The 72,089-nt window shown below is 43.2% G+C and overlaps 1 long non-coding RNA gene across 1 annotated transcript; it reads right to left on the reverse strand.

Annotated features, from left to right (window-relative positions):
* Nucleotides 1-10,335: 10,335 nt before the first annotated feature.
* Nucleotides 10,336-28,005, reverse strand: LOC145342320 (uncharacterized). The gene is made up of 2 exons (XR_013886534.1): nucleotides 27,689-28,005; nucleotides 10,336-13,602 (listed from the first exon to the last, which is right to left on the reverse strand). It is a non-coding gene; the product is annotated as an uncharacterized LOC145342320 (long non-coding RNA).
* Nucleotides 28,006-72,089: the final 44,084 nt, after the last annotated feature.

The raw sequence follows: 72,089 nt of genomic DNA on the forward strand, positions 1-72,089 counted from the left end.
CTTCTTCACTCAAAGGGTGGTGAGTCTCTGGAATTCTCTGCCCATTGAAGTGGTGGAGGCTACCTTGCTGAATATATTTAAGTCACGGGTAGATAGGTTTCTGATAGACAAGGGAATTAAGGGTTATGAGGAGAAAGTGGGAAAGTGGAACTGATCCACTTCAGATCAGCCATGATCTTGTTGAATGGCAGGGCAGGCTCGTGGGGCTAGATGACCTACTCCTGCTCCTATTTCTTATCTTCTTATGTATTACTATAAAGCCAAACTTTCTGGCTTTTGAATTTCATCTTTCTACAAAAAAAGGATTGGAGAAGGCGATGGGCTATGCACCTGCTGCAACAACTTAACTCATGCATCACTGTACATGTAAATATTATGCATTGTTAACTTTTTTAACTGGTATGTTACTCAGTGGTCTGTACATAGTTTCCGATGCACAGTTACGTTTCAAGCCAAACTGGGGAATTCCTGCAACAGGTCAATTGTCTGTTGCCAGGGGCTTATAGCTTGAAGGGTTCCTCTCCATACCAAGTGAGACTGAACAGGATTGGCATGTTTGGAAGGCTGACACACTCAACCTGTTTGACCACATTATAAACGCACCATCCTTGACCAGACTTGAACCTTGAGCTTCTGGCTTCAGAGATAGGGACATTATGCACTGCACCACAAGACCACTACAGATAGTTTTGTTCTCTTTATTTAAGGAGGAATACTTGCATTGACACAGTTCAGAGAAAATGCATTAGGTTGATTCCTGGGATACTCCTGTGAAGAAAGATTGAACAGTTTAGGCCCACACTCACTGGATTTTAGAAAAATGAAAGATGATCTTATTGAAACATATTAGGTTATGACAAGCTTGACAAGGTAATGTGAAGATGTTTTTGCTCTTGGAAATTTAGAACAAAGGGGCACAGTTTCAATATCCCCAATTTAAGACAGAAATGAGGAAGAATTACTTCTCCCAGAATGTCTTTAATTTTTGGTATTTGTTATCAGAGGGCAGTGGGGCTGGCTCATTGAACACATTCAAGGCTGAGTTAGATTTTTGATGTACGAGGGAGTTAAAGGCTATGGGGAGTAGCAGAAAAATGGAGTCAAGGCACAAGGATGGCACAGTGACACAATGGTTAGCATTGCTGCATCACAAGCCAGAGACTTGGGTTTAATTCTTGGCTTGGGTCACCATCTGTGTGGAGTTTGCACGTTCTCCCTATGTCTGCATGCATTTCCTCTGGTGCTTGGGTGTCCTCCCACACTGCCATAAGACGTGCTGGGTAGGTGCATTGGCCATGTTAAATTCTCCCTTAGTGCGCCCAAACAGGCACTGGAGTGTGGTGACTAGAGGATTTTCATGTAACTTCATTGCAATATTAATAAGCATACTTGTGATGCTAATAAATAAAGATCAGCCATGATTTTATTGAATGGTGAAGCGGAACAGCCTACTTCTGCACCTATTTCTTATGTTCCTATGTCTTTGGGTAAATTAGAGGCTTTGCATATTAAAATAGCATTCAGCGAACTATGCAAACACAGAGGCCAGGATTCTCCCAAAAAAATTCTAAGTTCCCAACACGTGGGAAAATGGGAATAAATCCCGCCTTTTTTTTCAGTGTGACTTCCAGAATGAATCTCCAACATTGTTTATCATAGTGTGCCCCAGCGTGCTTCAGTCTAACTATTCCCTCCCGAGAGGTTGGTGGCATAGTGCTGAGTGGGCCACCCCCTCCCCCTATTACACCCACATTGGCTTTGCCACCCCAAAAGGCTCTGGCCCCAGCCCTTGGAATTCCCAGTGCCCAGGTGCCCCTTGGGCAATGCCAGGATGGCACTGCTAGGTTGGCACTGTCCAAGGGGGCACTCCTCTTACCCCTGACCTCCCAGGGAACTCCAATGCCTATGGTCCCACTTGCGGGGTCAGGCCACCTGTTCCCCATTAGTGGGGAGCAGTAGTAAACACCGCTGGAGGGAATCGTTCCCAGTGGGAATGAGGGAGAGAGATACAAGCAGGCCCAGAGAATCCCATCTCAATCCCACTATTCATATGGAAATGTCAATTACCGTGATACTTCTATATGATAATCAGCTCCATTCTGATTCTGGCTTGAAGCTGATTTCCTTGGAAATCTTTGCCCGGGAGACACACAAAGACCATGACACCCAGCGGGAAGCCCATCAAATAGCCACCACTAATGTTTCCCGACTTGCTGCATTACTTGAGGAGTGCAGCAGGTTGGGGGAATTGCCATCAAGGTTCCAGACTCAAAATGATTCCTGATACCAGATTGAAAATCTACTCCCGAGTTTGTAAATCTCTCCTAGCAAAGTGCTTTGGGATGTATTATTTCCTTATTGGTGTTGTATAAATGCAAGGTATTGCTGCTGGAAGTATTTTTTGTTCATTCTGTTATAGGAACTTGAGAAACGGTTTAAAAAGAGAATTAAAAATCTTTAATTGTATTCCTCAATATAGGAACTGCCTGTTGAATTAATTCTGTTTTATTTGGGCAATGTTCTCTAAGGTACAGAACCAACTTACGGGTAAAGTTTTCCCAATCAGCCGTTGTAACTTCAGCACACCAATGGAAAACATAAGTGCATGCATAAATGGTGATTTGATCAATTTGCCAAACTTATGGTGGCCATTAAATAACCACTAAAGAAATTTTGTGTACCTTAGCCTCCATCAATGCAACTGTGAGCCACTGCAAAGAAACATACTTGCAAGAAATGATTTTTGTTTTCATTGCTCATTCTCAATAGATATCCCTTGCCTTGGAACCAAAATATATTCATTCCCTTTTCTTGTTCCCACACAGTCAAACCCAATACCTATATCTGTGGTTCATTTCTTTATCTGCTCGCTTATTGCTTAGTTTTATGCAAATAACACAAATTACGCCAAAAGTCTGCATCAATTTTTGCATGAGCTACCTACCAAGAAAGAAAACATTGCTTACTATCTATAAATCGTAAGCACCTTTGAACCCCGGGATTTCTTTATTTTTCCGATGTGCAAAACAGAGTCTCCACTCCCCGCACAAAAAAAAAATTGACTACAAAAATTCAACATTTGCATTATTTCCTCTGTGTCCTTTATTGGCCCATTTAAATGTTTTTGATTAAACTCATGTTATACCTTTTCTTACATTTTTTATAACTGGCATACTTTCTCATTTTTCTTTTTAAAATTTGTTTTCCATCTCGTTTCATTTAATGCCTCTCCCTCTCTCCTCTGTCCAGACGTCCTATTTTTCTATTTCTGTACTTCTATTTCTGGTGATAGGCTAACAACTAATACTACAAGTCCTAGGACCCACACAGTCACCTTAACTACCTGTACTGACATCCCACTTCTTGCAATGACTCTTTTCCATTCTCCCAATTTCTCTGCCTCTGTCGCATCTATTCAGACGATGCAACCTTTTCCATTCTAGTGATTTTGATTTGTCTTATTTTCTCCTCAACTGAGAAATGAATCATCCTCCTCCACTTCCACCATCTCCAGTGTAATACTACACCAAACACCTCTTTCTCTGCTCTCTTCAGCATTTTGAAGGGATTGTTCCACCAATGACACCCTAATTCTATCCTGCCATCCCCCCTCTCCTTCTATGACATCTTTCCATGTTAGAACAGGAGATGCAATACCTATTCTTTTATCTCCTCCCATCTCACCATCCAAAGCCTATTTCCTGATAAGGCCGTGATTCACTTGTCCTTTTTTCAATTTAGTATACTATATTCGCTGCTCATATTGTGGTCTCCTCTACAATAGGGAGATAAAGGTCAGACAAGGTGACCACTTTGTGAAACATCTCCACAAAGTCCTCAAGCATGACCCTGAGATTCCTATTGCTTGTCATTTCAGTTCTCCACCTTCCTTCCACTCTGGACTTTCTGTTCTTAGCCTCGTGCAGTGCTCAAATTAAGCACAATACAAGCATGAGATACGGAACTTCATTTTTTAACTCTACATGAGATTGTTCAAGGTCCTCTACTCAGACATTGCAGAAGCAGTTTTTAAAATTCCTGTCAACCATCTGAGTTTCAATGCAAGATTCTGCTTGGAGTTGCTCCTCTAATCAGAGGCTGTTTCTGATAGAATCATAGAATCCTACAGTGCAGAAGGAGGCCCATCCAGGTCCTAACCCCATACATTTACCCTAGCTAGCCCCCTTGAGGGGCAATTTGGTATGGCCAGTCTACTTAACCTGCACATTTTGGAATGTGGAAGGAAACTGGAACCCATGTGTTTCTCTCCTGTGTTTGGCAGACGAATGAGTGTATCAGTTGCAAATGAGGGAGAAAAACATTCTATGATTGGTGGAGCAGCAAACAGTGTGCTGAAAGCTGGTGTGCAAGAGTGAAGTTACATTGGTGGCAGAAGCTGAGGAAGCCAAGCTACAGTAGGGCTGGAGCCTGCGGGTGGGCCAAAGAGGGCGAAGTCTTGGAGATCAGAAGGTTGACATTTTGCTGTTTTGGAAGGAAATTCCAGGGAGGAGATGGTGACTGACAAGGTGAGTGAGTGAGTGAGAGACAGAGTGAGTGAGAGACAGAGTGAGTGAGAGAGAGTGAGAGTGAGTGAGAGAGTGAGTGAGAGTGAGAGTGAGAGACAGAGTATGTGAGAGAGAGAGACAGAGTATGTGAGTGAGAGAGAGAGAGAGTATGTGAGAGAGAGAGAGAGTATGTGAGTGAGTGAGAGAGACAGAGTATGTGAGTGAGTGAGAGAGACAGAGTATGTGAGTGAGTGAGAGAGAGAGAGACAGAGTATGTGAGTGAGTGAGTGAGAGAGAGAGACAGAGTATGTGAGTGAGTGAGAGAGAGAGACAGAGTATGTGAGTGACTGAGAGAGAGAGACAGAGTATGTGAGTGAGTGAGAGAGAGAGAGAGAGAAAGAGAGACAGAGTATGTGAGTGAGAGAGAGAGAGAGAGAGACACAGAGTATGTGAGTGAGAGAGAGAGAGAGAGAGACACAGAGTATGTGAGTGAGAGAGAGAGAGTGAGAGAGACAGAGTGAGAAAGTGAGGCGAAGCACGGTGGCACAGTGCTTAGCATTGCTGCCTCACAGCACCAGGGACCCAGGTTCAGTTCCTGGCTTGGGTCACTGTCTGTGCAGAGTCTGCATGGGTTTCCTCTGGGTGCTGCAGTTTTGTTCCACAGTCTAAAAGACGTGCTGGTTAGGTGCATTGGCTATGCTAAATTCTCCCTCAGTGTGCCCGAACAGGTGCTGAAGTGTGGCAATGAAGGGATTTTCACAGTAACTTCATTGCAGTGTTAATGTAAGCCTACTTGTGACACTAATAAATAAACTTTAACTTGTGTATGCGAGATGAGTGAGTGAGGGATTTAGCATGTGTGTTGGTGTGAGTGAGTGACTGGATCCCCGGACGCCCTCCTGCATGGTGTATTTTGCAGTGGCACCATGCTATTGGCAATGCAGCAGAGTCTTGGGCTTATTGGAACTTATGGAGAGTAAAGGATGAGAGATCAGGAATATGGGATTTCAAAAGTATGATTAATATCCTCTGTGTATGCAACCTTATGCTGTATTTCACATTCCTCGTTGGCTTTTTTTTTTACAATTTTCATATTGACAAAATGTGGAAAGAACAGATTTGGAAAAATCACTTCAATTAAGTATTAAACATGAAACAGGAACATACAGCACCTTTAATATGATTTTTTAAAAATTGAAAACATGTTTTAGAATCATACAGTGCAGAAAGAGGCCATTCAGCCCATCGGGTCTGCACCAACAACAATCCCATCCAGGCCCTATCCCCATATCCGTATGTATTTTACCCACTAATCCCTCCAACATATGCATCCCTGGACACTAAGGGGCAATTTAGAATGGCCAATCAACCTAGCCCGCACATCTTTGGACTGTGGGAGGACACCAGAGCACCCGGAGAAAACTCACACAGACACGAAAAGAATGTGCAGACGCCACACAGACAGTGACCCAAGCCAGGATTCAAACCCAGGTCCCTGGAGCTGTGAAGCAGCAGTGTTAACCACTGTGCTACTGTGTCGCCCATGTCACAGGAATGGTTATCAAACAAAATTTGAGAGTTAAAATTTCTAGATATAAAAAGCCCAGGACAAATATTCTACAACTGTGAGGAGGAATATGGGTAATTAAGTAGCCAAAGTATATCAGCCCCACTAGGGCTAATAGGCCTCCTCATCTAAAGGCATTTGACTAAAATGTAAAGTTATTTCAATCTCGCAACAAACAAACAATGTGCCCACATTTGCAAGTATAGTTTTTGTCATCATGAGGGGCATCAAGGGAAATTGAGGAAAGACAGGTAAATGGTATTGTGGAAGTGATTAACCACAATATAACTGAACGAGGTACAGATTTGAGAAGTACAAATGGCCTATGTTCCTGTTTGCTACATGAGGAAAACAATGTCTCCCTTTTTTGATCTAAACATTAAATGGCTTCTGATCTCGCCAGTAGATTCTTGGCCAACTTATCTGAGGCAAGAAAGCTTTCTTTAAATTGTGGTAGAAGTTCCATAAATGCAACATTTGATATCTGATGAGAAAATCTGCATGAGGTTTCTACCATAAGACTAATCAAAAAGAGCCCATGGGATCCAGAGCAATTTGGCAAATTGGATCCAAAATTGGTTTAGTGGCAGGAGATAGAGGGTAACAGACGAATGTTGGTTTTGTGACTGGAAGCCAGTGTCCAGTAGTGTACTGCAGAGATTGGTGCTGTGTCCCTTGCTGTTTGTAGTGTACATTAATGATCCGACATGAATGTAGGAGGTATGATCAATAAGTTCACAGATGCCACGAAAATTGGTGGTGCGGTAAATAGTGAGGGAAAAAAAGCCTCAGATTACAGGACGATGTAGATGGGCAGAACAGCAAATGGAATTTAACCCTGAAAATTGCGAGGTGAAGCATTTTGGGAGGACTAACAAGGCAATGAAAGGTAGGATGGTAGGAAGTACAGAGGACCAAAGGGACCTTGGGGTACATGTCCAAAGATCCTTGAAGGCAGCAGAAAAGGTAGATATGGTGGTTAAGAAGGCATATCAGATACTTGTCTTTATTAGCTGAGGCACAGAATGCAAGAGCAGGGAGGTTGCAACAGAGCTGTATTAACACTTGATAAGTCACAGCTAGAGTACTCTGTTCAGTTCTGGTCACCATACTATAGGAAGGATGTGATTGCACTCGAAAGGGTGCAGAGGATATTCGCCAGGAAGTTGCCTGGGCTGGAAGATTTCAGCTATGAAGAGAGGTTGGTAAGGCTGAAGTTGGTTTCCTTGGCGTAGAGAAGGCTGAAGGGAGACTTGATTGAGGTTTATAAAATTATAAGGGCCATAGATAGGGTAGATAGGAAGAACCTTCTCCCTTTCTTAGAGAGGTCAATAACCTGGGATATAGATTTATAGTAAGGAGATGAAGATTTTGAGGGAAACTGACGAAAAACTTTTTCATCCAGAGGGTGCTGGGAATCTGGAACTCACTGCCTGAAGGTGTGGTAGAGGCAGGAACCTCACAACATTTAATAAGCATTTAGATGAGCATCTGAAATGCCACATCATTCAAGACTATGGACCATATGCTGGCAAATGAAATTAGAATAGACAGGGGCTCAATAGCTGGTGCAGATTTGATGGGCTGAAGGCCTTCTTCTTTGCAATCAAACTGAAAGCTTAGGATTGTGGTGATCCTGAATGAATGCAACTAAAACTTCAAATGAAATGTCCCTGGTGTTGCTAAATTTCTCACTAGCTTGGTGGACACACTCAGGGGACCTGAAGGCTTTTTAGCCTCATCCGCTAATTCCATTCACCAAGAAAAAGTGTTCCAACCTTTTTGCATAATAGAGTAATTCCTCCTCCTCCTCCTCCACAAACTCTGATAGTCCTCAACATAGCCATTGTGGGGCTGACTTGTCTGCGTCAGCATACTCTCAGGATTCCTGGTCAGAGCCCCCGTCACTTCGTTGATAATCACTGCCCACGTGACAAGTTAGCCACTCACTATTTGAACCAGCTAATTAGCCAAATTTTGTGTCATACATGCTGAAGCTTGAAGTTTTGTCTTGTTGCCAAAACGATGTGGTACCTTGACAAGGAAAACACATCGCTTTTACTCACAGAAAAATAAAATAGTACAATACAGATGCAGAACCTGGCAGCAGCGATAAACATTGGTAAGGCACAGCATGGGTTCACAAAGGGCAGGTCATGTTTGACTAATTTGGTGGAATTCTTTGAGAACATTACATATACAGTGGACAGTGGGGACCTGTGAGTGTGGTACATCTGGAATTCTAGAAGGTAATTGACAAGGTGCTGCACCAAAAATTGCTACATAAATTAAAGATGCACAGTGTTACGGGTAATGTATTAGCATGGATAGAGGACTGGTTAACTAACAGAAAGCAAAGAGTGGGGGGTAAATGGGTGTTTTTCTGGTTGGCAGTGACTAGTGATGTGCCTCAGGGATCAGTGTTGGGACCACAATTGTTTACGATTTACATAGATGATTTGGAGTTGGGGACCAAACGTAACGTGTCAAAATTTGCGGATGACAATAAGATGGATGGAAGAGCAAAGTGTGCAGAGGACACAGTCAGCAAAGGGATAGAGATAATCTAAGTGAGTGGTTGAGGGTCTGGCAGATGGAATACAATGCTGATAAACGTGAGGTGATCCATTTTGGTAGAATAACAGCAAAATGGATTATTATTTAAATGGTAAAAAAATTGCAACATGCTGCTGTGCAGAGGAATCTGGGTTAGCAGGTGCAGCAGGTAATTAAATGGAATTTTGTCCTTCATTGCTAGAGGGATGGAGTTTTAAAAACAGCGAGATTATGTTGCAGATGTATAAGGTACTGGTGAGGCCACACTTGGAGTACTGTGTGCAGTTCTGGTCTTCTTACTTGAGAAAGGATATATTGGCACTCGAGGAGATTCACTAGGTTGATTCCGGAGTTGAGAGGGTTGGCTTCTGATTAAAGACTGAGTAGACTGGGGCTATACTCATTAGAATTCAGAAGAGTGAGGGGAGATCTTATAGAAACATATAAGATTATGAAGGGGATAGAAAAGATAGAAGCAGGGAAGTTGTTTCCACTGGCGGGTGAAACTAGAACTGGGGGAGGCATAGCCTCAAAATAAGGGGAAACAGATTTAGGACTTAGTTGAGGAGGAACTTCTTCACACAAAGGGTTGTGAATCTGTGGAATTCCCTGCCCAGTGAAGCAGTTGAGGCTACCTCATTAAGTGTTTTTAAGGCAAGGATAGATCAATTTTTGAACAGTAAAGAAATTAAGGATTATGGTGAGTGGGCGGGTAAATGGATCTGAGTCCACAAAAAGATCAGCCATGATCTTACTGAATGGCTAGATGGGCTATTCCCGCTCCTAGTTCTTATGTTCTTAAGAACAGGTCCCTCTTGGGAACAAAAACCCACACACTTACTAATAACATTAATATTTTTACTCGGAAATTGTTTAGTGTTCACAAATACAATTCACGGTTTTGTAAATGGACAAAAAACAAATGAATTAGGTTCAATCTGTTTAAAAAAAAAATAAACTTTTTACCGGCATGTGGCACAATGGTTAGCACTACTGCCTCACAGCACCAGGGACCTGGGTTTGATTCTAGCCTCGGGTCACTGTCTGTGTGGAGTTTGCACATTCTCCTTGTGTTTGCATGGGTTTCCTATGGGTGGTCCAGATTCCTCCCGCAGTCCAAAGATACGCAGGTTAAGTGGATTAGCCATGATAAATTGCTTTTTAGTGTCTAAAAATGTGTAGGTTAGGAGTATAAGCAGAATAAATGTGTGGGTTTACAATGATAGGGGATTGGCCTGGATAAGATGCTCTGTCAGAGAGTCGGTTATAGGCTCGATGAGATGAATGGCCTCCTTCTGCACTTTACGGACTCTGAATTCTACATTGAGTGCTGACATATTTATCAGTACTCAATCCTTTTCCACCATTGAAAACTACCAGAGATCTCATTGCAAACAGGAAACTTTGTCTACAGTGACTACGGTCCTGTTTCCTGTTGGATATTATTTCCAGACAACATGATGCAGTACTGAATAGATTCTGGGCATTTAGCTGAAAATTCAGCTTCAGTTCATGAAACAATGTTGTCAACTTGCATTTTAATATTTATCTCATCTCGCTCAACACAGAATATTGTGCTGTTAGTGCCCAGTGCAAGTTAAAGTCACAGGAAAACATTGAAAAATATGTACAATATGAAATTGGAACAATTGGAAAATTAATATTTGCAAAACTTAACACAATTATCTTTCTAATGTACTATTAAAATAATCAGAAAAGGGCAGTTTTAATTAACATTTGTAATACATACAATGAAGTGCAAGCACATAGGTTTGTGTGTCTAGTCTGCCATCATGTGGCAGAATAAATAAACACATTTCCTTTAGAAAATCTTTTGGAATACAGCATACAATTAATTTGAGACAGAACACGTATATTCCCCACTTGTGTTTAACAGAAAGAGGTAAATTTGGATCTATGGGGTTGTTATTTAAAAGAGGTGACAGGAGTCTTGCCCGATGGGTGGAAAGCTGTTGGGAGTCCTTCATGCCAGTTTTTGGGGAGGCCTGCCTCCCAAACATCGCCACAAGACTGAATTCCAACAGGGTCACTCCCCTCTTGACCTCATTGCAGCCTTGTGTGACAATGTGGACAAAGAGCTGAACTCAAGAGGTGAGGTGATAGTAACTGCCATCAAGACAGCATTTCACTGAATGTGGCAACAAGGAGCAAGAACAAAACTGGAATTAACAGGAATTGGGAGGGGTAGGGGTGGGCTTCACCATTGGTTATAGTCATACCCAGCACACAGGAAGATGTCAATGATCACAGTCCCATCCCATACATTACAGGTGTTTATCATTTACGGTCCTCGGCCTGATTATCTTTAGCTGCTTCTGCCATGATCTTTCTTCCATCATAAGGTCAGAAACAGGGAAGTTTGCTGATGATTGCACAATGTTCAGCATCATTTGCAACTCCTCAGATACTGAAGCAGGTTTATGAATGGCAATTAGCATTTACACCACACAACTGACAGGCAATGACCATCCCCATCAAGAGAGAAACTAACCATCTCCCCTTGACATTCACTGGCATTACCATCACGAAGGCAGTTAGCACTGTGAGGCAGCAGTACAAACTTCATGTCAGAAAGCCACCTTAACAGTCCAGGCATCTAAATCACATCTTCAGAATTCCTATGGTCTGCTATATGAGTGAGCATGTGGTAGCATGAGCAGCATTATACCCTTCTTCAGCTGGAATTTGAGGTCATGAGCCAAGATTTAAGTGGGTGGTCTTATAATCCTGGTCAGAAATTCCAAGATTTTTCAAGAAGTCATCCTAGACCGTAAGTTTTGCACTTGAAATTTCACTCCACATATGATTCAAACAACCCACTGGGAAGCTTTTATCAAACAATTAAGAATACTATTAAAACAGAAAATTAGCAATAACTTCTACCAATTACAAACAAGAAAAAAAAGCAACCATGATATTGTATAAACCTTAACAACGAAATGCACTGTTCCAATGCAACAAACTGTATAAACAAACACTATCTTTGGCATTAGTACAGAAAACAAGAATGCTCATGTGATGTTGGAACTTTGTCCTTCGGTTGGATTCTGCAGTTTTCTCGACACATGCACAGACAAGCCCAAAGTCAGAAGAGTTTTCCAAAACCCCAGAGAAAGAGACAAAACTTGCTTGCAGCTTGAAAACCAGGACAGCCTCTCCTAAACTGAACCAAACTGAAAGCAAAATTTACAAAAAAATTCTGTCCCACCTGCCCTCTCAATCAATCCTCCCACAACAATTCATAAAGTTTATTTATTAGTCACAAGTAAGGCTTACATTAACACTGCAATGAAGTTACTGTGAAATTCCCCTAGTCACCACACTCTGGCACCTGTTTGGGTCAATGCACCTGATCAGCACATCTTTCAGTCTGTGGGAGTGAACTGGTGCACCCAGAGGAAACCCACACAGACACGGGGAGAATGTGCAATCTCCACACAGACAATGATCCAGCCAGGAATTGAACCCACGTCACTGGCACTATAAGGCAGTGGTGCAACCACTGTGCCATCGTGCCACCCATAAGGTTGCAAACTCCCAGAAAGTGCATTTAGCCCAGAGTAAAAATAAACAAAACCCCATTTAAATTGTTTAAGCAGCAATAAAAGAACATCTAAATCAGACAGCTCAGTGCCAATAACAAAAGCAAAGCTGCTCATAACTGCAGGGAACAATTTTAAAAAATACATTTCTTAAAAGCACAATAGTATCACAGTAATTCTTATCCCCTAGCAATCATCCTTGCAGGTATTAAGGCCTTTTGAGGATCACACACACCTGAGAGTGACTCAAGATGTGGGAGTCATTGCAACTCACAGGGAACTGTGCACACAAGTGCATGACTTGCTTTGGGTGTCACACAAAACTGCACATTGGTGGAATGGAAGGCCTTGCGAGGCCCATATAGCCATATGATTGCAGTCTATTGCAGGGCCCATCTTTGGGTTCATTGTAATATTTTCAAATCACAATTTCAAGTAACATTTCTCTTCCTGCTTTTTGATGAGGAATCAGTTTTTGATCGCTGTTTGTGCGATCACCGGAATCATTAAAGAAACTTCTTGTTGAATAGTAGCGAGAAGCATATGGCAAACTGATGTTACTGCCAATTTCATTGATGAAATGGAACATTACAGCACAGTACAGGCCCTTTGGCCCTCGATGTTGCGCCGACCAGTGGAACCAATCTAATGGCCCTCTAACCTAATCTATACCAATATTATCCATATGTCTATCCAATGACCATTTGAATGCCCTTAAAGTTGGCAAGTCCACTACTGCTGCAGGCAGGGCATTCCATGCCCGTATTACCCTCTGAGTAAAGAACCTACCTCTGATATCTGTCCTACATTTATCACCCCTCAATTTAAAGCTATGTCCCCTCCTGTTACCCATCACCATCCGAAGAAAAAGGCTGTAACGAAAACAAGAGAAAAAGGTTAAGAGGTGACTGAATTGAGGCATACAAAGATGATCAGAGGATTAGATAGGGTGGACAGTGACAGCCTTTTTCCTAGTGAAATAGTGGCTGGACGGGGCTAATTGTTTGTCTTTCATTGAAACTGAAGATGGTCCATGGTGCGCACTGTCTGAGGAAGTTAGAAAACTGCCTTCAACACTTCACTGACGAGTTTCTTCTGTAGATCCAGAACTGGATGAGGGTACAGTGGGCGAGGGGAAAGTGCACGGGAGATATTTGAGCAAAGAGGTTGTGGATATGTAGTTAACATCCTTGGTAGTGGAAGAGTAATTGTTTCAGTGGTTCTGCAGTTACTTCCACTTGAAACACTGGGTGACACGTTCTTCTGATGTTTTTGCTGCATTTGACATTGTTGTGATGGCTTGAATTTTTTAGGATGGCAAACAGCTGCATCTTCCTTTCTTGCAGGACAAACTGTGTATTTCCTTCTTCCACCTGGAGACCCATTTTCTATAATAGTGATTGTTGGAGACCTGAAACAAATTTGGATTTTTAGTGGGCATTTACAAATAAAAGTATCTGGAAATCCATCCATTAGGAAAAATATTCAACTATAAATAGATGGAACCGTCCGACATATTTTGTTTTAGTAAGACAAAATATCATATATAGGGCAGGATTTTTCCATCCTGCTTGTAGCAGGTGGGACACAAACCATGTAAAGGTCCATGGACCTTGGGTGGGATTTTCCAGCTTTGGGGCGAGCGCAACCAGAAAATCCCACACAGACTATTCTTCAGATCTACATTTTTTCATCAGATTGTTGCACAGCTAATGGGATCGCTCATACGCAATAGATTAAACATTCCCCCACTGATAGGTCTGAAGGTGGTGGACCATGTCAAATCCAGTGGATGCCATGGCTGTGAAATACACAACCACCTCTGTCCCCACTGGATCAAGTTCTGCACACAAGGACGGTCTCAACAGGGATCTGTAACCCCCGTGACTTGCCTGGGTTTGCAAAACCTCACTCACTGTACTGTCTGGAGACAATCCACGTCTCTTTAACCTGTGATCAGTGCTCCTTCCACACACACTGTTAGCCACTTTAAGACTTGAACAGCAGGTTAGGTGTAAAGATTCACATTCTAATCAGTAATCTGTAAACTGTCTGTGCTTTATATGCTCTGTCTGAGGCTAGAACCCTCCTGACGAAGGGGCTAACCCGAAAGCTAGTGAATTTACTATCAAATAAATCGGCTGGACTGAAACCTGGTGTTGTCAGACTCCCCACTGCGATTAACAGGTTGGGGCACCAATTGGATTTATTGAAGTTCTTAAGATAGCAATTACCATTGAACAGTCTTATCCCACCACAATGGGGGAGTCCCATGCCAGTTGGGAAACCCAGGATCTTTAGCTAACTGGATTGATGTCACACAAGAACACAAGGAGCCTTGTTTATATTTCTTCTAAGGGCACTGGAGCCATCTCTCCACACTTTAGATCATTGGCCACCTCTAACCATTTCTCCTGCTCTCTAAAACTTGGATCCCCTCTTCTTTGGCCTGGATGACATTCCTGACTTACCTGGCAGTCCATACTTCTTGGCATGATGGGACATGTTATCCCAGCAGTGGCCAATGCTCCTGCTAATACTGCTGGAATTATAGGCCAGCCAATTTATTGGCTGACAGCTTTGTTAGGTAGCATTCAACGTCCAATTGCTTAATACTGTACACAGCATTAAATTAGCTGTGGGGCAGCCATTGGGATTGCAGGTGAGAGCCCAGCTTTTTAGTTCATAGAATGTGAACTTGGCACATCATTAAATCCTGCCCACAGATGATATCCACCTTTCTCTACAAGATTTACAGATTGCTGGAACTCTTTCTTGCAATGCCCCTGTCTCTGTATCAACTGGAAAGGTGGGTGATTGGGGAGCAGTTGGATAGTGATCAAATGGAAGATGCACTGAGGGAGTTAGGTCAGGGGACAATTGAGGAGCAAGCAACCTCAGATAGGTCAAATAGAGGGGGAGGTTATCCTAGAATAGGATACAGGCCTCACGGTAGGAAAAAGGAGTAATTGGCATTCTGGTTGTGCGAGATCCCTTGGTGATGAGCAACCATAATATGATAGAATTTTTCACCAAGATGAAGAGTGACATAGTTCATTTTAAGACGAAGGTCCTGAATCTCAACAAAGGAGACTATGATGGCATGAAGTGCTATTTGGCTATGATAGATTGGGACAAGTTACTTAAGGAGATGATGGCGGATAGGCAATGACAAAGAGCAAATGGGTGAACTGCAACGATTGCTTATTCCTCTCTGGCACAAAACAAAGTGGAAAAGGTGGCCAAACCATTGCTTAGAAGAGAAATTACAGAAAGTATTAGGTCCAAGGAGCAGACGTAAATTGGCCAGAATAAACAACAGACACTAGAATTGGGAACAGTTTAGAATTCAGCAAAGGAGGACCAAAGGATTAATTAAGAAGGGGAAAATAGAATAAGAGAGTAAACTCATGGGGAACATACAAAATAACTGTAAAAGTTTCTATAGGTATGTGAACAGAAAAAAAATTGGTAAAGACAATTAGACAGTGAAACGGGAATTTACAATGTGGAACAAAGAAAAGGCTGACCAACTAAATATATACTTTGGTTCTGTCTTCACAAAGGAGGACACAAGTAACATTTCAGAAATGTTACTTGTGTTACTTGTTATTCAGAAATGTTACTTCAGAGGTAAGAGGGCATGGGATCCAAGGGCCTTTGGCCTTGTGGATCAAGAACTGACTTGCCTGCAGAAGGCAGAGAGTGGTTGTGGATGGGTCTTTTTCTGAATGGAGGTCAGTCACCAGTGGAGTGCCCCAGGGATCTGTTCTAGGACCCTTGCTGTTTGTCATTTTCATAAATGACCTGGATGAGGAAGTGGAAGGATGGGTAAGTAAGTTCGCTGATGACATGAAGGTCGGTGGTGTTGTGGATGGTCTGGAAGGATGGCAAAAGTTGCAGCAGGACATAAATAGGATGCAGGACTGGGCGGAGAAGTGGCAGATGGACTTCAACGCGGATAAATGCGTAGTCGTCCATTTTGGCAGAACCAACGGGATGAACGAGTACAGTATCAAGGGCAGGAGTCTTCGTAGTGTTGAGGAGCAGAAGGATCTTGGGGTCCGGGTCCACAGGACTCTTAAATCGGCCTCGCAGGTGGAAAAGGTGGTCAAGAAGGCGTATGGTGTACTGGCCTTCATAAATCGAGGGATTGAGTTTAGGAGTCGGGAGGTAATGCTGCAACTTTATAAGACCCTTGTCAGGCCTCATTTGGAGTACTGTGCGCAGTTCTGGTCGCCTCACTATAGGAAAGACGTAGAAGCTATTGAAAGGGTACAGAGGAGATTTACAAGGATGTTGCCTGGACTGGGAGGCATGCCTTATGAAGTTAGGTTGAGGGAACTGGGTCTCTTTTCCCTGGAGAGACGTAGGTTGAGAGGCGACCTGATAGAGGTTTATAAAATGTTGAGAGGAATAGATAGGGTGGATTCTCAGAGGCTATTTCCCCGGGTTGAAATGGTCGCTACGAGAGGACACAGGGTTAAGGTGCGGGGAGGAAAGTACAGAAGTGATGTTAGGGGTAAGTTTTTCACTCAGAGGGTGGTGAGTGAATGGAATCGGCTGCCATCAGTGGTGGTGGAGGCGAACTCACTGGGGTCTTTTAAAAGACTTCTGGATGAGTATATGGGGTTTTATGGGATTGGGGGTTATAGATAGGTGTTGATGTGATCGGCGCAACTCGTGGGCCGAAGGGCCTGTTTGTGCTGTAGTGTTCTATGTTCTATAAATGTTGGGGAACGTTTTGATTTATTGTCTTGTATTGATATACAGTAAAAAGTATTGTTTCTTGTGTGCTATACAGACAGAGCATACTATTCATAGAATACATTCAGGAGAAGGAAAGAGAAGGTGCAGAATGTAGTGTTACAGTCAAAGCTAGAGAATAGCTATGAGAGAAAGGTCAATAAACAGCGTTTAGTAAAAAGGAAGGAACTGAAAGAAATCAGTACGAGTAGAGAAATGGCATTGGGGAAATTGATGGGATTGAAGGCTAATTAATCCCAAGGGTTTAATAATCTGCACCCAGAGTACTCAAGGTGGCTTTCTTCCAAGATTCTGTAGACACTGAAACAATTCCTACAGATTGGAGGATAGCTACTATTTAAAAAGGAAAATAGAGAGAAAGCAGGGAATTATAGACCAGTCAGCTTGACATTGGTAGTGGGGAATATCTTATAATCCATTATCAAAGATTTTATAGCAGAGCACTTGGTAAGCAGTGGTAGAATTGGAAAGACTCAATTTCCCTTCTATAAATCTAAACTATGTTTGACAAAATTTACTGGAATTCTTTGAGGGTGTAGTAAGTAGAATTGATGGGATGAGCCAATGGATGTAGTTTACTTGGATTTTCAGAAGGCTTTTGACAAAGTCCCAGAGATTAGCGTGTTCATTTTCCAAATGATGTGGAGATGCTAGCATTGGACTCAGGCAAGCACAGTAAAAGTCTCAACACCAGGCTAAAGTCCAACAGGTTTATATGGTAGCACAAGCTTTCAGAGCGTTAGTCTTTCTTCAGGTGAGTGAGGAGTTGTGTTCACAAACAGCATATATGGACACAAACTCAATTTACAAGATAATGGTTGGAATGTGAGTCTTCACAGGTAATCAAATCTTAAAGGTACGGCAATGTGAGTGGAGAGAGGGTTAAGCATAGGTTAAAGAGGTGTGTGTTGTCTCCAGCCAGGGCAGTTAATGAGATTTTGCAAGCCCAGGCAAGTTGTGGGGGTTACAGATAGTGTGACATGAACCCAAGATCCCAGTTGAGGCCGTCCTCATGGATGCGGAACTTGGCTAGTTCTGACGCGCCACAGCAAGAGACCGCACCGACCTCCTCGGAAGATAAACATGGGATACGGTCAAACAGATACTCTTTGTCGTCCAGAACGTCCGAGTGGAGAAACTTTGACATCTTAAGAACATAAGAACATAAGAAATAGGAGCAGAAGTAGGCCATCTGGCCCTTCGAGCCTGCCCCGCCATTCAATAAGATCATGGCTGATCTGTCGTGGCTCAGTTCCACTTTCCCGCCCTCTCCCCATAACCCTTAATCCCTTCTCTTATCAAAAACCCATCAACCCGCTTCTTAAAAATATTTAGCGAGGCAGCCTCCACCACTTCAACGGGCAGAGAATTCCTTCTCCGGAGCCTTCAACATGTCAATGAAGACGAACATCTCGCCAAGGCCATCCCCACACCCCCACTTCTTGCCTTCAAACAACCACACAAACTCACTGTCCGCAGCAAATTATGATGTGGAGATGTCAGCGTTGGACTGGAGTAAACACAGTAAGAAGTCTCACAACACCAGGTTAAAGTCCAACAGGTTTATTTGGTAGCAAAAGCCACTATCTTTCAGAGCACTGCTCCTTCATCAGGTAAGTGGGAGTTCTGTTAACAAACAAGGCATATAAAGACAGAAACTCAATTTACAAATTAATGGTTGGAATGTGAGTCTTTCCAGTAATCAAGTCTTAAAAGTACAATGTGAATGGAGAGTTGTGTATTGTGTATGTGTCATGGGCATTCGGCCTCTGTTCTTCGGCCTCAACCAGGATCTTGGGTTCATGTCACATTATCGGTAACCCCCACAACTTGCCTGGGCTTGCAGAATCTCATTAACATTCTCTAAGGCGGCCTTCACAACACACGACAATGTAGAGTCACTGAGCAGAGACTGATAGCCAAGTTCCGCACACGAGGACGGCCTCAACCGGGATCTTGGGTTCATGTCACACTGTTTGTAACCCCCTTGCAAAATCTCACTAACTGTCCCAGCTGGAGACAATACACACCTCTTTAACCTGTGCTTAACCCTCTCTCCACTCACACTGTTTGCACCTTTAAGACTTGATTACCTGTAAAGACATGCACTCCAACGATTATCTTGTAAATTGAGTTTATGTCTATATATGCCCTGTTTGTGAACACAACTCCTCACTCACCTGAAGGAGGAGTGACACTGATAGTTTGTGCTACCAAATAAACCTATTGGACTTTAACCTGGTGTTGTGAGACTTCTTATTGCATTTCCCAGATGGCAGATGACTTGTGGGGTACTGCAAGGATAATAAGGATTATATTAATAATTTAGATGAGAGAATTAAATTTGTACATGACTCAAAGCTAGGTGGGAGGATCAGCTGTGAAGAGAATTTAGAGAGGCTTCAGTGCGATTTGGGCAAGCTGAGTGAGTGCTCAAACGCAAGGCAGATGCAGTATAATGTGGATAAACAGGAGGTTTTTGCTAAGAAAAACAGGAGGACAGATTATTTGAATGGCTATATTCAACTGGCACATCTTTTTATTCAGTATTGCTAATGAACTAATTTCAGCTCCAAAGGAGAATTTTGGGTTCTCCACTGAAATACGTCTACCGTTATGCGAAATGAACATTCTTAACAAGTGCATTCCCTCAGCATGCCAAATTTGCTTTATTTCAGCTTTAGCCTTAAAAACATAGCCCTAACTCAGCACATTTATCTTGTAGAGTGGGAGCCAAATTTCCTGGATTACACGACATGGACTGCACCATGCAGATGCACCTTCAGAATGATGAATTGCCTCTATTGAGAACAAATTTTATGGATTAGAATGCAATTACTGCAAAACAATTAAAATAAAGTTGATTAGGCAGCACTTCAATGAACCCAGGAAATCCAAAAATAGTTTCAACAGACAATTTAGCTCTACTAGTTAAAACCAAATGCTTAAGAAGATCTGACCAAGTGGACAGTAAAGTGGAGAATGCTTTATGCAAATTTTGATTCTCAAGAAGAGGGATGTTGGTACTTGCAAATGGAACACCCCATTTTGGACTAAATACTTTTGAATGTATTGTCCCAATTCATAGATTTGCCAAACAGGAGTGGTTGAGTGAACAAGGTGCAGATTGAATTCTCTGCCCGTTGAAGTGGTGGAGGCTACCTCGCTAAATATTTTTAAGAAGCGGGTTGATGGGTTTTTGATAAGAGAGGGGATTAAGGGTTATGGGGAGAGGGCGGGAATGTGGAACTGAGCCACGACAGACCAGCCATGATCTTATTGAATGGCGGGGCAGGCTCGAAGGGCTAGTTGGCCTACTCCTGCTCCTATTTCTTATGTTCTTATTATGTTCTTATGTACTTTAACATGACAATGCCTTTCGAATGAACAAAGGTTTTAAGGGGCTAAACAGCCTTCATCTGTTCTGCCATTCAATGAGATTAAGGCAGATGATTGACCTGGTTTCAAATTCCCACCTTTGCCCCAAATCCTTCAATATTTTTGATTTGCAAAGCTCTATTGGTTTTGCATTTAAAGTTGGCAATTTATCCCTATACACAATCTTTAACAAACCTGAAAACAAATAGCAATTTCCTGCATGTAATTAATATGAAAAAAGTAGAAATGATAAATGTGCTTTCACAGCAATTTTTGTCTTTAATATTCCGTCAGGTTTACAGAAGAGGGATGGGTGGAGTAGAGAGAGAAGTTTCACAGTACAGCTTTAATGGGAAAAAAAATTGGGCAGAGGGGTTCCTACATCAGAATTACAGTTCAAATCACCACTGAGCTGAAATGTGGTTTATTGAGGAAGAAATGCTGAATACAGCATTAAATACAGCATTAAATACATTAGTTTAAAATCCAGCTCAGACAAGATGAGCAGAATCGAATTTGCTGGAGATCATCTGTCAGACCTTATATATGGGTCAGTAAATCATGGGTGACCAATCTTCAAAAAAGATAGCACACAAAAAGGAAGCAAACCATTCTGCTTTTCTTCCTGACTTTGCAATAATCTGGCATTGCTCCAAAGAAATTAATGCAGCCGCTGTTAATTTAGTAGACTGTCAAGAATAATTAGTCTTCAGGAGACCTCCAGACCTATTTAGATCACTGCACAAAGTACCTGAACAAGAGAGCAACTTAAAGGGATAAGCCAGGTGTGTCTCAACATCACAAGTATGCACCCTACTGTCTGGAAGGAAAACAGAGGAAATTGTGGCATTGTCCACAAGCACAAATGTAGTGGTGCATGGTTTCCTACATTATTTTTGTACTACTCAGATGCTGCACAAAATCACTCCCAATTTGTGGAAACAAGTGGAGCAGTGAGCTGTTCCAGCAGCAATGTAGACCAAGTCAATGTTTGATTCAAATATCATTTTAACTTCATATCTTCTTTCAGTACAAACCTATCACTCAACTGGGAATGCCTGCATTTTAATCCTGAACTCACATCAAATCTACACCAACTCTAGAAAATCAAAGTGACAAGAAGAATAACTGTTGAAATTTAAGTTGATTTTGTCCGGTTTATAAATATTAGCCCCAAATTGCAAAGGGTGTAGAAAAAAAACAGGAGAACAAATCCATTATAGAGTCAAATCTGGCAATACAATGAAAATAAAACTAGTCAGATTTTTGCCCTAGTAGAGCTGCAACTCTTACCAGGCCAGCTCCTGAACACAAAGCTGATGCAACAGCTATCTAGTAAGTTGTAAACACATGCTTATCTTCTCACGAATTTGCATGGAATGTCTGTCTCTCCACCAAAGACAACCATAAGAGACATCTTTTTAAAAAAAGCAGAAATCTCATTAAATATAATGCAGCCTCTTCACTTTCTCTGCAATTGCAAAATCAAGATCTGGAGACTAAAACAAATAACATTTTCAATGAATTGATGGGAAAGCCAGGATTATTATTCTCCCCTTCTGTACTGTCTTGGGTATTCTGCCAAGGGAGACAAACACTCAGATACCAGTATCAACTATATGCAAAAGGTAGAGGCTCAGCTGTGAAAGTGAAAGCTCAATTTCGCAACACATCAAAACAGGCTCCGAGGAGAACCATGCACACAGACTGTAAGAGTAAAGAATGCTTGGAAAATTTTTTGGCAGAATGGGAAGAAAGGAACAGAACATTGCCTCAGAATTTATTAGGGAGCAGAGGACAGATAAAAATAGATTTGGCTGAATTTTCAAGTATGAGAATTAAACGCCTGGTAACTGAGGGGAACAGAAGTGAACTATGGCACTAATCACTCAGGCCTTTTCTGTCTCTCATTGTCCTCCATACCCCTCCTGAAGATGATAATTCATCGTCCCCATGTGGTCACACTTCATTTGTAACTCCAAAGAGCACAAGTCAACCACACGCAGAATGACAGCCACAGCTAAATCAGACCTACCCAGACTTCCATTCATGCTAAATTTGCAAGGTATTATTCAATAGCATCAAGAGCAAGAACAATAGTTAGCCAAGGATGCCTTTATTGATGCGCTGAGCATAATCAGCTAACTCATCACAGACCAGGAGCCAAATCTGCTCTACAGTTATGATTGTATGTGCTTTTCCCATACAGATCATAGATCCAGTGATGCTATTTACCCACCAAGGTACCAAATGATTCAAGAATACATTTAATGAGATGAATACTGGGAATAAGATTCATACATTGCTGCAAGAGATAACTGTTTCATTAGCAACCACTGATTTTTAATATGCAACATTTACAATACTATTCTATTGATGCTAATGTCAAGATGAGTGCATCCCCAACAACAAAAGAAGCTCAACATTACCCAGGACAATGCAGCCTGCTTAAATGACACCCCACCCACCACCTTACACGTTCATTCCCTCCACAAATGACAAGCAATAGCAGTAACGTGTTCAGTTGATAAGATGCACTGCAGCAACTCACCAAGACTCATTTTGTTCAAACCAGTCACCTACACAACCCAAGTACATGTAGTCATGAACTTCAAATTATCCACTGCAACTCAAACTCTGGAATAAATATCATTTCATAATGCCAAAAGAAATAAGCCAATTCAAAGTACAATCAATTAGTAAAGAAACTAGATTTCCTTTTGTTACTCGGCTCAATAATGAAATGGCCTGACAAAGTACTGCTGCTGTCCATTAAACCGGGTAAATAAATTTAATCTTTAATACCCTTGATGTGGGAAAACAAGCCCCTCCCTCCCCTACACACAATCATATCTAACTGTTCACACTATCCCTCATCTGAGATGTGGCGATCTCAGGTTAAATCACCACCAGTGTCTACGGTCATCCGGGATTGTGGCAACTTTACCTTGATCCAAAAAGGTTACGTTCCGCAGGTTCTCTCATACATCATTGAAGAGTTTATTTATTTGGTACATGCTAGAATGCAGCAGGGCCAACTTAGAAAATTAAACTGAATGTCTACTTGATCAGTTTTCAGCACCAAAAAACAAGCAGAAATTACTGTGAACCAAGTCCAATAATCCCAGCATTATTTCCAGAATGAATTTAAATCCATGAGAAAGATTCTACTAACACTTTTTGTAATGTGTCACATCTTGGTCTAGTTAGATGGGCCATCTAGTATGTTATTTAAGCAATGCCTGGAATTAAAAATACTTTATTCTTGAGTTTAAACATGGCTTATTGTTTAGTAGATATTGTGACTTGCTCTGTCAAATTGGTGTAATTAGTACAGTATGGACAGATGCATGTCTGCAACATGTTCCATTTTCTTTATATTTTTTTTGCAGACTTCTTCAAAATTATGAAATTTAACACTTCTCAATGAACAATTCAGCTGCTGAATTTGACAGGTAAAACAACCTAGTGACCATCGCAGCAATCTTATTGAAAGCATGAAATTCTTTCAATGGAGCAGATGTGTGTTTTGAATAGCATTTGTTTGTATTACAAGGCTCAACTAATTAGATAGAAGGCACATGTTAAAGGATTGATTCGTATCTTGACATTAGCCCAAGATACGTAGTTAACTGCTGCATTTTCAGCAAAAATTCCAAAATTGGTTCAATGTTTAACCTCAGTGCAATCTTCAGGGGCATAATTTTCATTAGCTTTATACCATGCTCAAGTATTTGACAACTGGTTATAAAAAAAAGACTTCAGACTGCAAGAGTGTCGTGTGGAATTTCTCACAATCTCAAGTAGAATTTTTATGTAGTTAGGTTTGCAGTTCCTGATTACTATTGTCCAGCAGTCTTTCTGAGAATGTTTATGCAGATGTTGGTGAGGAAGAGGCTCAGATATGAGTTATCAAACTCTTGCTCGTGGAAAATGGCTAGTTGGATAAAATAATGCAGGGTGACTGGAAAATATGCAACCACACCGCAGTACCAAGTGATCCAAGAGAAAACAAAACTTTGCATTAAAAATCCTTGAAATTTGCACTGGGAGCATTCACTAATCTGCAAACTGTTCCAAGGTGAGAGGAAGCAAGAATCGCAGCCACATCCATCGAGTGCCCCAACACAATAAATAGCAAGTGGTTCCCAACACTTGGCAAGGATGGTGTCTGACTAACCTTCCTTACTTAATACTAACTGTGAATGAAATACTTCTAAAATTTCACCTGCAGACTCAGATTCGCTTTTCTCAAAAATAGCATTGCTATTGAAAAAAAATCATTTATTTCCAATATGGAGATGCCGATGTTGGACTGGGGTAAAACAGAAAGAAATCCCACAACACCAGCTTAAAGTCCAACAAGTTTATTTGTAGCAACCCCCCCCCCCCCAACCCCCACCGTCACCTGATGAAGGAACAACATGTTCCGAAAGCTTGGGGCATTTGCTACAAATAAACTTGATGGACTTTAAGCTGGTGTTGTGGGATTTCTTTCTCATTTATTTCCACCACAATCTATAGATGGATTTTTAAACTGTTCTATCACAAAAATGACCAAAGAACCAAAAAGCATGTTGTAAATTTTGGAGAGGATATGCAAGTAACTGGCGTGAATATTCTTAATGTCACTAGTAAAAAAGAACTTTCTGCATTTAGTTTAAAGAACAAAGAACAACACAGCATGGGAAACAGGCCCTTCGGCCCAACGAGCCCGTGCCGCCATCCCACTGTCTCAGTGACCTATTCATGATTTTAGTCTACACCTAATGTGCGAGGATCAGGGAGGTCCAATATAGGGACAATTTGTTACCCAATCAATCAGCCTAAAAGCACATCTTTGGGATGTGGGAGGAAACCGGAGTACCCGGAGGAAACCCACGCAACCACGGGGAGAACGTGCAAACTCCCACAGACACAGGCCCAAATCCATGTGTCCGCACAGCAACAGAGATAGTCTCTGAGCTGTCATGTTGCCCTCGAGATGGTCCAGTTTAAGCACACTAACGACATGAAGCAATAGGCAACTCCCGAAGCAACGTCCAAGAGCAGCCCACTACAACCTGCCGCATGCATGCCCCTTGCTGGTCAACAAGGTGGACTTAAATGCCTGTGGAGACAAAAAATTCATTATTAAACAGGCAAAGACTGTAACATCCCTGAGGCAAAAACGTAATCCCAAGCCTACAATGTTTAGTAAGGCCTGCTATATCCCTCTATATGTAGCCCGCTCATGTGGCTGTCTAAGTGACTCTTAAACAACCCTAGCGTGCCTGCTTCCACCACCTTACTCGGCAGTGCATTCCACACCCCCACTACCCTTTGCGTGAAAAACTGCCCTCTAATATTTGTCTTATACCTAGCCCCCCTCACCCTAAACCCGTGACCCCTCGTTCTATCCATTTCTAATAGCGGAAAAAGCTTACCACCATTTACTCTATCTATCCCCTTCATAATCTTATAAACCTCTATTAGATCCCCCCTCAGCCGACGTCTCTCAAGGGAAAACAGCCCAAGTTCGTTCAATCTTTCCTCGTAAGACAGCCCTTCCATACCAGGCAGCATCCTGGTAAATCTCCTCTGCACTCTCTCCAGGATCTCTACATCCTTCCGGTAGTACAGCGACCAGAACTGGACGCAGTACTCCAAGTGAGGCCTAACCAACGTTCTATACAACTGCAACATCAGACACCTACTCTTATATTCTATACCCCTTCCTATGAAGGCTAACATACCATACGCTTTCCTCATCACATTCTGCACCTGCACCGACACCTTCAGGGACTTGTGCACTTGCACCCCCAGGTCTCTCTGCGTATCTATACTCCGGATAGTTCTACCTTTTATCGTATAACTCCCCTCCACATTATTCCGGCCAAAGTGCATCACCTCGCATTTCTCCGGATTAAATTCCATTTGCCATCTATCTGCCCAATCTACCAGCCTGTCTATGTCCTGTTGCATTGCCAGGCACTGCTCCTCAGTACCCGCCAATCCAACCATCTTAGTGTCATCAGCAAATTTGCTGATCACACCACCTACCCCCTCTTCCAAGTCATTAATATATACTACAAATAGAAGAGGTCTAGTACCGAGCCCTGCGGCACACCACTGGTGACAGACCTCCAATTGGAAAAGGAGCCTTCCACTACTACCCGCTGTCTCCTCCTCCCAAGCCAGTTCTCCACCCATCTACATACCTGGCCTTGTATCCCATGAGCCTTCACCTTTTCTATCAGCCTACCATGAGGGACCTTGTCAAACGCCTTACTGAAATCCATATAGACGACATCAACGGCTTGTCCTTCGTCAACCGTTTTTGTCACCTCTTCAAAAAATTCCACTAGATTCATAAGGCACGACCTCCCTGTAACGAAGCCATGCTGCGTATCCCTGATCAGATTGCAGCGCTCCAGATGTTCATACATCCTATCCTTGAGGATCCTCTCCATTAGCTTGCCTATAACTGAAGTCAAGCTCACCGGCCTATAATTCCCTGGGTTATCCCTCTGACCCTTTTTAAACAACGGTACTACATTTGCAATCCGCCAATCCTCTGGGACCTCACCTGTGTTTAGTGCATTAGTTTTTTGTTCTAATTACAGTCATAAATACAGCTAAGAATATTGCATCCCATTTTTCACACACTGCAATGTTAAAAACGTTGCTAAGACGAAGGACCCCCAAAGACTACCAGCAAGGATAAATCAGGGAAGCTAACTTATGCAGACTCAGAACACGGGCAACTTGCATGGAAACCTCAGCTGAACATCCAGCATCCTAAATGGAGTTTAAATAAATAGTTTCTTCCCTGGGATTGCCGTATTTATCAAACGGTGCACAGTACATATATTTTCCACTCTGCCAATGCTTCCAACTTAAAAATAAATTAAAAGCAGGGCGCCCTGAGGACTTTTACCGAGAACGAAAGGCGATTTCACCAGGAACGCTTGCATGAAACGCTAATGTTGTTGCGGTAAAAACCTGGTGTGAAAAAAAGGGAAACAACTTGCTTGATTACACAAAAGAAGAAATATGTTGGGAAAATGCAGCCCCCGTGGACGAGAGAGAAAGAGAGATGGACTGAAGGTTTCAGGTCGATGACCTTTCGACAAGACAACTTTTGCAAACTGACTGGGTCAAGATGTAAAGGAGCAACGCTGGATGTGTAGGAGTTGCCCCGCTGCTCAGGCTGTTTCTTGCAGGGAAGCTGCCAGGGGCGCGAGAGCTGCTGCACGCGGCGGGCCAACGGTCCGAGCTCGCTCAGTCAATGAGCCCGGCCATCAGTGTGATCGCCGGCGGCAGGTAAGGGAGTTGGATCCTAACCCGCGGGAGGACATTCACTGACTCACCCATCGGTTAATTCCACAGCGGAACACGTCGCGCCGTCTCCCTCCTCTCTCTCTAGCTCTCTCTCAGCCGCTTAAATCCGGCTGCGCTGCGACCTCCCGGCGCCCGAACATTTCAGCGGCCGTTACTCGCCCGCTCGGTCCTCCTCCTCCTCCTCGAGGTGGTCGATTTTAGTCAGAGTCGGACAAATTCCCCTTTCAACAATTCCCACTGCTCCCTTCCCTCCTTCCCGACCCGCTCTGGACATCGCCTTCACTTCATTTTGCTGCTCTGGAGGTGGGGAGAATCGCGTAATCAAAACAACCATGAAGCGTCAAGTTCCCCCACAGCAGCCGTTACCCTGTCCCGCCCTTTTTCCACTCCGTCCCACTACGCATGCCCACCTGCTGGTTGCGCTACACATTGGGATTTGTAGTTCTTCTCCCCCTCCCTTCCCGGGAAACTACATCTCCCGGCGGTCAGCACGGCGCCTCCACAGACCCCGCCCCCAGTGCGCACAGCTTGAGTCTGCCCTCTGTTTGCAGCTTTGGTTCTGGGTCAATTCTACAACAGTGCCGTTTCCTTATAGCATTAGTAGAATCAGCGAAGCTGTTTTCATTGTTGGAGAACTATAGCGTACTTATTTAAGATGACTGGTGTTGGGGAGATCAGAAACTCCATTATTGTGTTATGAAGTTACGACGTGCCCCCGAACTATTTTTGATTTTGATGTGAACATAAGATGTTGCTCTCCAGGTGTGATTCTGTGACCCACTAGTGTGAGGTTATCCACTTTGGAAGGAATAAAAGTAAAATGGACTATTATTTAAATGGTGAAAAATTACAACATGCTACTTTGCAGAGGGACCTGGGGGTCATTGTGCATGAATCGCAAAAACTCAGTTTGCAGGTGCAGCAGGTGATCAGGAAGGCAAATGAAATGTTGGCCTTTATCGGGAGGGGGATGGAGTGTAAAAGCAGGGAGGCCTTGTTCCAATTGTACAAAGTACTGGTGAGGCCGCAACTAGAGTACTGTGTGCAATTTTGGTCCCCTTATTTGCGAACGGATATATTGGCTTTGGAGGGAGTACAGAGAAGGTTCACCAGGTTGATTCCAGAGACGAGAGGGTTAGCTCATGAAGAGAGATGAGTAGATTGGGCCTGTACGCGTTGGAGTTCAGAAGACTGAGGGGCGATCTTATTGAGACATATAAGATAATGAAGAGGCTAGACAGGGTAGAAGCAGAGAGATTATTTCCACTTAGAAAAGAAAGAAAAACTAGAGGGCACAGCCTCAAAATAAGGGGGAGTCAATTTAGAACAGAGTTGAGGAGGAACTTCTTCTCCCAGAGGGTACTGAATCTTTGGAGTTCTCTGCCCATTGAGGCAGTGGAGGTTACCTTGTTAAATGTGTTTAAGTCACAGGTGGATAGATTTCTGACCAATAAGGGAATTAAGGGATATGGGGAGCAGGCGGGTAAGTGGAACTGAACCTCTATCAGATCAGCCATGATCTCATTGAATGACGGGGCAGGCTCAAGCGGCTAAATGGCCTACTCCTGCTCCTATTTCTTACATTCTTATGAACCTTTTATTACAGCAAATGTTATTGTAACAATGGAATTAAATTCAACAAAAAAAGCATAACTTTTAACAATTGAAATACTTAAAAATGACAAGTTATAATTATTAACTACTCCTTACTTCCAATTCAAGCAATATCCCCACAAACATAAACCCCTATTCATAATCAGTTAATAAAAACACACAGGCTTACATGGGGTGCCAGGCTTTCAACCTTTTAACACCGCTGGACAGAGATCGAGAAAGACACTTGGCTTCTGACTCCCAGACTCTTCTGAAAATGATCTATCTTCAAATAGCAGAACTTAAGAGAAAGAGATCTGTTTTCTGACAGGTCCCAGGCTCCAATCTCTAGAGACAGGCAGAGCTACTGTACTCTAAGGGTTCAAAATTGCAACTGGCTGCTTGTTTCTCTGTAAGCCTAGCTCTACTCAGTTACATGATTTTCCTGTTAATCAACCTAATCAAGCACTACTCTGAAAACCCCTGGGGAAAATACTAAAATATTAAAGATTAAAGCAAATACTCCAGCGATTAGGATCAATTATGCCTCTACAGTCTCAACATGTGGATTGCCAGTTATAGACAAAGTAGCACTGGGTAAATAGAACTGACTTCTAAACAAAAAAAAAGAAGCAAGACACAAATATATTTCTTAAAGACACAGTATTGTTGCACTGGTAAAAGAAATAAGGTGGCAAGGAGGATTTTTTTAAAAGGTAGAGCTTTTCTGTGACAATTTTCCACAGCAATGTCTCAACCAATCATTGCCCACTTACCAACCAATCAAGCACCCTTTTTTCACATGGTATAACTTGTTTTTCCCTTTGAAATTGGATATTCTTGTATCTGTCTTGATAAGTGCCAGACAAAAAGTTTCAACAGCATTATTTTTCAGCAACATTAAATGATTTTATGCAGCTAACAGTTTAAATCTGAAATATGCTGCCTGAAGAGTGTGGTGGAGGTAAACTCAGTTATGCTTTCAAAAGCAAATTAAATAGCTGAAGCAAAAAAAATTTCAGGGCTGCAGGGAAATTGCAAGGGAGCGATAGCTAAATTGCTCTTGAAGAGAGCCAGCATGGCTTGGCAGGCCAAATGGCTTCCCTTTGTGCTATAACCAGTCTATAATGCTGTGATTCCACTCTATCCACTTATGAACCTCTCAAACAAATCATTGTTTTTGTTATCGCTCTTCATGCTGGGCTCCGTCACCCTACAAGACGTCACTCCCAAGTTGGTCAAAAAATATACTGTTATTCCAAAGCACAATTTCCTTTCAAGCTTACTTTCACTGACATCCATTTATTCCTCATCTGCATTGATGTCAACATTCTCAATTAACAAAACACTCCTCCTGGTCAAAGTACTCTCAGTTCTCACCCCTGAAATTTACAATGCAAACATACTGGAGCAATGATGGTGTAATGTTAATGTCTCTGAACAAGCAATGCAGAGGGTCAGATTAATGGCATAGGCACTATGGCAGCTGGTGGAGTTTACATTCATTGAATAATATTAGAATATAAAGCTAGTCTCAGTAATAGTGACCAGAAAATATAATCAATAGATGTAAAAACACATGTCGTTCACTAATGTTTTACAATGAAAGTAATCTGCCATATTTAACTGGTCTTGCCGATATGTGAATCCAGATCCACTACAACGTAGTTGACTCATAACTGCCCTTAGAGTCATAAAGTTCTACAGAACAGAAAAGGACCCTCTGGTTTATCATGCTTGCACTAGCCATCAAGTACTGATCAATTCTGATCCCATTTTACAGCACTTGGTTCGTAGCCTTGTACGCTATGAAGTTTAAAGTACCCATCTAAATGCTTCTCAAATGTTGTGAGGGCTCCTGTCTTTACGACCTTTTCAGGTAATGAATTCCATCACCTTCTGGGTGGAAAGATTTTTCCTCAAATGCTGTCTAAATCTCCTGCCCCTTACCTTAATTCCATAGCCCCTGGTTATTGACCCTCTACTAAAATGAAACATTCCTTCCTTTGTACCCTATTTGTGTCTCTCATAATTTTGGATAGTTCAGCCAGGTTGTCCCTGTTACCCACCCCCCCCTACCTTCGACTTCAGACTTCACTGCTTGAAGGAAAACAGCCCCAACCTAATGAGTCTCTCTTCATCGCTGAAATGCCCCAGCCCAGGCAACATCCTGGTAAATCTCTTCTGCACCCTTTCTAGTGCATCCACATCCTTCCTGTAGTGTGGTGACCAGAACTGCAAAGAGTATTCTAGCATAGTCTAATCAGCATTTTATGCAGCTTAATCATAACTTCCTCCTCTATATACATATTTCCTCCCAAAATGCATTGCCTCACACTATACAGTGTTAAATTTCATTTGCCACTGTTCTGCCCACCTGACCAGCCAATCTATATCGTCTTGTAATATAAGGCTTTCCTTTTCACAATTCAACAGCTGACACCAAAATTGGTGGTGTGCTGATGTGGTTTTCTTTTCAGCCTGGAGATCCACTTTTTCAGCCTCCATCTCTGAGTGCATACCTTCACTATCTGAGGGGAAAACGTGTACTCAGCTTCGAACTAGGGGCTGCCACTGGCTATCTCCATGGCTCATGGTGCGGCCTGCTTAGGCAGGTACTTCCTGGTCAGAGATGGTCCCAGTGCTTCTTTATGGTTTTATCCTGAATTTTGATCTTGTAAGATACTGGTTCCAACTTCTTCATAAAGATCCTAGGGACCGAAGTGGGACCATCCCTGAAGTTCGACACATGAACCATTTCACCCATTGCAAAAGTTCTTTCTGTCTTTGTAGAATCATAGCTTCTCTTTTGGATTCTGTTGGCTGAAATTAGTATGAAGCCATGATCCCATCAACAGCACCACTGGAGCAACACCTATTGTGCGCGCGGTATTGTCCTGTAATCAAACAAAAATTGTGCCAGTTTAGTCTCCATGGAGGCAATCAGTTGTTTCTTCATGCCATCTCTGATGATTTGAACCACCCATTCTGCCAGTCCATTTGATATGCAATACAGACGTGTTGGATACCATTGGGGAGCAGATGAATAAAATTCATTGAAAATGGAAATCACATGAGTAAAGGCCGTGGTGTTATATTCCAAATTTGCTGAAACAAATATGACCACCAATCCTTCCTTCGCAATTTGAGAATACCTCTACTCCACATCTGAAAGGATCCTGGAGGCCTACATGATGGATTTTTTAGTCCTGTCTTTCCAGTGATTCCCACCACACCAGCTCCATATGGGGAAGCATCACATGTTAATTGAAGTTATTTCTGAGGGTCAAAATGGGCCAGTAAGTTAGTTGACAGTAGCTGACGTGTAACTTTAGAAAAGGCCTCTGCCTCCACAGCTTGCCAGGATCATCCGTGGTATTTCCACATTAGGGCATTCAAGGGGGCCAGCATGGAAGTGAAGTTCAGGTTAAATTTTCCATAGTAATTAACTAATCCCAGGAAGGATTTTAACTCTGTGGTGTTACTTGGCATTGGTTCTTCCTTGATGGTATAACTATTGAATTGATTGTTTATGTAAGCGCGGATTTGAGAGCAGAATTAGCAAGTCGTAACGACGGCTCTCTGAACTCAAGTTTTTGCCAATACTGCATGCGGTCTTTCGGAAATAAAGATAAGTCGTTTAGTTGGAACAAATTTTGTTGAGTCTCTCTACCACAGTCAAGAAGCAGGAAAAATTTCCATTTGGTGCTGTGGAGCAGAAACCAATACCCTGGGTGAATTCTGTAGGAGACTGAAGAAATGATGGAGCCATGACCCGGAGGGAAGAGACGGACGCCTGCACAAAATAAGACTTACCTTGGTCTCTCTCTCTCTCTCTCTCGGATCGGTGCTACGACCCCTCATCCCTTATGGAGGATGCTAACAGGTGATGGTACTCGAATCTAAATTGGATTGTGAGTAGAGTGTTTAGGGTCAGGGACCCTGTTGCAACTTGCTTAAGGTCAAGGACCCCTTGATCTCATTTTACATCTGGATCATGGTTACATAGGCTTAATTTGGGTCAGGGACCCCATGATTTTTCTTAGTTTGGGTCAGGGACCTTGTGATTTTTGGGTCAGGGACCCCGTGATTTTAAGAACATAAGAAATAGGAGCAGGAGTAGGCTATCTAGCCCTTCAAATCTGCCCCGCCATTCAATAAGATCATGGCTGATCTGAAGTGGATCTGTTCCACTTTCCCGCTTTCTCCCAATAACTCTTAATTCCCCTGTCTATCAGAAACCTATCTACCCGTGACTTAAATATATTCAGCGAGGTAGCTTCCACCACTTCAATGGGCAGAGAATTCCAGAGATTCACCATCCTTTGAGTGAAGAAGTTCCTCCTCAACTCTGATCTAAATTGCCCCCCCCCCCCTCATCTTGAGGCTGTGCCCCCTAGTCCTGCTATCCTTTCTAAGCAGGAAGAATCTTTCGACCTCTACCCTATCCATCCCCTTCATTATCTTATACGTCTCTATTACATCCCCCCTCATCCTTCTAAACTCCAACGAGTACAGGCCCAGTCTATGTAGTCTCTCTTCATAGGCCAACCCCCTCATCTCCGGTATCAGCCTAGTGAACCTCCTCTGCATTCCCTCCAAGGCCAATATACCCTTCCGCAAGTGCGGCGACCAAAACTGCACACAGTACTCCAGCTACAGCCTCACCAGTACCCTGCACAGTTGCAGCAAGGCCTCCCTACTTTCATATTCTATCCCCCTCACTATCAAGGCCAACATTCCATTCGCCTTCTTGATCACCTGCTGCACCTGCAGACTGGGTTTTTGCGACTCGTGCACAAGGACCCCCAGGTTCCTCTGCACCATAGCATGCTGCAGCTTTTCGCCTTTTAAATAATAATCCTTCCTACTATTATTTCTGCCAAAGTGGATAACCTCACACTTGCTAACATTATACTCCATCTGCCAGGTCCTCGCCCACTTGCTCAGCCTATCCAGATCTCTCTGCAGACTTTCCACACCCTCCAAGCAATTTGCTTTTCCACTCATCTTCATGTCATCAGCAAATTTCATCACCCTACACTCAGCCCCCTCCTCCAGATCATCTATGTAAATGGTAAATATTTTTGCGTCAGGGACCCTGTGATTTTTGGGTCAGGGACCCCGTGATTTGATTTTGGTACTAGTTTGGGTCTGGGACCCTGTGATTTGATTTTTGTACCAGGAATTCTTTTTATTAACATTTTTGTCAGGGGCACAGTATACTGACGTTATGGGACAGATTTTAGACAAGTCCAGGGACAAATTCATTAAATAGATGAGGAAAGGGAGGTGGGATCCATCTCACCCGCTGCACCAACAATGGAAATGGTTGAAAAGGGGAAAAAAGGACAGAACTAAGAAAATTGGAGTTCTCTTAGTTCACCAATTGACCGGATTAATTGAACAGGCCTTAGTCTTGGGTAAAAAAATAGGCTGATGACAAGGAGAGAATTAAAACATCGGAATCACAGATTAGAGAGTTAGAAAAGAGAAACCAGACAAAGAAGATAAGAGTATTGTTAATACATCAGTTAGCTGGACCAATTGAACAAATAGTCACTTCCACTAAGAAGTGGAGTGAGGATAAAAAGATTAGGGAATTAGAATTCAGAATAAGGGAACTGGAGAAACAAAACCAAGTGTTAGAAGACCACTGCAGGGGGACATTACCTCCCTACCCCGGCAGTATGACTGTGAAACTTTACAATGCCTGGGGGCGACTTTGATACTGAGGAGGAGGTCTGCGACCTTGCTCCAGTAACGAGGGGAGGAACAGTAAATAATCCATTGACCGATCTAAATCCTTCACACCAGGGGAAAGACATCAGATCCTAGTGTCGCTGGGAAAACTCCAGCCCTGGAGTGCAAATGCTAAATTTTGGTATTATCATCGTCCCACAAAATACTTACGGTATTAGATATAGCTAATATAAATATAGTCTATTGCCTTGAACTTTAACTCACAGGATAAATTTGTCTTCACAGTAGGTGATAAGCAGTATACATGGACTAGACTACCACTGGAATTCTGTAATAGCCTGGTCATATTTCACCAAGCAATGAACAATTTCTAGATCAATTGGAACTCCCGAAAGGGAGCACAATCTTACAGTATGTCGACGATATTTTGAAAGCCTCTGAAACTAAAGCGGAAATTAGACAGCATCATAATCGATCTTGAAGCACTTAGAAGATCAAGGGTTAAAGGCAATTCCGAAAAAGGTCCAAATAGGAAAGACACAGGTGTTATATCTGGGACATGACTATATGACTGTTTGGGGGAGAAGGGGAATTTGTCACAACAGGAGGCACCCGAATCAAACATGGCCAGATTTAATAGAGGCCAGTGAGCTCCCATCTGTAAAGGATTAAAAAGAAACAAGCAGGCTGACTCTGTATGGTACAGATAGAGAGAGAGAGAGAGGGCATAATTGTGCGATCGAGAGCCTCATATGGTGTAATAGGGTCTAGCCAATCAAAGTGAATTGTTTCGAACTTAATAAATTACGTAGGGATCGGACAGAAATTTGAGCTCTGCCATGTGGGAAAGGTGGCATTACATTACATCTGAAAAGTTATAAGGAGAGTTAACCATTTCGGCACACAGCAGATTTGATTTTGTACTTGCCTGTGTTGATTACAAAGGCAGAGCTGTAGAAATAATTAATCATGTAGATTGCTGCACATTAGAATGCTTTCAGTATTTGTGCATCTGTGCTCCAAATGATAAGATCCAGTTGTGTGCTGTTGTGAATTTTTTTTTACTGTGCCAGAATTGTGAGAATGTGCAAATGTCTTCATTTAGTAGGGATATTTAAAGGTGATAAAAATAGATCTGATTTTGGATTTTCTAGATCAGACTTTTAATTTAAAAATGCGTTCTTGATAGAACTGACAATGAAAGAATTATTCCTAAGTGTTTGAAGAGTCAGAGAATTAACCCATTCTGTCCCAGACAGGATGGATCTTAGTGTTATAAGACTTGCAGTAATTTTATGACATAAAGTCAAAAAAAACTAACAGAAAAGGGAGTTATATAAGGTAGAATAGGAGCGTGTGTTTAAAACGTGTGCAAGTAGTGAATCAACTACAACGCTGGAGTAGCGCTGATCACAAAGCACACCCTTTTGTAATCTTAGTTTTTGTATTTCAGTGTGTTTGTGTGGTCTAGTTATTTGTCAAATGTAGGTGATTGTTGTTGCATTCGATTGAGAGCTGGCATTGTTAAAGCCTGTTTGTTTTTGTGGAGTATTTATTGGAGTATAAATGCAATGCTTTACATTTCAGTTTAACTTCAAAGGGGCTGAGAAATTGTTAAAACTGTTAAAGTATAAGATTTCTTGAACTTACTTCTGTTTTGAGTTTAATTACAGTTTGGAAGAAAGACAAATGAAGACGACTTTCCACATTTTGGAATGCATGTTGGAAGCTTCCATGTGTGTCTGTGTGTGTTTAATAAAGTGGTTGCGTGGATATTTCCTTATTATTTCCTTTAATGTTCTTCCTCTAATTGTGATCTTACAACAGTGGGTTTGACAGAGTTTAAATAAAAATTAGAAAATTGTGCTTGTAATTGTGGAAAACTTTAATTTCAAAATAGAAAAAAGAGTCGACTAAGCACCACGAACAATTGTTATAAATGAGTTGGAGGGATAATGCACGTAGAAGAGGGATTGATGAATGTGTGGATGGGAAATCAAAGGATCGGGAAACTTTGAAATTGGAGTGTGAGCTTTGGGATAGGAAGCATCATGAGACAAAACGCCAGAGTAAGGTTAAGAAAGCATCGGGTGATAGGCAGGTTGGGCTAGCCCATCAGATTAAACAACAGGAGGATTCTCTCTCCTGGCATGCTGCTGTTTCCCTATTCAGGCGATATGGAGGAAAAGGAGAATTTGAACCCTAAATCCTCCTATTCAAAATGCATTTTGGGTTAAAAATCTCCTCGATGCTGTTCAGCTTCCTCGTCAATTGGCTGTTATTAAATGTGTTGCACATACAAAGGGGGACACTCCTGTGCAATTAGGGAATGCCCATGCTGATTCAGCTGTATTGGTCTCTGTGATTGTACCCCCTGGGGGTAATCAGGCTCTAAATCAGGTACCTGCATTAGGGACGAAGAGCATGCCAGAGATAACTGAGGTTCAACGTTTACAGAGGGATGCCTCTGATTCTGAGTGCACACTATGGAAGTCAATGGGATGTTCGTATTCCTTGGCCCGGGACCTCTGGCTTACTCCAGTTGGTCAAGTTTGTATTCCAAATTCTTTATTGCTGGTACTTATTGATTATTTGCATTCTTGTACCCATCTTGGCAAGGAGGGAATGGTACAGCTACTTCTAAAGACTTGGCAGCATCCAGATTTGAATACAGCAGCACAAACATGGCTGGATTGATGCCTCATTTGCATGAGAAATAATAAAGGTAAAGGTATTAAATGCCCTCCTGGAACCACTCCCTTGCCAGATGGCCTTTTTGCTTGTATACAGCTTGATTTTATTGAATTACCAAAAGTACATTGCTATAAATATTGTTTCGTTATAATCGATGTGTTTAGCAAATGGGTTGAAGCCTTCCCCACCAGGAATTGTACTGCACATACGGTTGTGAAATTGTTGCTGACAGAAGTAATTCCTCATTTTGGGGTACCGAAAATGTTGAGCTCAGATAATGGACACATTTTGTGGCCCAGATCAATACTGAATTGTGCGAAGCGTTCGTAATTAAACAACAACTGCACTGCGTGTATCACCCATGGGCAGCAGGAATTGTGGAAAAAGTTAACGGGACTTTAAAAGAAAAATTATCTAAATTGACTGAAGAAACTGGATTAAATTGGCTAAAGGTATTGCCCTTGGCACTGTTTCACATGCAAGTGACTCCCCATTCACGGACCAGACTGTCAGCTGCAGAGATAGTCTACGGTCGGCCAGTGAGGACTCCCTGGGATTTTTCATAGGGATGCCTATGAAAAACCCCTGGAGGGAGTAGATCGCCATGTGATCGGGGAACAGATGCAGAATTATTTGAAGCAATTAACACTTTCTGTGAAGTTTATCCACTCACAGGTAAAACAGGCACATCTCCCAGAGACAGCAGGGACAGCTACCACTCGATATCCAGTGATTAAACCAGGAGATTACGTATTGGTGAAGAACTGGGATAGAAAGAAACTAGGACAACGCTGGAGCAGACCTTTTCAACTATTACTGACCACACTGACGTCCGTCAAGCTTGAAGGACGTTCAAGCTGGATACATTCATTGGATTACAAGAAGATTGTCTCCAACGCAGATACGAACACAGGATGAAGATCTTCATTATATTTTTCGGACTTTGTGGACTATTTGGACTTAATGGACACATGGTACTAAAAAAACGAGTTACCCAAAGACTGCATGCTAATACTTACTTATATATGTCATATGTATGCTGAAAAATTGAATATAAGCAAGTGTTGGGTTTGTACCCACGTCCCCATCCATTTGTGGGAAGGAATACCTCCCCAATCCCTCCCATTCTATACAGCAGAAACAGTTGAATGGTTTTTATGTCAAAACCGAACAGAGATCAGGGGAGATATGATAAAATGGAAATCGGCTGGCTATGAAATGACTAGGTTTTCAGCTTGGTACCAGCCTGCTTATCATCATACTTTGCTTCCACCCTCTCTTATTATCCCCTCGAATGATGTGCGAGGTTCCCTATGTTTTAGTAAATCAGGGAAAGGAAAGTTGATGGGGCAAAGTAGATGCAACCTTACAGCTGAGTGGCAAGGACCAGGAGCAAACCTATCTAGCAAGGGTATGTTTGTTCTTGATTGGTCCAAAGTATGGAATATAACCTCCAATAGCTCGTGGGGACATACATCCCCAACACCCTGGATGACATTGGCTGATGATTTTACAGTCTATAATGGAAAAACTGGCAAACATAACAGCGGCAGAAGCCAGGACAACTGGACAGGCACTGGCCGACGTCTCGGCTGAGCATGGTCCGGACCATGACATTACAAAATCAACTGGCTTTGGATTATCTGTTAGCCTCGCAGGGAGGAATGTGCGCCATTGTAGATCAGGAATGTTGTACTTATATCCCAGATGCCTCTGAAAATATCACCAGCCTGCCCGAACATATTAAGAAACAGGCTGCTCAAATTCAAAAGATTGGTCGTGACTTTCGTGATTATGACCCACCGGGTTGGTTGGGATGGCTGGGTCATGGATTATTTAATTGGATCTTTAAGGCCTGCATGCTACTGCTACTGGGGATAGGATTGCTTGGTTGCTTGTGTAAATGCATTTTTAATCGAGTCATGGACATACCTGTTTAGTTAGTTGCCATGATATGACAAAAGGAGGGAATGTGAAGTTGTACGAATGAAGTAGTGGCATGATGGGAAAATTGGTCAAGTATTTGGTACAAAATAAGTAAAACTGACTCCGCATAACCTAAGACATGAATAAGACCGGAGAACGTCAAGGCCTGATAAGGCTGTCTCCACACCACTTAGGGCTGGATGAGTGAGGCAACATAAGGTCAGAAATGACAAAGTCATCGGCCTTCTTCTGTTCTATCAAAAGGACAAGATAAAAGTATGAATGATGAGACAAAGAGGTCTCAGAGGTCACCGGGTTATAACACAATTGATGAGGTTGCTACTGTTTGTATTACTAATTGAATTCCTGAAGTCATGTGAACTGATAAGAGAAAGGTATAACTATTGAATTGATTCTTTATGTAAGCATGGACTTGAGAGCAGAATTAGCAAGTCGTAACGACGGCTCTCTGAACTCAAGTTTTTGCCAATACTGCATGCAGTCTTTTGGTACTAAAGATAAGTTGTTTTGTTGGAACGAATTTTGTGGAGTCTCTCTACCAGTCAAGAAGCAGGAAAAATTTCCACTTCAACAAGGGCACCCCCCCAAACCTAGCTTGATTGCTGCTGGCAGAAAGGATGTTTGATGTGGACCTGTCCATTGAGGTAGTATGGGCCGAGATTAGAAACAAGAAAGGAGAGGTCACCCTGCTGGGAGATTTTTATAGGCCTCCAAAAAGTTCCAGAGATGTAGAGGAAAGGATTGCAAAGATGATCCTGGATAGGTGCGAAAGTAACAGGGTAGTTGTTATGGGGGACTTTAACTTTACAAACATTGATTAGAAAAGCGATAGATCAAGCACATTAGAGGAGTCAGTTTTTGTCCAATGTACGCAGGAAGGTTTCCTGACACACTATATAGATAGGCCAACAAGAGGTGAAGCTACATTGGATTTGGTACTGGGTAATGAACCAGACTAGGAGTTAGACTTGGAGGTAGGTGAGCACTTTGGTGATAGTGACTACAATTCGGTTACATTTACCTTAGTGATGGAAAGGAATAGGTATATACTAAAGGGCAAAAGTTATAGGTGGGGGAAAGGTAATTATGAGGCCATTAGGCGAGATTTAGGATACACAGGTTGGAGTAGGAAACTGCAAGGGCTGGGAACAACTGAAATGTGGAGCTTATTCAAGAAGTAGCTGCTGCGATAAATATGTACCTGTCAGGCAGGGAGAAAGTGGTCGAGCGAGAGAACTGTGGTGTACTAAAGAAGTTGAATCTCTGGTGAAGAGGAAGAAGGAGGCTTATATAAAAATGAGACATGAAGGCTCAGTTAAGACATTGGAGAGTTACAAATTAGCCAGAAAGGAGCTAAAGAGAGTATTAAGAAGAGCTAGAAGAGGACATGAGAAGACTTTGGCGGATAGGATCAAGGAGAACCCTAAAGCTTTCTATAGGTATGTCAAGAATAAAAGATTGGTTAGGGCAAGATTAGGGCCAGTCAGAGACAATAGTGGGAAGTTGTGCGTGGAGCCTGAAGAGATAGGAGAGGCACTAAATGAATATTTTTCGTCAGTATTCATGCAGGAAAAAGTCAATGTAGCCGAGGAGAATACTGAGATACAGGCTTTTAGACTAGACAGGATTGAGGTACATAAGGAGGAGGTGTTAGCAATTCTTGAGAGTATATAAATAGATAAGTCCCCGGGCTGGATGGGATTTACCCTAGGATTCTCTGGGAGGCTAGGGAGGAGATTGCAGAGCCTTCGTCTTTGATCTTCATGTCGTCATTGGCTACAGGTATAGTGCCGGAAGACTGGAGGATAGCAAATGTTGTCCCCTTGTTCAAGAAGGGGAGTAGAGACCATCCTGGGAATTATAGACTGGTGAGCCTTACTACTGTTGTGGGCAAAGTTTTGGAAAGAATTATAAGGGATAGGATTTATAATCATCTAGAGAGAAATAAATTGATTAGGGATAGTCAACACGGTTTTGTGAAGGGTAGGCCGTGCCTCACAAACATTATCGAGTTTTTTGAAAAGGTGACCAAAGAGGTGGATGAGGGTAGGGCAGTTGATGTGGTGTACATGGATTTTAGCAAAGCGTTTGATAAGGCTCCCCATGGTAGGCTACTGCAGAAAATGCAGATGCATGGGATTGAGGGTGATTTGGCAGTTTGGATCAGGCATTGGCTAGCTGATAGGCGACAGAGGGTGGTGGTTGATGGGAAATATTCAACCTGGAGTTCAGTTATAAGTGGTGTACTTCAGGGATCTGTTTTGAGGCCACTGCTGTTTGTCATTTTTATAAATGACCTCGATGAGGGTGTAGAAGGATGGGTTAGTAAATTTGCTGAGGACACCAGAGTCGGAGGAGTTGTAGACAGTGAGGATGGATGTTACAGTTTGCAGAGGGACATAGATAAGCTGCAGAGCTGGGCTGAGAGGAGGCAAATGGAGTTTAATGCGAAAAAGTGTGAGGTGATTCACTTTGGTAAGAGTAACAGGAGTACAGAATATAGGGCTAATGGAAGGACTTTTGGTAGTGTCAATGAGCAGAGAGATCTCGGTGTACATGTGCAAAGATCCCTGAAAGTTGGCACCCAGGTTGATAAGGTTGTTAAGAAGGCGTACGGTGTGTTAGCTTGTATTGGTAGAGGGATTGAATTTCGGAGCCGTGAGGTCATGTTGCAACTGTACAAAACTCTGGTGCAGCCGAACTTGGAGTATTGCGTACAGTTCTGGTCGCCGCATTATAAGAGGGATGTGGAGGCATTGGAAAGGATGCAGAGAAGGTTTACCAGGATGTTGCCTGGTATGGTGGGAAGGTCTTATGAGGAAAGGCTGAGGGACTCGAGGTTATATTTGTTAGAAAGAAGAAGGTTAAGAGGTGACCTAATTGAGGCATACAAGATGATCAGAGGGTTAGATAGGGTGGATAGTGAGAGCCTTTTTCCTCGGATGGTGACGGCTAACACGAGGGGACATAGCTTTAAATTGAGGGGTGGTAATTATAGGATGGATGTCAGAGGTAGGTTCTTTACTCAGAGGGTAATAAGTCCAACACTGGCATCTCCACATCAACGAGTGAAAGTCAGAAGGATGGTGGAGGGACGGCAACAATCAAAGTAGGTTGGGGGTGCGCTGTGCTGAGGGGGGGCCTGCCTCCCGGTGGGGAGGGGGGGGGACACGGGGACTGTCTGATTGCAGGAGGGGCTGCCTCCCAGGAGGTTCTGATCATGCGAGGTTCTTGCCAGAGGAGCCTGTCTCCCGGGGGGGGGGGGGATCTGAACAGGGGGTGGGGGGGGCGGCGCTGCTTCCCGGGGGCAACTGACAATGAGGGGGGTGGTCTGCTGGAGGAGCCTGCCTCCCAGGTGGGGGGGTCGGATTGGGCGGTGGGGTCTGCTTCCCGGGGGGGTCTGATTGGGGAGGGGAGGTGAGGGGGGGCTGCTTCCCAGAGGGGGTCTGACCAGCGGTGGGGGGGGGGGGGGTGCGGGGCAGAGAGGGGGAGCTGGGTGAGGGAGTGCTGCCTCCAGGGGGAAGGGGTGTGCTCTGCTGAGGGGGGCTTGCTTCCCAGTGGGGGTCCAACCACAGGGGTGGGGATTGCTGGTGGGGGCAGCCTCCCAGGTGGCTCAGATCGTGGGGGAGCGGGTCTGCCAGGGTGGTTAGTGGGGATCTGCGATGTGTGTTTGAGGAGGATGGGCTTCAGAGGTCCTCCTGCATAATTGGAATTAGCTTTGGATTTTTATTCTGCAGGTTAGTAACAGCGCGGATCCAAAACGTATCCGAAGACGATAAAGTGGGATTTGGCGGTGGAGTTGGACGCGCAGTTCATTAAGTCGATTTAAATGCATGCTAATGCAGATCGTGTTACAGGCCCAGCGCCCAAATTTACCATGATTTTGCGCCCAAAAACTGACACGAATTTTGGGTAAAACTGGGCCCAATGTTAGTAGCATGCATTTCAATTAAAAAGAAGCTAAGAACTTGAATTTATGCATCACCTTAACTCACTCACAATAAATCCTAAAACATAGAAATATAGCAAGGGAGGTACGCTACCTGGGCCTTCTGGCCGAATTTACCAAATATTATTATGGATGGAATTTTACGGCCTTGCTCAACCTGAGATCGGAAAATCCCATATGAGGTTAACGGACCTTCCTATTATTCACCCCTCACCTGGTCCAATTCCCATGGCAGACAGGGTGGTAGAATTCCAGCATTTCTGCTGAAAAAGTCATGTTGGACTCACTAAGTCAACTCTGTTTCTCTCTCTACAGATGCTGCCAAACCTGCTGATTTGTCTAAGACTTTCTGATTTTATTTCAGATTCCTAGCGTCCTCTGTATTTAGCTTTATTTTAGTGCTGTAAGATTTCAACTCATTCTTGAACTTGCCAGTTGTTGTTTCTGAAACATTGTTGTTTGATTTGACCTAACAGCAGGAAGAAGTGAGCCTTGTAGTAAGGTGAGACTTGTTCTTGTAATGCTAAACATCTTCCAGAAATGCAGGCTATAGAAAAAAGGGTTGTAAGATGTATCTTAGTTGCATTAATTAATTAATGCAAAGATTACTCTTCTTTTGTTGGTGTATTACTTGGTTATTGAGTAATGTTTAGTCTCTGTTGATTGTAGTATGTTTATTACAGTAAAAGTCTTAAAATGTGAAATTGCATCCTTTGGTTCTTTCAGAGTGTCACTGGGAAACTAATTTCATTTTTAAAAGTTATTGGTCTGCATGGGGGTTATAACAGTGCTGTATCAACCTTTTCAATTCAAAGGTATACAATCAAGTTTATGCAATTATCCCAAAATTCAGAGAAAATGGTAGAAAATCTCAGCAGGTCTCGCAGCAGCGTAAGGAGAGAAAAGAGCTGACATTTTGAGTCCAGACAATCTTTTGTCAAGCTGAACATTCAGATGGAATCTGGTTAAACTTTGTGCAATTGAAGCATCTGTTCCAAGCCCTTTGCATTGCAGCCCAAAATTCCATTAAGCTTTTTGATTACTTTTGCATCTTTGCATTAGCTTTTAGTAATTTGTGTCAATGGACACCCAAATCTCTTTTCTCCTCCATAGTGCCTAGTTTCATACCATAAAGGAGATATTCAAATTTGACATTCTTGGAACTTCTGAGTCAGTAATGAAAATTCACCCATTCAGGTAAGTTGACGTTTAATTTGATATTTAGAAGCAAAATGTACAACCCTTAAGACAAAAGCTAAGGAAATATGATTACAATTTGCGGTGGTAAGGAAATCCTAATTGATCTTTCCGTATTGAAATATCACTCAATTCAATATTGTCCTGGATTAGAACACTGCAGACATTAAGCTTAAAGCTTATTTTGTAAGTACTATACTTACAATTTAGGTACAATGCTATTGAACCTGAAATTGGTCATTCATTTGGAACAAAACTCATTCATTCTAGTTTAAAATATGATCTATAGATTTATAACTCCTTAGTATAAATATTTAAATGAGTCCACAGTCTGTCTCACTCTTCACATTTGTTGCACATCATGGGCAACTGCATTTCAGAAATAGTATTCATAACTGTGTCCTTAAAAAATGTAAAGATTAATTTGTGTTTGTTTGATTGTATAGCAGGAGGCTCCTTAGCTTATTGGCACTTTGTGTAAACCTGCTACGCATAATAGCAATGCCACTGATGTAGATTGTAGTGATAATTGAACTGAGGGCAATGGAATGCTTTTTGCTGTTGATTAAGTGAACAGAAGTGGGGAAAAAACTCAAATCTTCTGAAGGAGCATTGGAGGCTCCTGTTTACATCTGTTTCCAGGACCCTAATTGCATTGTAAATAAATGTAACACCAAGTTGCACACTGCAGGAATACCCATTGCAAGCATTATCTCTGGATTGAGGCCAAGTTACCATGTGGTTTGATCAGTAAAAACAGCATGGTCCGAATCTGGAACGCTGTGAGAATACGTACTAAGCATGTCTGTTTCTTTGTTTTACTCAAAACTCAATTAACTTTGGAGATTGTAATCTACTGCTGCTTGCTATGAAATGTATTATATCCAGTGAAAAAATCTCATAATGTTATTGTTGAACTGGATGAACTGTAACTTGTGTGAAGACCATTCTCTGTCACAGAAAAATCCATTCCCTGTTTTGATTAAAAATATATTTAATTAACTTTTAACTTAAACTCTAGTACACTGTTCATTTGACCTCTCTAATTCATAGTTATTGCTGATCCATGAAACTATCTTGCTCCCACACCATGGAACTCTTCCTAAAACTCCATTGTCTTTCCCTCCTAACGTTAAAATTTATGTATCACTGTAATGTAACTTTAGCCACATAGCACTATTTAGAAAAAAGGATTTATGTTGGTGTCCTAGTTAATAATTATGCCTTAGTCAATATACAAGCAGATTATCTGGAGATTTTTGCATTACTGTTTATGGGATTTTGTTGCATTCAAATTGGCTGCTGTATTTGGTACTTTACAACAATGATTACTCTTCAAAAGTACTTCATGTATGGCTATAAAGCACTTTGGAATGGCCATTAATTGTGAAAAGTATCTTTCTTTCCCTCCTCAATTTATGTCTGTGACCAGATCTTCAAAAGCCCATGGGAAGGAGTTTGGGTGCGATTACTGTGTTAGTCTTCAATGCTTCTGAAACACACTGCAGTTTCAATGTGAGGGCAGGGTGAGGAGAAGAGCACCACCCCTTAAGACATTAGGTTTTGTGCTAATCAACAGCCTGGAGCGGGCCAGAAGGAGCTTTTTAAAGCAGTGAATGGGGAAAGCGAATGGCCTGGAGCATGTTAGTATGCAGCTGTTCGGAGAACTACAGATGCTGTAATGTGATATTGCTGCTGAATTAAAATCTTGAAAAAAGCTTTATTGAAACTAAGGTGCTCAATGGTTTCACAAAATTGCCATCACTTGGGCAGAGTGGGTCAAAAACCAAAGGGTTAACCATTTGACCACTGGTATGCACAATGTCATGGGACATTGGCGGGACCAGTTCAGATGGGATGGTCTTCGTCTGAATCGCGCTGGAACCAGAGTCCTGGCGAATCGTATAACTAGGGCTGTAGATAGGGCTTTAAACTAAATAGTGGGGGGGAGGGTTCAGGGATATGGGGAATTACAAAATCTAAGGTAAAGGAGAGGGTACGAGTGCAGGTTAATGATGAGGACGTTCAACTAGTTAAAGGAGTCGAGGGCTCAGGAGAGTTTAGTAGCATTTTCAGACCATGTAACAGGACAGAGAGTATAGAAGGTGGCAGGAATATAACCTCAGGCAGAGTGAAAAAAGGTGACAAGCACGAGAAGGGAAGTGGTCAACGCAGTGCAGGGAGATGGTCTGGGGAAGGATAATCAGTTTGCGACAGATAGGGACACAGCGTGCAATCAGAAGAATGCACTAACAAATCGGGTCCAGATAAAGGCTAGCATAAAGACACTTCACCTGAATGCCTGTAGCATTCGAAACAAAGTGAATGAGTTGATGGCACAAATCAATACAAATGGGTATGATCTAGTGGCCATTATAGAAATGTGGTTGCAGGGTGACCGGGACTGGGAACTAAATATCCAGGGATATCAGACATTTCGGAAGGATAGACAGGAAGGACAAGGAGGCGGAGTAGCTCTGTTAATTAAAGATAGCATCAGGGTGGTAGTGAGAAATGATATAGGCTGTAAGGAGCAAAATGTGGAATTGATGTGGGTAGGGATAAGGAATAGTAAGGGGAGAAAGTCACTGGTGGGCGTGGTCTATAGGCCCCCAAATAATAACTTTGAGGTGGGGCAGGCTATAAACAAGCAAATAATGGATGCATGCAAAAACGGAACAGCAATAATCATGGGGAATTTTAACCTGCATATTGATTGGTTGACTCAAGTTGGACGCGGTGGACTTGAGGAAGAGTTCTTAGAATGCTGTCAGGATAGTTCCCTCGAACAGTATGATACAGAACCTACGAGGGAGTGAGTTATCTTGGATCTGGTCCTGTGTAATGAGACAGGTAAAATTAAAGATCTTCTTGTGAGGGATCCTCTTGGAATGAGTATTCACAATATGGTTGAATTTCTAATATAAATGGAGGGTGAGAAAGTAGAGTCCCAAACCAGGGTCCTCTGCCTGAACAGAGGGGAGTACGGTAGGATGAGGGCGGAATTGACTAATGTAGACTGGGTGCGCAGACTAGTTGGTAGGACAGCTGAAGAACATTGGAGGATTTTTAAGGAGATTTTTCTCAGTACTCAACAAAAATATATTCCAGTGATAAAGAAGGAATGTAAGAAAAGGGATAACCAGCCGTGGATAACTAAGGGAATAAAGGAGAGCATTAAATTAAAAACCAATGAGTACAGAGTGGCCAAAACTAGCAGGGAATTAGAAGATTGGGAAAGCTTTAAAAAACAACAAACAACTACTGAAAAAGCGATAAAGAAAGGAAAGATAGATTATGAAACAAAACTAACACAAAATATAAAAACTGATAGTAAAAGGTTTTACAAATATATGAGAAGGAAAAAAGTGGCTAAAGTAAATGTTGGACCCTTAGAAGACAAGAAGGGGGATTTAATAATGGGAAACGAAGAAATGGCTGAGGCCTTAAACAAGTTTTCTGTGTTGGTCTTCATGGTAGAGGACACAAATAGCTTACTGAAAATTGATGGTCGTGGGACTGTAGGGGGTGAGGTCCTTAAGACGATTACTATTACTAAAGAGGTAGTGCTTGGTAGGCTAATGGGACTAAAGGGAGACAAGTACCCGGGCCCGGATGGAATGCATCCCAGGGTGCTGAAAGAAATGGCAGAAGTAATAGCAGATGCTTTAGTTGTAATTTATCAAAATTCACCAGACTCTGGGGAAGTGCCGGCTGATTGGAAAACAGCTAATGTGACACCACTGTTCAAAAAAGGAGGTAGACAAAAGGCGGGTAACTATAGGCCGGTTAGCTTAATGTCCGTAGTTGGGAAAATGCTGGAATCCATCATTAAAGGAGAAATAACAGGACACCTGGAAAAGAATGGTTCGATCAAGCAGATGCAGCATGGATTCATGAAGGAAAAGTCGTGTTTGACGAATTTACTGGATTTTTATGAAGATGTATGAGTGCGGTTGACATAGGAGAACCGGTGGATGTGGTGTTTTTAGATTTCCAGAAGGCGTTTGATAAGGTGCCTCACAAAAGGTTGCTGCAAAAGATTAAGGTACACAGAGTTGGGGGTAAAGTGTTAGTGTGGATTAGGGATTGGCTATCTAACAGGAAGCAGAGAGTTGGAATAAATGGGTGCTTTTCTGGTTGGCAGTTGGTGACTAGTGGCGTGCCGCAGGGATTGGTGCTGGGGCCTCAACATACATAGATGATCTGGAGGAGGGGAGCAAGTGTAGGGTAACAAAGCTTGCTGATGACACAAAGGTAAGTGGGAAAGCGAATTGCATGGAGGACACGGAAAGTCTGCAGAGAGATTTGGCTAGGCTGAGTGAGTGGGCAAGGATCTGGCAGATGGAGTATAACGTTGGCAAGTGTGAGGTTATCCACTTTCGAAGGAATAATCATAAAATGGACTATGATTTAAATGGTGAAAAATTACAACATGCTACTGTGCAGAAGGACCTGGGGGTCCTTGTGCATGAATCGCAAAAACTCAGTTTGCAGGTGCAGCAGGTGATCAAGAAGGTGAATGAAATATTGGCCTTTATCACGAAGGGGATGGAATATAAAAGCAGGGAGGTCTTGCTACAATTGTACAAGGTACTGGTGAGGCCGCAACTAGAGCACTGTGAACAATTTTGGTCCCCTTATTTGTGAAAGGATATATTGGCCTTGGAGGGAGTACAGAGAAGGTTCACCAGGTCGATACCGGAGATGAGGGGGTTAGCTTATGAGGAGAGATTGAGTAGATTGGGCCTGTACTCGTTGGAGTTTAGAAGGCTGAGGGGAGATTTTACAGAGACATATAAGATAATGAAGGAGCTAGACAGGGTAGAGGCAGACAGATTCTTTCCACTTAGGAAGGAAACAAGAACTAGAGGACACAGCCTCAAAATAAGGGGGAGTTAGTTTAGAACAGAGTTGAGGAGAAACTTCTTCTCTCAGAAGATAGTGAATCTCTGGAATTCTCTGCTCATTGAAGCAGTGGAGGCTACCTCATAGAAGATACATAGAACATAGAACACTACAGCACAAACAGGCCCTTCGGCCCACAGGTTGCGCCGATCATATCCATACTTACCAGGCCTATCTATAACTCTCAATGCCATTAAATCCCATGTACTCATCCAGAAGTCTCTTAAAAGACCCCAACGAGTTTGCCTCTACCACCACCAATGGCAGCCGCTTCCACTCACTCACCACCCTCCGAGTGAAAAACTTACCCCAACATCTCCTCTGTACCTACTCCCCAGCACCTTAAACCTGTGTCCTTGTAGCGACCATTTCAAATAGCCTCCGAGAATCCACCCTATCTATACCTCTCAACATCTTATAAACCTCTATCAGGTCGCCTCTCAACCTTCATCTCCCCAGGGAGAAAAGACGTAGCTCCCTCAACCTATCCTCATAAGGCATGCCACGCAATCCAGGCAACATCCTTGTAAATCTCCTCTGCACCCTCTCAATAGCTTCCACATCCTTCTTGTAGTGAGGCAACCAGAACTGCGCAGAGTACTCCAACTGGGGTCTGACAAGGGTCTTATAAAGTTGCAGCATTACCTCCCGACTCCTAAACTCAATCCCTCAATTAATGAATGCTAGTACACCATACACCTTCTTGACCACATCCTCCACCAGCGAGGCTGATTTAAGAGTCCTATGGACCTGGACCCAAAGGTCCTTCTGCTCCTCTACACTGCTAAGAGTCCTACGCTTGATATTGTACTCCTTCATCCCATTGGAGCTGCCAAAATGGACCACTACACATTTATCCACATTTGAAGTCCATCTGCCACTTCTCCACCCAGTCTCGCATCCTATCTAAGTCTCGCTGCAACGTCTGACATCCCTCCAGACTATCCACAACACCACCAACCTTCGTGTTGTCAGCAATCTTACTATCCCATCCCTCCACTTCCTCATCCAGGTCATTTATGAAAATGACAAACAGAAAGGGTCCTAGAACAGATCCCTGGGGCACTCCACTGGTGACTGACCTCCATGCAGAAAAAAACCCATCCACGTTAAATATGTTTGAGTCACAGGAGATAGATTTCTGATCAATAAGGGAATTAAGGGTTATAGGGAGCAGGTGGGGAAGTGGAACTAAACTACTATCAGATCAGCCATAATCTTACTGAATGGCGGAGCAGGCTTGAGGGGCTAGATGGCCTACTCCTGCTCCTATTTTTTATGTTCTTATGCATCATGTCCTCTGATTTTCTGCTTGCTACAATCTGCAAGGTAATGGCAAGACCAAACATGGATGCTGTCTGCATTGGAACATTGCATTCTCCGGACTGCCCTACACCATTAATTGAGATATAAATAGCAACTGGGGGTTGGTTTAGCTCAGTTAGCTGGACAGCTGGTTAGTGATGCAGAGTGACGTCAACAGCACTGTTAAATCATGATTAGTGGTCATTTGGGACTTTGGCGACCTTACTTACTTTAATTAGGAACGAGTAGCTTTTGTGTATTTGGCTTCCACAATGCAAACTAAGCGCTGATGTGAGAACATGATGATGTGGCTACAAAAGAGGTCACACGGTGGGATCATAGGAATTATCCTCAGGAACATTGGCAGATTGTTGAAGTAGCTGTCTCCCAGTATAAAACACAGTCTTCGATAGTCATGTGTTCAATTCAACAAACCAAAGATCAGATGGATCAACACAATATTACATAGCCACCCTGTAAGTATTGACAAGGATATGTGCATTTGGAACTCTCACTGATAAACTAATCTGAGATTGAATAGTTTGTGGAATTCATAGCAATTTAGTCCACAAGTGAGAGAAAGATCTAAGTTTCATGCAGCTGTTAGTTCAACATCAGGAAAAGAAGCTGAGATTTTAGATGGAAAACAGAAGTATTTGCAGTACAGAGGGCACCTTGTTCCAACTGCAGTGACCATCACCTTCCAAACTTGTTTGCACTTGGGAAAAGATACGAATAGAAAATGGAATCACTTTGCTAAGTGCTGAAAATGGAAACCATAGCAGTGCCCCTCTGCCATCAGCAACTGCAGCTGGTCGGTCCACCATAGGTAAGAGCTTCAGTAAGGTGAATGAATTGGAGCTCAGCCAAAGCAGTGAAGCTACAGAGCCTCCAACATCACTCTATTCTGAAAGTGTTGACATAGTCACAGGAAAGTGTGAGATCCTCACTACGCTCAACATCATTGACAAAAACACAGACTGAAGATAAAGATTGATACTGCAGCAAAGTGTAATGTATCATCCAGCCAAATGTTATGTGAACTAGATCATATGCAGCACCAGACCCCAGCACCCCAATGGCTTATGGCAGACAAACTATCCACACTGAAGGTGTAGCCACCCTCTACTTCACATACAGCAATGTCATGTTTCATATAGTTGATCAGAATATAAAGCCACCATGAGCACTTTGGGGCAGCCTTATTGTGCAGATAATTCTCTTGGTCCAGAAATGCATGCTCTACAATACCAAACCCCAGGGATGACAGCACACAAAGACCTTATTAATTGTGACATTATTGCGAAGTCACTGGTTGTAAACCACATGAGACTAGATTTGATACAAGTCTATTCTCTGCGAAGTATATCAGAAGCCATGAAGCAGAAAGTAATTAATAAAAACATAGAAACATAGAAACTAGAAGCAGGTGTAGGCCATTTGCCCCTTCGGGCCAGCTCCACCATTCATCTTGATCATGGCTGATCATCGAATTCAATATCCTGATCCATAGAGTCATATTCATAGAGTCATAGAGGTTTACAGCATGGAAGCAGGCCCTTCGGCCCAATTTGTCCATGCTGCCCTTATTTTATTTTTAAACCCCTAAGCTAATCCCAATTGCTTGCATTTGGCCCATATCCCTCTATACCCATCGTACCCATGAAACTATCTAAATGCTTTTTGAAAGATAAAATTGTACCTGCCTCTACAACTACCTCTGGCAGCTTGTTCCAGACACACCACCCTCTGAATGAAAAAATTGCCCCTCTGGACACTTTTGTATCTCTCCCCTCTCACCTTAAACCTATGCCCTCTAGTTTTAGACTCCCCTACCTTTGGGAAAAAATATTGAGTATCCATCTTGCTATGCCCCTCATTATTTTGTAGACCTCTATAAGGTCACCCCTCAACCTCCCACGCTCCAGACAGAAAAGTCCCAATCTATTGAGCCTCACCTTATAACTCAATCCATCAAGTCCCGGTAGCATCCTAGTAAATCTTTTCTGCGCTATTTCTAGTTTAATAATATCCTTTCTATAATAGGGTGACCAGAATTGCACACAGTATTCCAAGTGCGGCCTTACCAATGTCTTGTACAACTTCAACAAGACGTTCCAACTCCTGTATTCAATGTTCCGACCGATGAAACCAAGCATACTGAATGCCTTCTTCACCACTTTGTCCACTTTCAAGGAGCTATGAACATGTACCCCTAGATCTCTTTGTTCTGTAACTCCCCCCAACTCTACCATTAACTGAGTAAATCCTGTCCTGGTTCAATCTACCAAAATGCATTCCCTCACATTTGTCTAAATTAAACTTTATCTGCCATTCGTCAGCCCACTGGCCCAATTGATCAAGATCCCGCTGCAATTGGAGATAACCTTCCTCACTGTCCACCATGCCACCAATCTTGGTGTCATCTGCAAACTTTTTCACCATCTCCCCTATATTCTCATCCCTCCCTTTCTCACATATGCCTTGATCCCTTTAGGCCAAAGAGCTATATTTCATTTCTTCTTGAAATCAGACAGTGTTTTGGCCTCAGCTACATTCTTTAGTTGTGAATTCCACACATTCACTGCCCTCTGGGTGAGGAAGGTGGTAAATGAGCTGCATCAGATGACAGCATTGGGATCCATAACTCCTATTAATGAAGCCACAGAATGGGTTTCAGTAATGATGGCCACAGCAAACATAAAGTGACATGGTCAGGCTATGTATTGACCCAGTGCACTTGAACAATGCGCTGCTCAGATCTCAGCACTCTATGAAGGCAGGGGAACAGGTGATAGTAGGCATGCCAAATGCCAAGATGCTCAGAATTCTCAATACAAAATGCAAGTTCTGGCAGGTCCTGTTACATGAGGAATCATCAAAACTAATCACATTCCTGTCTTCAGTTGGCAGATATCATTTTTTTCATATACCCTATGGGATCTTTACTGGTCTTCCAGTGATGCATGGAACAACTCATTGCAGGTTAATCTTGCAAAATCATTGTTGATCACATCCTGCTTTTGGGTCATGATACAAGAACATGATGCAGGTCTTTGTCCTGATTCAGGGACCATATTGCTGAAGCTTAACTCTATGAAATACAGATTCAGGGTCAACCAAGTTCCTTATGCGGGCCATTTATTTACTCATAGTGGATGGTATAAAGCCCAATTCAGCCAGGATAAGGGCTACATGACAGATGGTCATTCTTGTGGACAGGCATGCCTTACAGTGCTTTTTTCATATACCAAATTATCTTTCTAAGTTTATCCTGTGTTTTAGTGAGGTCACCAGACCTCTTTGTCAACTTCTGCACCAGGACATCGATTGCTAAGAGCAAGAGCACCACCCTGCAGTCTTCAGCAAACACAAACAAGCACTCTCAGCCCCCCGGTAAGTGTGGGTGTCTAAGCATCCATACTTATATCAGACTTGTGCAGTCTGCAACCAGAATGGCAGACCAATTGCCTTTGATTCAAGTGGCCTGACTGACATTGAGACTCGTTACACACTTGCCAGAAATTTCATGACTTCATATGTTTGCCCTGCAACGGTTGAAACAGATCAACAGCCATTCAATAATATCTTTAAAAAAACCTCTCCACACTGTGACTACACAACTGCAATGCATGATGCTAAAGATGCAATGTTACAATTTGTGTCATCTACAAATTTTGTAAGTAAATGTACGTGGTTGATGTCTTCTTCAGGACCTTCCTATCCACTAAGACAAGGCAGATCATGAGGAAGACAGAAACAGCATGGCAATAGGGATGTTGTCCTCTTGTTGAATTCAGAAACTTAAAGATGCCTTACAGGTCGACACCAGATGCAGCCAATTGCATAAGACATCACGAGAGCTGTCCATGAGCTTCACCTACTTTTTATCATCAGAGATGACTGAACTGTACAGGATGGATTGATGCTACGTAGCCTGCAATTCTTCATCCCTACTGCTTCTCAGAAATGTTACATCCAAAAAAATCATCACCTTGGATTGGAAGCAACCAAATACAGAACAAAGGAATCACTATACTGGGCCTCTATGCGTGCAGACATAGAAAAGGACTTTTCCAGATCTGCACCGTGCAATGCACTCAAACTGCATCAATCAAAGGAGCCGTAGCATTCATTTGATGTCCTGGACCTCTGATGGTCATTCACAGCAGCTGATATTTTCAAATCAAATGGTAATGGAATTTGATCTTAGTTGGTTCATACTCTGGATACTTTGAATTCAACTACCTACCAAACACGACATGTACCATAATCATCATCAAGCTCAAGATACATTTCGCCAGACACAGCATTCCACACAGCCTCCTGCCAGACAATGTTTGGCAATTCATCTCTACTGAATTTTGGAACTTTGTTCACAAATGGGACTTTGAGCAGCTCCTTATATTCACAGTCAAATGATCTGGCCGAATGGCAATTTGCTCTTCTAGAGAAATGTGCATGGAATTGCACAGATTACTGTGCTACACTTCTCAGTTTGTGAAATCTATCACGACAGGTCCTGCCTTCATCAGCTCAATGACTCTTTTCCAGACAAACCAGGACCACGATTCCTACTGCTAAGGAGACTCTGCTGCAGCCCAAATTTGAAACTGCCATGAAGGATGCCCTATGCAATGCTAATTCAGAAGTAAAATACCCTATGAACAAAATGCCCACAGACTCAGCCCCCTAACACCTGGTCAAACAATCAAGGTCCATACCACATGTGGCCATGGCATTTGATGGTGGTACACAGCCATGCCCTGCAACCAAACAGTTATGTGGTAGCCAGAAATGGTGCCCATTATGTACGCAACTGCAAATACCTACCACAGTTCACTGAACAAGCACCAACAGTTGCACAGAACTTCAAGCATCCAGCTTATTACACAGGCCCACCACACCAATGGCCGTGCAGACTGTCATGATGTGGGTATGCCACTGTGCCAGATACCATTGCAGTGAGCCCCACACACAACACAATGAAACAGCATTCCAGGTCACTCACACTACCAAGTAGAAGTTTACTTATTAGTCACAAATAGGCTTACATTAACACTGCAACAAAGTTGCTGCAAACATCCCCTAGTTGCCATACTCTGGCACCTGTATGGGTACATTGAGGGAGAATTTAGCATGGCCAATGCACTTATCCAGCTCATCTTTCAGACCTGGAGCTCCTGGAGGATACCTGCAGTCATGGGGAGAACGTACAAATTCTACACAGACAGTGACCTATTGAACTGCGTCCTTGGTGCTGTGAGGCAGCAGTGCTAACCGCTCTGCCACCATGTCACCCTCACACCTCCAACTGGCATTACCATACACTTAGGGCACTTGAGCGAACTAAACACTAGGGTCTAGGACTTCATTACTATAAAGCCAAGCTTTCTGGCTTTTGAATTTCATGTTTCTACAAAAAAAGAGGGGTGGAGAAGGCGATGGGCTATGCACCAGCTGCAACAACTTAATTCATGCCTCACTGTATATGTAAACGTTATGCATTGTTAGCTTTTTTAACTTGTATGTTACCCAGTGGTCTGTACATAATTTTCAATGCACACACTGTTACATTTCAAGTCAAACTGGGGAAAATATAAACCATGTGGTCATATGACAACATGATGATGCAGCTACAACAGAGGTCATGCAGTGGAATTTGGGAGTTATCCCTGAGAGCACGGACAGAGCACAAGTTTTGGAATAGCTGCAAAGCTAGTGAATAATAACTTACTTTGTTGAAAGTGTTTGCTATCAGTGATTTGGGTACCCAGCAAATCTACAAAAATAACATTTGATATGAAGCCTCATAAAAGATTGCTGCACAAGATAAGAGCTCATAATTTTGGGAGTGACACATTAACATGCAAAGTTAATTGGCTAATGAACAAAAAGCAGAGAGTTGGAATAGTGGCTAATTTCTTTGTTGGCCAACTATAACTAGTGGATTTCCATAGAGGTCAGTGCTAAGTCCTAATTATTTACAATCTAAATTAAAGATCTGAATCAAGACATTGGTTGTGTTGTATTTCTGAGGGAACACCAGAGTCTGCAAAAGGATATAGGTAGGTGAAGAGAATAGGCACAAATTTGCAGAGAATAATGTAGGAAAATGTGAATTTGACCACTTTGGCAGGAAGAATAAAAAGCAGAAAATGATTTAACTAAATAGAAACAGCAGAATTTTGTGTTGCAGAAAGATCTGGGTGTTTTTGTACATGAATTGCAAAAAGGTTAACAAGTAGGTATGGCAAATGATTGGAAGGCAAATAGAATGCAAAGGGAATGGATTATAAAAGTAGAGAAGTCTTGATCCAACTGTATGGGGCATTGATGAGACTATACTCCAAGAGTACGGCATACTGTTCCCATCCAATCCCCTTCCCGCACTTAGTGATGCACTAAAATAGACTTTTGTCTGTTTCCACAGCTAGTAATTCCTGCACCAGGTCAATTGATTGTTGCTAGGGGCTTATAGCTTGAAGGGTGCCTCTCCCATATCAGATGTGGCTGAATGAGATTGGCATGTTTGGAAGGAAATGCAGGCTGACACACTCAACCTGTTTGACCACATTTTACCAGACATCCCTCACCCTTCTTCTATTTCTGTTCTTCCATTTCTGGTCATAGGCTAACAACTAATACTTACTACAAGTCCTAGGATTCCCACAGTTACCTTGACTACCTGTACTGACACCCCACTTCTTGTAATGACTCTTTTCCATCCTCCCAATTTCCCTGCCTCTGTTGCATCTATTCAGACGATGCAACCTTTTCCATTCTAGTGATTCTGATTTGTCTTATTTTCTCCTCAACTGAGAAATGAATCTCCTTCTCCAGTTCCACCATCTCCAGTGTAATACTACACCAAACATCTCTTTCTCTGCTCTCCCTGTTCAGCATTTTGAAGTGATTGTTCCATCAATAACACCCTGGTTCTCTCCTGCCATCCCCCCTCCCCTTCTATGACATCTTTCCATGATAGAACAGGAAACACAATACCTATTCTTTTATTTCCTCCCCTCTCACCATCCAAGGCCTATTTCCTGATAAGGTCGTGATTCACTTGTAGTAGTAATTGGGGATAGTGTGGTTAAGGGTATTGACACTGTCCTTTGTCACAATGACAAAGTGCACAGAAGGGTGTGTTGTCTGCCCGGTGCTCGGGTCCAGGATGTCGCATCTGGGCTGCAGAGGAACCTGGAGTGGGAGGGTGAGAATCCGGTCGTTGTAGTACATGTGGGTGCCAACGACGTAGGCACAATGCGAACTGAGGATCTGGGGAGGTAGTTTGAAAAGCTGGGAATGGAATTAAAAAGTAGAACCGACAAGGTGGTTATCTCCGGACTACTGCCTGAACCGAGTGCAGACGGGCGTAGGGTTGATGAGATTAAGGAAGTGAATGGGTGGCTCAGGGATTGGTGTGGGAGGAATGGGTTTGAATTTATGGGGCATTGGCATCAGTATTGGGGTAGGTGGGACCTGTTCAGGTGGGATGGGGTTGGTCTGAACCGTGCTGGGACCAGAGTCCTGGCTAATCATGTAAATAGGGCTGTAGTTAGGGCTTTAAACTAATTAGGGTGGGGGAGGGTGCGAGGGTAGGTGACATTATGGGGTCTAAAGTAAAGGGGAGGGTGCAGGTAAGGAAGGAGGCCAAGGATGTTCCAATAATAAAAGGAGTAGGGGGCGTGAGTATGGTTGGTGGCGTTCTGGCAAATAGGGTACAGGGGAAGGCTGGGATGGAGGCACTTTATCTGAATGCATGAAGCATTCGGAATAAAGTGGATGAGCTGGTGGCGCAGATCAGCACAAATGGATATGATCTGGTGGCCATTACAGAGACGTGGCTGCAAGATGACAGGGACTGGGAGCTGAATGTCCAGGGGTATCAAGTGTTTAGGAAGGATAGGCAGGAAGAAAAAGTTGGGGGGGGGCGTAGCTCTGCTGATGAAGGATAGCATCAAGGTGGTAGTAAGGGATGATATAGGAACCAAAGAGCAGAACATGGAATCGTTGTGGGTGGAGATTAGGAACAACAAAGGGAGGAAGACGCTGGTGGGTGTCGTTTATAGGCCCCCGAATAATGATCTGGAGGTGGGGGGGGCTGTTAACGCGCAAATAAATGCGGCGTGCAGGAATAGGATGGCAATAATTATGGGGGATTTCAATCTACATATTGATTGGTCGACCCATGTTGGACGTGATGGGCTTGAGGAGGAGCTCTTGGAATGCTGCCGGGATAGTTTCCTTGAACAGTGTGTGTTGGAGCCAACGAGGGAGCGAGCTATCTTGGATCTGGTGTTATGTAATGAAGCGGGTCGAATTAGGGACCTTGTGGTGAAGGATCCTCTTGGGAAGAGTGATCATTGTATGGTGGAGTTTCTGATGCAGATGGAGGAGGAGAAAGTGGGTTCCCGGACATGTGTCCTTTGTTTGAACAGAGGGGAGTATGGTAGGATGAGAGAGGAATTGGCGAATGTTGATTGGGGGAGTACGTTGGAAGGTAGGTCTGCTGACGAACAGTGGAAGATCTTTAAGGAAATCTTTCTTGGTGCTCAGCAGAAATTTATTCCGATGGTTAAAAAGGATCGTAGAAGGAGAGATAATCAGCCGTGGATAACGAAGGTGGTGAAGGAAAGTGTTCAATTAAAAGCGGATGCGTTTAGAGTGGCTAAGAGTAGTGGGCGAGAAGAGGATTGCGAGAGGTTTAAATGTCAATAAAGAATGACAAAGAAGTTGATAAAGAAGGGTAGGATAAACTATGAAGCTGGGCTAGCACTTAACATAAAAAAGGATAGCAAGAGTTTTTATAAATACATAAAAAGGAAGAGGCTGGCTAGGGTGAACGTTGGACCCTTAGAGGATGAGAGGGGGGACTTAGTGGTAGGGGATGGGGAAATGGCTGAGGCCCTGAATAACTTTTTTGTTTCAGTCTTCACGGAGGAGGACGTGAATAATTTGCTGGGTGCTAGCGATGGAAAGATGGTAGGAGTGGAGGGCCTGAATGACATTATTGTTACTAGAGAGGTGGTACTCGACAGACTGGAGGGACTGATTGTGGACAAGTCCCCAGGACCGGATGGAATGCATCCAAGGGTTCTGAAGGAAATGGCGGAGGTGATAGGGGATGCCTTGGTGATTATTTTCCAAACGTCACTGGATTCCGGGGAAGTGCCGGAAGATTGGAAAATGGCTAATGTTACGCCACTGTTTAAGAAGGGTGGCAGGCAAAAGGCGGGGAATTATAGGCCGCTTAGTTTAACGTCTGTTGTAGGAAAAATGTTAGACTCCGTGATCAAGGAGAAAATAGCGAGGCATCTTGAGGAGAATGGTAGAGCAGACGCAGCACAGTTTTGTTAAGGGGAAGTCGTGTCTGACGAATTTATTGGAGTTCTATGAGGATGTGTCTAGGGCGGTGGATAGAGGAGAGCCGGTGGATGTGGTCTTTTTTGATTTTCAGAAGGCGTTTGACAAGGTACCTCACAAGAGGTTATTGCAGAAGGTAAGGGGGCATGGAGTTGGGGGTAGGGTGTTAGCGTGGATAGAGGATTGGCTGTCAAATAGGAGGCAGAGAGTGGGGGTCAATGGGTGCTATTCGGATTGGAGGTTGGTGACTAGTGGAGTGCCCCAGGGGTTGGTGCTGGGGCCTCAGCTATTCACCATTTATATAGATGATCTGGAGGAGGGAACCGAGTCTATGGTGTCGAAATTTGCTGATGACACCAAGATTGGTGGAACGGCAAATTGTGCAGAGGGTGTGGAGAGTCTGCAGAAGGATCTGGATAGGCTGGGCGAATGGGCCAGGAACTGGCAAATGGAATTTAATGTTGGCAAATGTGAGGTTGTCCACTTTGGTAGGAATAATGGTAGGAAGGACTATTACTTACGTGGCGAAAAACTGCAGCATGCGACGGTGCAGAGGGACCTTGGGGTCCTTGTGCATGAGTCGCAAAAACCAAGCCTGCAGGTGCAGCAGGTGGTCAGGAAGGCGAATGGGATGCTGGCCTTCATAGCGAGTGGATTGAATATAAAAGTAGGGAGGTCTTGCTGCAGCTGTATAGGGCACTGGTGAGGCCACAGCTGGAGTACTGTGTGCAGTTTTGGTCGCCGCACTTACGCAAGGATATTTTGGCCTTGGAGGGAGTGCAGAGGAGGTTTACTAGGCTGATGCCGGAGTTGAGGGGGTTGAGCTATGAGGAGAGGCTGAATAAACTAGGCTTGTACTTGTTAGAGTTTAGAAGAATGAGGGGGGATCTCATTGAGATGTATAAGATGTTGAATGGGATGGATAGGATAGAGGTGGAGAGGCTCTTCCCACTCAGAAAGGACAGTAGGACTAGGGGGCACAGCCTCAAGATAAAGGGGGGGCGGTTTAGAACGGAATTGAGGAGGAACTTCTTCACTCAAAGTGTGGTGAATCTCTGGAATTCTCTGCCCGTTGAAGTGGTGGAGGCTGCCTCGCTCAATATTTTTAAGACGCGGGTTGATGGGTTTTTGATAGGCAAGGGGATTAAGGGTTATGGGGAGAGGGCGGGAATGTGGAACTGAGCCACGACAGATCAGCCATGATCTTATTGAATGGCGGGGCAGGCTCGAAGGGCTACATAGCCTACTCCTGCTCCTATTTCTTATGTTCTTATGTTCTTCTTTCAATTTGGTACACTATATTCGCTATTCATATTGTGGTCTCCTCTACAATGGGGAGATAAAGTTCAGACAAGGTGACCACTTTGTGAAACATCTCCACAAAGTCCTCAAGCATGACCCTGAGATTCCTGTTGCTTGTCATTTCAGTTCTCCATCTTCCTTCCACTCTGGACTTTGTTCTTAGCTTCGTGCAATGCTCAAATAAAGCACAATAGAAGCATGAGATACAGAACTTCATCATTTAACTCAACATGAGATTGTTCAAGGTCCTCTACTCAGACCTCGGAGAAGCAGTTTTCAAAATTCCTGTCAACTAGCTGAGTTTCAGTGCAAGATTCTGCTTGGAGTTGATCCTCCAATCAAGGGCTGTTTCTCATAGAATCATAGAATCCTACAATGCAGAAGGAGGCCATTCAGCCCATTGAATCTCCCACCCAGTTCCTAACCCCATGCATTTACCCTAGCTAGCCCCCTTGAGGGGCAATTTGGTATGGCCAATCCACCTAACCTGCACATTTTGGAATGTGGAAGGAAACTGGAGCCCATGTGTTTCTCTCCTGTGTTTGGCAGACGAATGAGTGTATCAGTTGCGAATGTGGGAGAAACCATTCTATGATTGGTGGAGCAGCAAAGAGTGTGCTGAAAGCTGGTGTGCAAGAAGAGCGAAGGTACATTGGGGGCAGAAGCCAAGGAAACCAAGCAACAGTAGGGCTGGAGCCTGGGAGTGGGCCAAGGAGGGTGAAGTGTTGGTGAGATCGGAAGGTTGACATTTTGCTGTTTTGGAAGGGAATTCCAGGGATGAGATGGCATGTTCTTCCTATGTCTGCATGGGTTTCCTCTGGGTGCTCCAGTTTCATTCCACAGTCCAAAAGACTTGCTGGTTAGGTGCATTGGCCATGGTAAATTCTCCCTCAGTGTGCCCGAACAGACGCCGAAGCATGGCGATGAAGGGATTTTCACAGTAACTTCATTGCAGTGTTAATGTAAGCCTACTTGTGACACTAATAAATAAACTTGAAAAACTTTAACCTGTCTATGTGGGGTGAGTGAGTGAGGGATTGAGTGCGTGTGTCAGTGTGAGTGAGTGACTGGATCCCCCCTGCCCTCCTGCATGGTGTATTTTGCAATGGCACTACGCAATTGGCAATGCAGCAGAGTCTTGGGCCTATTGAAATTTAAGGAGAGTAGAGGATGAGAGATCAGGAATATGGGGTTTCAAAAGTATGATTAATATCCTCTGTGCGTGCAATCTTATGCTGTATTTCACATTTCTTGTTGGCTTTTTTACGATTTTCATATTGACAAAACGTGGAAAGAACAGATTTGGAAAAATCACTTCAATAAGTATTAAACATGAAACAGCAACATATAGCACCTTTAATATGATATTAAAAAAATCAAAAACATGTCACAGGAATGGTTATCAAACAAAATTTGAGAGTCAGAATTTCCAGATATAAAAAGCCCAGGGCAGATATTCTACAACTGTGAGGAGGGATATGGGTAATTAAGTAGCCAAAGTATATCAGCCACCATTAGGGCTAACCGGCCTCCTTATCTAAAAGCATTTGACTAAAACGCAAAGTTATTTCAATCTCGAAACAAACAAACAATGTGCCCACATTTGCAAGTATAGTTTTTGTCATCATGAGGGGTATCAAGGGAAATTGAGGAAAGACAGGTAAATGGTATTGAGGAGGTGATTAGCCACAATCTAACTGAATGAGGTACAAATTTGAGAAGTACAAATGGCCTATGTTCCTGTTTGCTATATGAGGAAAACAATGTCTCCCTTTTCTGATCAAAACATTAAATGGTTTCTGATCTCGCCAGTACATTCCTGGCCAACTTATCTGAGGCAGAAAGCTTTCTTTAAATTGTGGTAGAAGTTCCGTAAGTGCAACATTTGATATCTGATGGGAAAATCTGCATGAGGTTTCTACCATAAGGCTGATCAAAAAGAACCCATGGGATCCAGATCAATTTGGCAAATTGGATCCAAAATTGGCTTGGTAGCAGGGATGGAGCATAACGGACAAATGTTGTTTTTGTGACTGGAAGCCAGTGTCCAGTAGTGTACTGCAGAGATTGGTGCTGTGTCCCTTGCAGTTTGTAGTGTACATTAATGATCCGACATGAATGTAGGAGGTATGATCATAAGTTCACAGATGCCACGAAAATTGGTGGTGCGGTAAATAGTGAGGGGAAAAAAGCCTCAGATTACAGGATGATGTAGATGGGCAGAACAGCAAATGGAATTTAACCCTGAAAATTGTGAAGTGAAACATTTTGGGAGGACTAACAAGGCAATGAAAGGTAGGATGGTAGGAAGTACAGAGGACCAAAGGGACCTTGGGGTACGTGTCCAAAGATCCTTGAAGGCAGCAGAAAAGGTAGATATGGTGGTTAAGAAGGCATATCAGATACTTGTCTTTATTAGCTGAGGCATAGAATGTAAGAGCATGAGGTTACAATAGAGCTGTATAAACACTTGTTAGGTCGCATCTAGAGTACTCTGTTCAGTTCTGGTCAGCATCCGATAGGAAGGATGTGATTGCACTTGAAAGGGTGCAAAGGATATTCGCCAGGATGTTGCCTGGGCTGGAAGATTTCAACTATGAAGAGAGGTTGGTAAGACTGAAGTTGTTTTCCTTGGGGCAGAGAAGACTGAGAGGAGACTTGATTGAGGTTTATAAAATTATTAGGGCCATAGATTGGGTAGATAGGAAAAAACTTCTCCCTTTCTTCGAGGGGTCAATAACCTGGGATATAGATTTATGGTAAGGAGGTGAAGTTTTGAGGGAAACTGACGAAAAACCTTTTCACCCAGAGGGTGCTGGGAATCTGGAACTCACTGCCTGAAAGTGAGGTAGAGGCAGGAACCTCACAACATTTAATAAGCGTTTAGATGAGCATCTGAAATGCCACAGCATTCAAGGCTATGGACCATATGCTGGAAAATGAGATTAGAATAGACAGGGGCTCAATAGCTGGCGCAGAGATGATGGGTGAAGGCCATTTTCTTTGCTATCAAACTGAAGGCTTAGGATTGTGGTGATCCTGAATGAGTACACCTAAAACTGCAAATGAAATGTCCCTGGTGTTGCACACACACTCAGGGGAACTGAAGGCTTTTTAGCATCATCTGCATTTCCATTCACCAAGAAAAAGTGTTCCAACCTTTTTGCATGTTGGAGTAACTTCCCCTTCTCCTCCACAAACTCTGATAGTCCTGAACGTACCCATTGTGGGGCTGACTTGTCTGCGTCAGCATACTCTCAGGATTCCTGGTCAGAGCCCCCGTCACTTCATTGATAATCACTGCCCACGTGACAAGTTAGCCACTCACTACTTGAACCAGCTAATTACCCAAATTTTGTGTCATACATGCTGAAGCTTGAAGTTTTGTCTTGTTGCCAAAAAGATGTGGTACCTTGACAAGGAAAACACATCGCTTTTACTTACAGAAAAATAAAATAGTACAATACAGACACAGAACCTGGCAGCAGCGATGAACATTGTTAAGACGCAGCATGGGTTCACAAAGGGCAGGTCACGTTTGACTAATTTGGTGGAATTCTTTGAGAACATTACATGTGCAGTGGACAATGGGGACCTGTGGATGTGGTGCATCTGGATTTCCAGAAGGCATTTGACAAGGTGCTGCACTAAAGACTGCTACATAAGATAAAGATGCACAGTGTTACGGGTAATGTATTAGCATGGATAGAGGACTGATTAACTGACAGAAAGCAAAGAGTGGGGGTAAATGGGTGTTTTTCTGGTTGGCAATCAGTGACTAGTGGTGTGCCTCAGGGATCAGTGTTGGAACTGCAATTGTTTACGATTTACATAAATGATTTGGAGTTGGGGACCAAGTGTAGTGTGTCAAAATTTGCAGATGACACTAAGATAGATTGAAGAGCAAAGTGTGCAGAGGACGCTGAAAGTCAGCAAAGGGATCGAGATAATCTAAGTGAGTGGGTGAGGGTCTGGCAGATGGAATACAATGTTGGTAAATGTGAAGTGATCCATTTTGGTAGGAATAACAGCAAAATGGATTACTATTTAAATGGTAAAAATTTGCAGCATGCTGCGAGGGGGATTGAATATAAAAGTAGGGAGGTCTTGCTGCAGCTGTATAGGGCATTGGTGAGGCCGCAGCTGGAGTACTGTGTGCAGTTTTGGGCGCCGCACCTGCGCAAGGATATTTTGGCCCTGGAGGGAGTGCAGAGGAGGTTTACTAGGCTGATACCGGAGTTGAGGGGATTGAGCTATGAGGAGAGGCTGAATAAACTAGGCTTGTACTCGTTAGAGTTTAGAAGAATGAGGGGAGATCTCATTGAGACGTATAAGATGATGAATGGGATGGATAGGATAGAGGTGGAGAGACTCTTCCCGCTCAAAAAAGACAGTAGGACTAGGGGGCACAGCCTCAAGATAAAGGGGAGGCGGTTTAGAACGGAGTTGAGGAGGAACTTCTTCACTCAAAGGGTGGTGAATCTCTGGAATTCTCTGCCCGTTGAAGTGGTGGAGGCTGCCTCGCTAAATATTTTTAAGAAGCGGGTTGATGGGTTCTTGATAAGAGAGGGGATTAAGGGTTATGGGGAGAGGGCGGGAAAGTGGAACTGAGCCACGACAGATCAGCCATGATCTTATTGAATGGCGGGGCAGGCTCGAAGGGCTAGATGGCCTACTCCTGCTCCTATTTCTTATGTTCTTATGTTCTATGCAGAGGGACCTGGGTTTCTTTGTGCAAGAATCATAAGGAGTTGGTTTGCAGGTAATTAAGAAGACAAATGGAATTTTGTCCTTTACTGCTAGAGGGATGGAGTTTAAAAAACAGTGAGATTATGTTGCAGATGTATAAGAACATAAGAACATAAGAAATAGGAGCAGGAGTAGGCCATCTAGCCCTTCGAGCCTGCCCCGCCATTCAGTAAGATCATGGCTGATCTGTCGTGGCTCAGTTCCACTTTCCCGCCCTCTCCCCATAACCCTTAATCCCCTCGCTTATCAAAAACCCATCAACCCGCGTCTTAAAAATATTTAGCGAGGCAGCCTCCACCACTTCAACGGGCAGAGAATTCCAGAGATTCACCACCCTTTGAGTGAAGAAGTTCCTCCTCAACTCCGTTCTAAACTGCCCCCCCTTTATCTTGAGGCTGTGCCCCCTAGTCCTACTGTCCTTTCTGAGTGGGAAGAGCCTCTCCACCTCTATCCTAGCCATCCCCCTCATCATCTTATATGTCTCAATGAGATCTCCCCTCATTCTTCTAAATTCTAACGAGTACAAGCCTAGTTTATTCAGCCTCTCCTCATAGCTCAACCCCCTCAACTCCAGCATCAGCCTAGTAAACCTCCTCTGCACTCCCTCCAAGGCCAAAATATCCTTGCGTAAGTGCGGCGACCAAAACTGCGCACAGTACTCCAGCTGTGGCCTCACCAGTGCCCTATACAGCTGTAGCAAGACCTCCCTACTTTTATATTCAATCCCCCTCACTATGAAGGCCAGCATCCCATTCGCCTTCCTGACCACCTGCTGCACCTGCAGGCTGGGTTTTTGCGACTCATGCACAAGGACCCCGAGGTCCCTCTGCACCGTCGCCTGCTGCAGTTTTTCGCCACGTAAGTAATAGTCCTTCCTACCATTATTCCTACCAAAGTGGACCACCTCGCACTTGCCAACATTAAATTCCATTTGCCATTTCCTGGCTCATTCGCCCAGCCTATCTAGATCCTTCTGCAGACTCTCCACACCCTCCGTGCAATTTGCCGTTCCACCAATCTTGGTGTCATGAGCAAATTTCGTCACCATGCACTCGATTCCCGCCTCCAGATCATCTATATAAATGGTAAATAGCTGAGGTCCCAGCACCGACCCCTGGGGCACTCCACTAGTCACCAACCGCCAATCCGAATAGCACCCATTGACCCCCACTCTCGGTCTCCTATTTGACAGCCAATCCTCTATCCACGCTAACACCCTACCCCCAACTCCATGCCCCCTTACCTTCTGCAATAACCTCTTGTGAGGTGCCTTGTCAAACGCCTTCTGAAAATCAAGAAAGACCGCATCCACCGGCTCTCCTCTATCCACCGCCTAGACACATCCTCATAGAACTCCAATAAATTTGTACGACACGACTTCCCCTTAACGAAACCGTGCTGTGTCTGCTCTATCAAGCAATTCCCCTCAAGATGCCTCGCTATTTCCTCCTTGATGATGGATTCTAACATTTTACCTACAACAGATGTTAAACTAACCGGCCTATAATTCCCTGCCTTTTGCCTGCCACACTTCTTAAACAACGGCATAACATTAGCCGTTTTCCAATCTTCCGGCACTTCCCCAGAATCCAGCGACGTTTGGAAAATAACCACCAAGGCATCCCCTATCACCTCCGCCATTTCCTTCAGAACCCTTGGATGCATTCCATCCGGTCCTGGGGACTTGTCCACAATCAGCCCCTCCAGATTGTGGAGCACCGCCTCTCTAGTAACAATAATGTCATTGAGACCCTCCTGTCCTACCATCTTTCCATCGCTAACACCCGGCAAATTATTCACGTCCTCCTCCGTGAAGACTGAAACAAAAAAGTTATTCAAGGCCTCAGCCATTTCCCCATCCCCTACCACTAAGTCCCCCCTCTCATCCTCTAAGGGTCCAACATTCACCCTAGCCAGCCTCTTCCTTTTTATATATTTATAAAAACTCTTGCTATCCTTTTTTATATTAAGCGCTAGCCCAGCTTCATAGCTTATCCTACCCTTCTTTATCAACTTCTTTGTCAATCTTTGTTGACTTTTAAACCTCTCCCAATCCTCTTCTCACCCACTACTCTTAGCTACTCTAAACGCCTCCGCTTTTAATTTAACACTTTCCTTCACCTCGTTCGTTATCCACGGCTTATTACCTCTCCTCCTACGGTCCTTTTTAACCATCGGAATAAATTTCTGCTGAGCACCAAGAAAGATCTTCTTAAAGATCTTCCACTGTTCCTCAGCAGACCTACCTTCCAACGCACTCCCCCAGTCAACATTCGCCAATTCTTCTCTCATCCTTCCATACTCCCCTCTGTTCAAACAAAGGACGCGTGTCCGGGAACCCACTTTCTCCTCCTCCATCTGTAACAGAAACTCCACCATACAATGATCACTCTCCCCAAGAGGATCCTTCACCACAAGGTCCCTAATTCTACCCGCCTCGTTACATAACACCAGATCCAAGATAGCTCGCTCCCTCGTCGGCTCCAACACACACTGTTCAAGGAAACTATCCCAGCAGCATTCCAAGAACTCCTCCTCGAGCCCACCGCATCCAACATGGGTCGACCAATCAATATGTAGATTGAAATCCCCCATAATTATCGCCGTTCCATTCCTGCACGCCGCACTTATTTGCGCGTTAACAGCCCGCCCCACCTCCAGATCATTATTCGGGGGCCTATAGACGACACCCACCAGTGTCTTCCTCCCTTTGCTGTTCCTAATCTCCACCCACAACGATTCCATGTTCTGCTCTTTGGTTCCTATATCATCCCTTGCTACCACCCTGATGCTATCCTTAATCAGCAGAGCTACGCCCCCGCTTTTTCCTCCCACCTATCCTTCCTAAACACTTGATACCCCTGGACATTCAGCTCCCAGTCCCTGTCACCTTGCAGCCACGTCTCTGTAATGGCCACCAGATCATATCCATTTGTGCTGATCTGCGCCACCAGCTCATCCACTTTATTCCGAATGCTTCATGCATTCAGATAAAGTGCCTTCATCCCAGCCTTCACCTGTACCCTATTTGCCAGAACGCCACCAACCATACTCACGCCCCCTACTCCCTTTATTATTGGGACATCCTCGGCCTCTTCCTGTACCTGTACCCTCTCCTTAACTTTAGACCCCATAATGTCACCTACCCTCACACCCTCCCCCCCCAATTAGTTTAAAGCCCTACCTACAGTCCTATTTACACGATTCGCCAGGACTCTGGTCCCAGCACGGTTCAGACCAACCCCATCCCACCTGAACAGGTCCCACCTACCCCAATACTGATGCTAATGCCCCATAAATTCAAACCCATTCCTCCCCCACCAATCCCTGAGCCACCCATTCACTTCCTTAATCTTATAAACCTTACGTCTGTCTGCACTCGGTTCAGGCAGTAGTCCGGAGATAACCACCTTGTCGGTTCTACTTTTTAATTCCATTCCCAGCTTTTCATACTCCCTCCCCAGATCCTCATTTTGCATTTTGCCTACGTCGTTGGCACCCACATGTACTACAACGACCGGATTCTCACCCTCCCACTCCAGGTTCCTCTGCAGCCCAGATGTGACATCCTGGACCCGAGCACCGGGCAGACAACACACCCTTCTGTGCACTTTGTCATTGTGACAAAGGACAGTGTCAATACCCTTAACCCCACTGTCCCCAATTACGACTACGTTCCTTATCACCTTCTCTTTGCCTATATCCTGCGTCTGCATCACTGTACTGGTGAGGCCACACTTGGAGTACTGCGTGTAGTTTTCATCTCCTTACTTAAGAAAGGATATATTGGCACTGGAGGGAATGCACAGGAGATTCGCTAGGTTGATTCTGGAATTGAGAGGATTGGCGTCTGAGGAGAGACTGAGTAGACTGGGGCTATACTCATTGGAATTCAGAAGAATGAAGGGAGATCTTATAGAAACATATAAGATTATGAAGGGAATAGAAAAGATAGAAGCAGGGAAGTTGTTTCCACTGGTGGGTGAAACTAGAACTAGGGGGCATAGCCTTAAAATAAGGGGAAACAGATTTAGGACTGAGTTGAAGAGGAACTTCTTCACACAAAGGGTTGTGAATCTGTGGAATTCCCTGCCCAGTGAAGCAGTTGAGGCTACCTCATTAAATGTTTTTAAGGCAAGAATAGGTCAATTTTTGAACTGTAAAGGAATTAAGGATTATGGTGAGTGGGCAGGTAAATGGATCTGAATCCACAAAAAGATCAGCCATGACCTTATTGAATGGCGGAGTAGGCTCGAGGGGCCAGATAGCCCAGTCCTACTCCCAGTTCTTATGTTCTTATCAACAGGTCCCTCTTGGCAACAATAAAAACCCACACACTTACTGATGACATTAGTATACATTTTTACTCAGAAGTTGTTTAGTGTTCACAAATACAATTCATGATTTTGTAAATGGACAAAAAGCAAACGAATTAGTTCAATCTGTTTTAAAAAAAAAACCTTTTACCGGCATGTGGCACAATGGTTAGCACTACTGTCTCACAGCACCAGGGACCTGGGTTTGATTCTAGCCTCGGGTCACTGTTGTGTGGAGTTTGCACATTCTCCTTGTGGCTGCGTGGGTTTCCTATGGGTGCTCTGGATTGCTCCCACAGTCCAAAGATACGCAGGTTAAGTGGATTAGCCATGATAAATTGCTTTTTTGTGTCTAAAGATGTGTAGGTTAGGAGTATAAGCAGGATAAATGTGTGGGTTTACAATGATAGGGCAGGGGATCGGCCTGGATAAGATGCTCTGTCAGAGAGTCGGTATCGGCGCGATGAGATGAATGGCCTCCTTCTGCACTTTAAGGACTCTGTGAATTCTACATTGAGTGCTGACATATTTATCAGTACTCAATCCTTTTCAACCATTGAAAACTGCCAGAGATCTCATTGCAAACAGGAAACTTTGTCTACAGTAACTCAGGTCCTGTTTCCTGTTGGAAATTATTTCCAGACAACATGATGCAGTACTGAATAGATTCTGGGCATTTAACTGAAAATTCAGCTCCAGTTCTCCAATTCATGAAAGAGTCTGACACAGGAATAGTGACAATGTTATCAACCTGCATTTCATCATTTTAATATTTATCTCATCTTGCTCTATGCCATGCAACACAGAATATTGTGCTGTTAGTGCCCAGTGCGAGTTGAAAGTCACAGGAAAACATTGAAAAATATGTACAATATAAAATTGGAACAATTGGAAAATTAGTATTTGCAAAACTTAACACAAAAATTGTCTTTCTAATGTACTATTATTAAAATAATCAGAAAAAGGCAGTTTTAATTAAAATTTGTAATATATACTAAGGAATGAAGTGGAAGCACAAAGGTTTGTGTGTCTGGTCTGCCATCATGTGGCAGAATAAATAAACACATTCCCTTTAGAAAATCTTTTGGAACACAGCATACAATTAATTTGAGACAGAACGTGTGGGGAACATGTGCTTCGTAGAAAGAGGTAAATTTGGATTTATGTGGTAGTATTTAAAAGAGGTGACAGGAGTCTTGCCTGACGAGTGGAAAGCTGTTGGGAGTCCCTCATGATGTAGAGGTGCTGGCGTTGGACTGGGGTAAACACAGTCCCAGTACATCATTACAGGTATTTATCATGTTACAGTCCTCGGCCTGATCATCTTTAGCTGCTTCTTCAATGATCTTTCTTCCATCATAAGATCAGAAACAGGGAAGTTTGCTGATGATTGCACAA

This window comes from Carcharhinus amblyrhynchos, chromosome 4, assembly GCF_965287045.1.
Source record: "Carcharhinus amblyrhynchos chromosome 4, sCarAmb.v2.hapA, whole genome shotgun sequence".
Taxonomy (NCBI): Eukaryota; Metazoa; Chordata; class Chondrichthyes; order Carcharhiniformes; family Carcharhinidae; genus Carcharhinus; species Carcharhinus amblyrhynchos.